The sequence below is a fragment of the Pinus tabuliformis genome, chromosome 8 (genome assembly GCF_031772625.1).
Source record: "Pinus tabuliformis cultivar Carrire ecotype Pingquan chromosome 8, CPIR1, whole genome shotgun sequence".
Lineage (NCBI taxonomy): Eukaryota > Viridiplantae > Streptophyta > Pinopsida > Pinales > Pinaceae > Pinus > Pinus tabuliformis.
The window spans coordinates 1,874,017,602-1,874,089,690 of record NC_142294.1 but is presented as its reverse complement, the minus strand read 5'-3'; positions in this window follow the sequence as shown (position 1 = coordinate 1,874,089,690).

Sequence of the window (72,089 nt, the reverse complement as noted above, 5' to 3'; positions counted from 1 at the left end):
CATCCTGATGAAGAGTGGGCCAGTAGTAGCCTGCTTGCAATATCTTGAAGGCGGTTCTTTTTGCTACAAAATGACCTCCACAAGGCCCGTCATGACAGGTTAGGAGGATGTCAAAGACTCCCTCCTCCCTGAAAAATCTTCTCAAGATTTGACCTGGGCCAAGTTTGAAGAGATTGCCTCTAATCTAGGTGAAAGGGGTGCTTTCCCTTACTATCTTGCTCTTCCCTTTTGAGGATAGGTGTGGTGGGAACTGTGTTGAAACCAAGTAGTTTGCTATATCTGCAAACCATGGAGAGAGTACTGATATAACAAATAGGCGTTCTTATGGAATTTGGTCATCCAACATTCCTTCTTCACTTGCAGGAAAATTTACTCTAGACAAAAAGTTAGCAACAACATTCTCTTTACTAGGCTTATCAATAATGGTCAGATCAAACTGCTACAGTAAAAGCAACCATCCAATAATGCGGGCATTTACATCTGGTTTGTTCATTAAATATCCAATTGCAGCATGATCAGTGTGCAAAAAGGTTTGATAGCCTGTGATATAATGTCTGAATTTGTTTAAGGAATGCACGACAACTAGGAGTTCCTTCTCGATCATTGTATAGTTTAACTCTGCCTTTGACAAATTTTTGCTTATAAAGTATATGACATAAGGTAAATTTTCATCAATTTGTCCTAAGGCTGCTCCTATTGCTTTGTTCGAGGCATTTGTGTGAATGTGAAAGGGTAGGGCCCTGTTGTCGCACAGATTGACACGACAACGCTCAGATCGGGGGCTGTCACTCTGATCCCCGATCTCTCCGTTTAAGCCTGTCTCCCGCGGCTAAGGGGGGTAGACCCTATGGGAAAATGATTGACCAACTGTGAAACAGTTGGGTTGGGAGACACGAGGAAACAAGCACTCAATTGATTTGATTAAGTTAATGGACCAGTGCGTTATGGGTTTGATGTTTAAATGATTGAGTATCAGATGCTGCAAAAATATAAACCATGTAGAGTAACCATTTATCGTGAAAAGCTTAACTTTTTGCCAGATACAAGATAACCATAAAGGCTCAATAGCTCAGCAACTTAAAAGAGTAAAATGTTTTAAACAACCACCAGAGATCACATATATGCAGTCAATCTTTAAATGAACATTTAAACATGATAAAAATTAACTCCCACGCCATTTTTTTTTTTTTTTTTAGCCTCAACAAAGATAATAAAGCATGATAAACCCCTGAGCTAATCTGCCAAAAATTTCCACAATATATATATATATATATATATATATATATATATATATATATATATATTATGTTTTTTCAGACAAAAATAAAATTTTAAAACTAAAAAAAATCTAAACAAAATTTAAAACTTAAAATCTAAATCTAAAGCTAAGACCCTAAAAAGCCCCTTTTTTATGAATTTTTATTTTTAAACTTAAAACAAAGCCTAAAAATTGAAAAATCTAAATTAAATTTAATCTAAAACTTAACTATAAAAAATTAAAACTAAGTCTAAAGCCTAAAGAAATTTTATAAATGAATCTTTTTTATTTTTATTTTTTATAAAAAAACTTTATATTAAAATCTAAACTATAGTCTAAACTAAAATCAAAATCTACTTTAAAAATCTCAAACCTAACTTAAAGAACATAAGAAATTTTAATACATATCAAAATCTAAAAAAAAATAATCTAAAAGCCGATCGAATTAAACAAAACAAATCAACAAAAGAACCTACGCTAATCCTATCCATCTGAAACCTAAACTAAACTAAAACCTAACATAAAACATATGACAATAAATTTAAAACAGACAACTAATATCTGAGCGAACGATGGAATATAACGTGACCAGGCTCAGGCACAAAAAATGAACGCGTACCCAAACAATCTGCAACGATAGCACAGTCGACGGCGGCTTGAGGCTTACCTGAGAACTTTCGACTGATCCTGGCGAGGAAAGGCTCACGTTAAATACTGCTTCTCGATTGAGACCCTTTGCATAAACGGATTTTATTACCTGAGAAATTCTGTGTTGAATGATTTCGATTTGGATCGTATTTGCCTGATCGAAATGATGGATCACGTTGAAAGGTTGCCCAACACTGCGTCTCTTACCTGACGTTTTCATACATTACACCTGCGTATATATTCACGCCACTGTTTGACGCGTGAAGCCTTCAGCGACCGGATGGCAGAGACGGTGCATGAGGACACAACAGTGAGGGTTGAAGTTTCAGGCGGGACCTTTGCTGTCTGCAGGTTTTGTATTGGCAAGGCCTGAGAATTGAGGATGCTGAGTTGAAAGTCTTTGATTAAAATCGATTTTCTTACCAGGGTTTTGTTGGAGCAGCCATGTTTTACGTGAAATTTCTTTTTGAATAAAAGCCCACATGCATCACATCCCAACGCAAGAAAAGGACTTTGAAGTGGACCTATGCCAGGAACGAATACATTCAGAAATTCCTTTATGCCACTTGCAGATGGAGGTGTTAACAGTGTGAGGGGGTGCAGGCGTTATATAGATCACGCAGGTCTGGAGAAAACTTTGCGGCTGATTTTGATATATAAAAGACAATCAATTTAATCTTATGCAGTTACGTTCCTCCTTTGAACAATGTTACATTTCACTGCATTTCCCTTTATTTCTGAGCGTAGATGGAGCAGAACTTTGATGCTTGCTCACTGAATGACTGTTGCATGGAAATGAATTTGCGGACTGGGCAGCTGCAATTAAAAAGAAAAATAAAACCCTAATTTTAAATCTGTGTATAGAGCAAAAATTGAAACCCTAAAACAACTGATTAATTTACAGATTTTGGCCCCTTAACATCTAGATTTAGCAATAACAGCAAAAATATTATCGAAATTTGATTTTAACGTAAAACGCTTCAGAAAACCCTGCATGCATTCATAAAAATATATTTCGAATGATAAGCCGGGGATCAAGAACTGGCTGGGCTCTTTTAGAAAACACAACCCGGGAGTTGGCTGGTTCAGCCGAGAACTTCCCCTGACGCCCGGTAATTTGAAAAAAGGATTTCCTGCACAGCTTAAAATCAACCATCAACGTAGAAGGAGAAAACAATAGTGAAACCCCGATCAAATGGAGATACCTGCCAATATATTTCAGAATCTAAACTATCATTCAAACCCCAAAGATCAGACAAGATACTTGTGCCTAGATCAATCGTCATTAAGCTATCATTAATGGTTGAAAATAAAATTATGCAGAACAAATAGAACAATCTTACAACATTTTCAGAAGAGTAACACCAGCAAGATTTTTAACCTCAAAGTCTTCTTTATTGCACAAGAAAAATGAACTACAAGAGAGCTTCTTTAGCACAAGACTCATAGATCCCATCTAATCTCAAATGACCCCTAGCACCCTACTTAAAGGAAATGATCCCAACGGCTAGTTCAAGTGATCCATGTTGAAATGATCTCGACCGTCGATGAGGATCAAGACATCTCTTAATTTCATCTGTCGAATTTGTTAATTTATTAAAAAAAATGATATTTTGCATGCATTCACTCAAAATATTATTATTTTATTATTTTAAGGTTTTTGCTTTATTTTATAATTTTTTTTATTTTTCAATTATTTTTTTATTTATTTTTATTTTTTATTTTTTTATTTTTTAATTCATTTTAGAATGGATCCTCGAACTTAGCCTTTGGAAAAATAACCTAGGACCTAGGACTTAGGACTCATGAGGGGATTTAAAACATTTTCCAACCCTCAAGACACTTTACATCATGACTTTTACAATTTACATCTTAAGGGGGAAAACCCCTTTAGCATAGACCCTCATAAACCACCCAGTTCTGCGACACAACTATAATGTAGCAGATTAACGCACTAGGATTCTCCTAAAATTCTAATGACAAAAACCTTCCCGACTTTGGGGTCAGGCTGAAGGAAAACTTTGCCGATCATGGATCGGTGAGACGAAAAACGTCCCGGGACGTAGATTACCATTAGAAAGTTAAGTCCACCTGGGCAATATACACGACTCATATCTGCTAAGATTATTTACAATTCATACATGCAGACTGGGTTTACAATTAAATTGATCAAACTGCTGATGACTGCTGAATGGCATGGACATGTCGATCAAGCGCTGCCCCTTTTTGCAAAGAGAAGGGGGTGTACTGCATGGGTAGTTGACCGGTAGTGGTCAACATTTGGCTCTACTTGGGGACACGTTGCTGCTCTGTAGGAATGTGAGAATCTAGAATCTGCATCCATACAACACAAAAATAAGTAGCATCCATCCAAAAATCATCATATACATGAAGCGCAGGAAAGATAAAAGCTCTTCATATATTAACTATCTAGAAAAGTAAATCTAATCCTAAAACATAAATAAAAATGCGGGAAAAACAAGGAGTAGGATTAGAAATACAATACAAAGGATGCCCCATGGCATCATATGTGTTCAATATAGTGTATACTGAGCATTTGCATGCTTTTAGGAAAATCTGTCGGCTGCTTGTCGGATGTGCCATGTCCAATTCTGCATATGGTAGGACTTTTTCCTATCCGAAAATCAAGCTGCTCGCGGCCGTCTGATGCATCAAATCTTCTTCTCATTTTCTTCCCCTTACGCTTTTTCTTTGTGGCAGGCTGTATTACTGATGACGTGGAACTTTCTGTTTCAAAGCTATCAGATGAAGTATGTAAGATATGCACGACATGTCTTTCTTTATCCTGCATCTGATATTTATCATTTTTAAGTCTATCTGGATCACCTTCAATTAACCATCTTTCAATCGAACCAATGACCTCCTCGTAATAATATGGAACTTGTTGCAACAAATGAGAAGGCTCCTAATCTGTTGATGTCCCCTGGTTTCTCTCATCCTTTGACCATTGTTGAAACTTTTGAACCTGTATTTTAATGGCATCCAGCTGACTAGAGTGTTCAACCTTTATAGCACTGATTTTCCTGGCATGGTCGTCTTCCATATATTTTATTACTTTCACGGTCTTTTCCTTTAAGTTCATCAAGCAATACTGCATAGAGTTTATTTCTTCTTTATGATTTTCTTGCATGGTAGCTAACTGATTATTATGGTCGAACGTCATGATAGTCATTTCTTCATCCATAGTTAATAACTTGTTTTGCATAGAATTAATTTCCCTATCATGATCAGCTTTCATGGTCGTCATATTTTCCTCTAAGCTTGACATCTTGCTTTGCATGAAACTAATTTCTGTGTCATGATTAGTCTTTATGGCCTCAATTTCTTTCGCATGCTTATTTTGCATAATCTCCATCTCCCTATTACGTTTTTCCAGGTGGGTGCATAAAGTTCTCACATCATTGACGTAATTAGTTTGATTAATCTCCATATTTTTTACCAGCATCATTAGTTCTTGTATAATTTGCTTTTGATCTTCCTTTTCGTTGTCACTTATCCCTGCTTTTCCATTATCATGAATTTGATCTGCAATAGTACAGGTGGATGACACATTCTGATATGAAGAATCGTCTTGGAATCTTTCACCGTCAGCTGGACCTTTTATCAAATTACTTTTATTCTGTTGCACAATTTTAGGGGCAGAAGGCAAGCTGTTTGGATTACCATATCTATCTTTAAAAGCATTGACAATGTCTTGTAAAGAAGTGAAAGAATCCTTAGGAAAATTGTTAAACCAATTCAAAGTATCACACTCTAAAGAAAAGACAAAAAGACGCATTTTGATATCTTCATGATTAAACTGAGGGGGTCTACAATATATGATCATTATACGAGTAGACAAGCCTAGATGCCTTCTAACAGCGATTGAATCACCACCCGAGAACACAGGTAATTTGGAAATGGCCTCCTCCGGAAAATCATGGAGATGGTCAGTAAAATGACATGGTTTAAATGAATAATCCATGATGAATAATAAGGGATCAAATGGATGATAAAACTAGATCTCTGCTCAAGAAAATTAATAGATGAAAGAAGTGGAGTCGCCACTTGAACAATGCATCTAAATCTAGGATCCAAAAAGCAACAAACACGCTGATATGAGAGAGGTTTCTTGTCTGGGAAAATAAGAAAATAGAGTCGCCACCCAAACAAGAAACAAACCGAAGAGATGCTGCTGATATGACTAAAAATAAGGCAATAAAAGATCCAAACGATAACCCCAAAGGTTGAATCTGCCAGCTCAAATGAGAGATGAGAAAGATGAGAAGATGAATGTCAATGAAACTCCAGGAACAGAAAAACTCTGTCCCCGGCAACGGCGCCAAAAAATGTTGGTGTTGCCGGGCCAGATGAAAAGATAAGAAATGAGAAGGATGATTGTCATTGAAACGCCGAGAATAAAATGTCCCCGGCAACGACGCCAAAAAATGTTGTCGCACAGATTGACACGACAACGCTCAGATCGGGGGCTGTCACTCTGATCCCCGATCTCTCCGTTTAAGCCTGTCTCCCGCGGCTAAGGGGGGTAGACCCTATGGGAAAATGATTGACCAACTGTGAAACAGTTGGGTTGGGAGACACGAGGAAACAAGCACTCAATTGATTTGATTAAGTTAATGGACCAGTGCGTTATGGGTTTGATGTTTAAATGATTGAGTATCAGATGCTGCAAAAATATAAACCATGTAGAGTAACCATTTATCGTGAAAAGCTTAACTTTTTGCCAGATACAAGATAACCATAAAGGCTCAATAGCTCAGCAACTTAAAAGAGTAAAATGCTTTAAACAACCACCAGAGATCACATATATGCAGTCAATCTTTAAACTGTAACAGTCCAAAAAATAAATATCTAATTTAACTTTAATTTAAATGAGAGTGCCACTTACCTAGCCCAATAACCATGATTTTAATTAACTAAATGAAAATTGAATGAATAGTGCTTACCTGTTTACCTGTGGTCGAAGTAGGCTTACCGCAACAAGGTTTTGGGGACAACTCTCCACCCAACCGTAGGCTCAATTGTGCAACGTCTTGCTACAATTGGCCACCCTCGAGCCCTCAATCAACGTTCTACTGCCAGTGACTCCTAGGTATTAGTATACCATTCTCCCAAGAGAATGAAAGACAGAATCTCGGAAAGATGGAATGTCGGAATGCCTCTCATCTTCCTCACCATCTATTAAATAGAACAACATTGGAAGGGGAACCACATGCACACACTCCATGTGTCTACATGCAACTTCTTTTGATTTTTAGCTTTCTTGTTTTATTTCTTTACTTTTCTTTTGATTTTTAGCTTTTCTTGTTTTATTTCCTTCTTTTTGATAGTTTTCTTGTTTTATTTATATTTATTCTTATTTAGAGTTTTAGTATGGTTATTACTATTTTTATTTATTTTCTTCGTATATATTTTTAATATCATTTATTATTTAACATTTATGATTTATTATTTTTATTATTTATTATTAAGTGATTTATTTATTATTATTTATTATTTCTATTATTAATTATTATTTTTATTATTTATTGTTTATTATTTATTATTAAGGGGAGGGATATTACACACTCTCCCACTTTAAGGAACTTCGTCCCGAAGTTAAATTGAATTATTTATTACTTATTATTTATTATTTATTATTTATTAACTTCATGTTGCCAACACCCTCTACTGAACTAGTATAACCAGCAGGCATCGAAAGTCCCCAACACCCCGGGAAATCTCAAGGAACCTCTTTCCTTTTTCCCACTTTCGGCACCAGGCTAAGGCTGACCCGGTCTGTATCCTAGTCCAAGGCTGGCCCCAAGGCTCGCCCCTGACTCAGACCTCATCTGCCCTAAGTCAGGCATCCGGTCCGGTACTCAATGACCCTGGGCATCTGGCAAGGCTGGCCCACACCCTCCACAACTACTAAGGCGCACAGCCCCAGGCATCGAAGTCCTTTACATCCCTTCCGGACTTCGGCATCCCAATCCAATAACAGGCACCAAGCCTAGAACATCAGGCACTTCGCCTCCTCAAGATGGTCCCATAGCTCTTCTAGAGCTATCCATCAAGAGCTATACACAAGACAAAGGAACCACTGGCATATGTAATGTTGATAGAGTTTTGTCCCCAGCCCATATGGTGTTACTTATTCTCCCTCGTGCGTATGGGCTCGCACGAGATCATCAAATAAACCAGCCCTCTCGGCCCATTTGTGTTTTCCTGTCAATCACCACATCTCAACATGCAACCAATGCATTAGCTATACCATCATAGTATCATAGAAAATAATCCACATGCCAAGTCTTGCATGTCATCATGAGAACATTCATCATTGTTAATCACAACATTATGGATAATAACTAACTGCGTGCTCATGCATGTCATAAATTTGTATGCAACTATCACATGTTTCCTCATGAAATACCATCATAAGTTATAACATCAACATATTTGCATCAAATACATATCATGAATTCACATATTAAATGAACCACATGTCAATAAACCTCATATTATAGCATCATAATTCCTATGCCACGTTATGCATATCATATCCATCATGAGTATTCAACATTAAATACCTATCATCACGTAGTAAATGAATATGTCAATATACCTTGACATAACATCATAGTGCCTATGCATATCATAATCATCATAATTATACATCATCACTATTGTAACAACTATATAAATATAAGCCACAACTTCATAAAATTCATCTTCTTTGTTAATGATATACAATTGTTATCCTTTAATATTTTCCTATAGACATTTTCTTAGTCCATCACTTGTCAACTTACACCAATATGAGTGTTCTAGTTCATACTTTCTATCTTGGCCATTTGAAATTGTATAGGTCATCACTATGACCCTCACTGATCATCATCAATCATCATTCACTTGTGATATCGAGAGTGCCAAGCTATTCAATTATGATAATTCCTAAATCCAAAATGACTTCTTGTTGATTTATTATACCTGTTTATGAGACTTTTCCTTACCCGCCACAAGTATTATTCTATTATTCTTTTCCATTCATCTCAACATTCCATGTTGGTTATACTATCATCAATAGAAAATTGTAAGTTTATCATTTTCCCTTCCCTTCATAGCATAACTTTCTTAGTTATGTACCACTAACTTTAGAGATCAAACTTATAAACTTTTCCTCCTTTCTCACTATCCCTTCAATATTAAATGGATAGTATTTTAAGGGCTATAATTATTTCTTCCAATTTGACTTGATTTGACATGTACTCCTTAGGGGGGTGTACTTCTATTCTCATAGTTGTGTAAGTAATCAAGTATGGTTCTCATCCTTGCACGTTTTCTGAATTCAAGTATTACGAATGTGAAAAATACCTTCATAGTTTAAGATGTATTTCCATGAATTCATCACTTGATCTTAATTTCATGGAAACATCATCAATTTATTTCCTTTGTTCTATGTTTATATCTTTGTTTTAAATCCTCATAAAAATATTAAAATCCAAACTCTTACCAATTTCAAAAGTTCACAAGAATTTTAATAAGTAAGATAATTTAATTTACAGATGTATAGTTTCACTGGCCATCAAAAGTAAAGTAAAACCATATTTCTATTATGCTACTCTTGTCATAAATTGGATTAAAATAAATATAATTCTAATAATTTACCAATTATAAAAGTAAAATAAAAACTACATAAATATATGTGATTTGTAACTTATCCTCCCAATATTGTTATAAACTTACTTGTTGAGATATTAAACAATGTGTAACACATCATAAATTTTATAGACATTGAAAAGTCATAATATATAAATACTCATTAAAATAATAATTATCTAATTATGAATTTAATAAAGTTTTACCTTCATTAAATTATCTCATCAATCAAAAATAATTAAATATATTAAATATATTTATTTTTCCAAAATCACTGATTAAATATATTAGATGTGTCTTAAATGACCAAAGTCCGCTTACATTCTTGAATATATATTATTTTTATACACTTATATTATTAAATTATATCTCTTAATACTGTAATGGAGAATTTTTATGTTATATTATGATGAGTCACATACGGATACACATGATATACTTGCATCTATCTAGAATTCAGTGCTCAAAGGGTTTCCCCTTCGAAGGAGAATAGTGACTGAGGTAGCAATATTCACAACATAGAGTCCAAGAAAATAAGTGGATATTATTGTTGTTGCAGCCATTACAATGGTAAAATCAACAATAGATATGAGCTCAACATATTATTTGTATAAATTGAACTTAAGTGTAGAGGATAACAATCATTTTTTTTTACTAACAAAGATAAATCTAATTGACAATATCCTTCATAATTATCATTAAAAAGATGTGAATTAAAGAAAAAATAAAACTTGAATCATGAACTACTCCATAGGAAACATGATCCAAGCAAACAACACATAGATTAGTAGATGCGCACATGGGTATCTCTTCAACAGATATAGTGCCACTATCATAGAAAAAGACATTACTTCTCATGCAAGAAATCTCTACCACTACCAACTTATTTACAAACCAATAGTGTACATTGTATACCTAAGTTCTAACTTTCAATACAAAAAAATGCAATTTTCATTTGAAGGCCCATCCTGACAACCATATTTATTATTGATATTTTAAAACTTAAGACTTCTCGCCCTCACTTCACTCACTAGTTTACCAAACATGAAAGATCTCTATCTTGCAAATTGTTTATCAAAAATGGAATGACAAAAAACACTCAGAACGTTTCTTTAAGACAAGCCTACGTATGCTCATTTATCCTTTTTTCTTCCTTCACAAACCAATAAGGTCAAATTATCCTCTCATTTACTAGGATTTTCTTCTAAAAGGATTGTCAGAAACATTGCAGTAAACAGATTTCATAACATATTTATTGTAATTAATATGTATTCAAATATTGAATTAGGATCTGGGTATCAAAATAAACCACTGCCGTTTGTGGGGTTTGCCTGTTCTAAGTTCAAAGAACTCAATCTTTAACAATAGAGAATCTAGCATCAATATGTCTATTCAACATATGTAGGAGAAATTCCCTTTCCTAAAGAAAAATCACCATTTCGATCCAGAGAATGAATATAAATACTAAGTAAACAACGGAATTGGAATTCATAATTAACGGAATTGGAAGGGGAGGGGATCGTGTTTATGAAACAAAACCAGGAAACTCTTAAACAAAGCTATTAGCTATGATACATAGGCATCGACATAATTTTAGAGAAAAAAAAATTATGAAGAATTTCCTTAAAATTCCCATGTTCAAACCCGCAATTTTTTTTTTTCCACCTCTGTAATACGTCCAAAAGGGAATTTTCAGTCCAATAAATATGACGGCCTTTTAATGCTTGCGACTTCTCAGAGTTCTGTTTGAATTTTCATCTAATCATTATCACTTGAAAATTCAACTAACGGAAGGGCTCGAGAAGCTTGAAGTCATTCCTGATGCACTGGAACCCACCTTTTCAAGTTATTTGTATAATGAATTTCTCGCAACAGATAATTACACAAAGGAAAGGCAACAATTCTTCCTTTCAAGAAACATTCCCAAGTATGCTAGTGGCAAGGAAGTCAGTGTGATGTCTACGGTGATGAAGGGTGTCGAAATAGTGAACGGTATTGAGCATAAATATCATGTGACACATCTAAGGCTTCATATGTTTTGGACACAGAAGATTTCCTGTATCGCAAGAAACAAGCAGAGACATCCAGATGTTCCAATATACGAAAAGGTTGCATCGCTTCCACAAATGGATTGAATCAATAATCTGATATTGGAATAATAAATTATTCTAATGCAAATCAAACTATTCCAAATCTGAACAATTTTGCCATATCTCCTTCAGGCATTTAAAAAAAAAAAACACTTGGCGTGGCATGATTGGTGTGACTGTGCATAGTGGGCAGTGTGATGAGGCATTGAAATTGTTTCGGATATGGTATGGTCATGTGTGAAGCCCGATTCTACTAAGTTTTCCCTTGTAACAGATGGTATAGGGTCTTACGATAGATCTCAAATGGAAGATGTTGCGGTAAGAAAAAGACACAACCAAACATACAACGATAGGTTATCAGCTAGGCACTCTATTTTCACTACAAAAAGTTATCGTATAGGTTATCTTTGTAAAATTAATGCAGCTTATATTCAAATTTCTATGATTTTGATTTGGATTCACCAGCTGCACTCTATTTTCCGATTAAGTTTGAATTCATCTACATATTAAGCATTGGAAATAAACCATGACGATTCTCGAAAGATCATTAAAGCACTTTGTAAACAGGGGTTTCTTATAAGTGCATTTTGCATGGCTGCATGCACACATGAATATGAATGGCTTCATGTTAGACAAATTTTTACTCAAAACTCTAGTGGACATGTATGAAAGATGCGCGTAAAGTATTTAACGAAATGCCTGAACGAACTATCTTCTCATGGACCATGATGATTGGAGCTTATAGTAGACATGGGTTTGCGGAGGAGGCATTGTATCATCAGATGCTCTCTACAGGTATGGAGAAGGCACGTGACGCGTTTTCCAGAATGTGGCAGCCAAATGCTGTCTCTTGGACTGCGATGATTGGAGGCTACGCAGAGAATGGGCTCGTTGATCAGGCCGTCGAGTTCTTTTGGAAGATGCAGCTGCAGGTGTGAAGCCAGACTCAAAGACATTTGCCAGCGTCCTCCCTGCTTGCTCTAGCTTGGCATATGTTAGACATGGAAAGGAAATGGTCGAGAGGCATTCAATCCATAACAGGAGAGTATCACAGAAACCTTTCAAATTTTATCAAAAATGTAATAACTAGAATTTGCCTAATAACACAGAAACAACCAAAAACCTCTGATAATTAAACTCGGTCCACCATCCATTCATCCCCAGATCTAGCTACGGTCCAATGAACAGTTCAACAAAAACAGATCGAAATTAAGACCGCTTACCATGCACGCCATTCGAACATCTTCTTGGGGCCATATGGTTGATTCATCCCCAGATCTACCTACCCTCTGATGGGCAGGACTATAAAAAAATTGTAAGTAAACATTTAACTTAGATCTCTGATTTTTAAATTAGTGAAGTATTTGAACCTCATTATTTTGACCCTACCGATATCTGCTAAAATCAAGCTTTCCTTTCAAAGGTCGTTCTGAATCCAAGAAGGAAATAATTCAGGAGCATAAATTTCTCTATTTCACCAAACGAGGATGAGCACAGTAGTGTTGGACGGCAGTACAGTTCGAAAATTTGTTGAAGACAATGAGGCTTTCAACAAAACAATGGATGAGAAGTTCGTGGAGTTGGACGCGAACCAGGATGGGGTCCTGTCATGCTCTGAGCTCCGGAAGGCCTTGGAGAGCTTCCGCCTGCTGGAGTCCGAAATGGGCATGGAAGTCAGCACCACCCCGCAAGAGCTCAACGCCCTTTATGACTTTGTCTTCGATGGATTCGATACAGACCAATTAGCCATGGCTTCCTAAGCCAAGGTGATGGTGAAGTTTCTGGTGAGCTCTGAAGTCCTGATTGATTACATGAAGGGTAGACGCAGGTGTGTTCAGGGAAAAATGAAAGTCAAGGCCAATCATTAAACCCCATGGAAAAAATGGATTATTGAGTCAACCTAACAGAGTCTCTACTACAATACTGCTTCCACAAGGACATTCTAGATACTTTATTGTGAAGAGCAGCAATTTCATGAAGATAAGATATGGAAAAAAAAACACTAATATAGGACACAAAATCGATGGCAGGTTATACTCGTATCAGCGCGTGAACCCAAATTTTTTTTAATGAAAATAGCCAACAAGTCGTTACTTCAAATCCTAGTGATACAGGTAAACAGGATATAAGCCACCCTTCCTAAGAAAATACGGTTACCTGCCGCAAACTCACGAGGAAGTGGACAGTTCTCTGCCTGTGTTTTTCGGAAGTAGCCTTGTTCATGTGAGAAAGAAGTGTTACTAACTAAAATTTTAAAGCCATAAGGTCCCGAAGGGTTTGAACTTGCTCTGATACCATATGTAACAGTCCAAAAAATAAATATCTAATTTAACATTAATTTAAATGAGAGTGCCACTTACCTAGCCCAATAACCATGATTTTAATTAACTAAATGCAAATTGAATGAATAGTGCTTACCTATTTACCTGTGGTCGAAGTAGGCTTACCACAACAAGGTTTTGGGGACGACTCTCCACCCAACCGTAGGCTCAATTGTGCAACGTCTTGCTACAACTGGCCACCCCCGAGCCCTCAATCAACGTTCTATTGTCAGTGACTCCTAGGTCTTAGTATACCATTCTCCCAAGAGAATGAAAGACATAATCTCAAAAAGATGGAATGTCGAAATGCCTCTCATCTTCTTCACCATCTATTAAATAGAACAACATTGGAAGGGGAACCACATGCACACACTCCATGTGTCTACATGCAACTTCTTTTGATTTTTAGCTTTCTTGTTTTATTTCTTTACTTTTCTTTTGATTTTTAGCTTTTCTTGTTTTATTTCCTTCTTTTTGATAGTTTTCTTGTTTTATTTATATTTATTCTTATTTAGAGTTTTAGTATGGTTATTACTATTTTTATTTTTATTATTTTCTTCGTATATATTTTTAATATCATTTATTATTTAACATTTATGATTTATTATTTTTGTTAAGTGATTTATTTATTATTTCTATTATTAATTATTATTTTTATCATTTATTATTATTTATTATTAAGGGGAGGGATATTACATAAATGAAAATTTAAACATGATAAAAATTAACTCCCACGCCAATTTTTTTTTTTTTTTTAGCCTCAGCAAAGATAATAAAGCATGATAAACCCCTGAGCTAATCTGCCAAAAATTTCCACAATATATATATATATATATATATATATATATATATATTTTTTTTTTTTTATGTTTTTTCAGACAAAAATAAAATTTTAAAACTAAAAAAAATCTAAACAAAATTTAAAACTTAAAATCTAAAACTAAAGCTAAGACCCTAAAAACCCCTTTTTTATGAATTTTTATTTTTAAACTTAAAGCAAAGCCTAAAAATTGAAAAATCTAAATTAAATTTAATCTAAAACTTAACTATAAAAAATTAAAACTAAGTCTAAAGCCTAAATTTTTTTTATAAATGAATCTTTTTTTTTTTTATTTTTTATAAAAAAGCTTTATATTAAAATCTAAACTATAGTCTAAACTAAAATCAAAATCTAATTTAAAAATCTCAAACCTAACTTAAAGAACATAAAAAATTTTAATACATATCAAAATCTAAAAAAAATCTAAAAGCCGATCGAATTAAACAAAACAAATCAACAAAAGAACCTACGCTAATCCTATCCATCCGAAACCTAAACTAAGCTAAAACCTAACATAAAACATATGACAATAAATTTAAAACAGACAACTAATATCTGAGCGAACGATGGAATATAACGTGACCAGGCTTAGGCACAAAAAATGAACGCGTACCCAAACAATCTGCAACGATAGCACAGTCGACGGCGGCTTGAGGCTTACCTGAGAACTTTCGACTGATCCTGGCGAGGAAAGGCTCACGTTAAATGCTGCGTCTCGATTGAGACCCTTTGCATAAACGGATTTTATTACCTGAGCAATTCTGTGTTGAATGATTTCGATTTGGATCAGATTTGCTGCCTGATCGAAATGATGGATCACGTTGAAGGCTGCCCAACACTGCGTCTCTTACCTGACGTTTTCATACCTGCGTATATATTCATGCCACTGTTTGACGCGTGAAGCCTTCAGCGACCGGATGGCAGAGACGGTGCATGAGGACGCAGCAGCAAGGGTTGAAGTTTCAGGCGGGACCTTTGCTGTCTGCAGGTTTTGTATTGGCAAGGCCTGAGAACTGAGGATGCTGAGTTGAAAGTCTTTGATTAAAATCGATTTTCTTACCAGGGTTTTGCTGGAGCAGCCATGTTTTACGTGAAATTTCTTTTTGAATAAAAGCCCACATGCATCACGTCCCAACGCAAGAAAAGGACTTTGAAGTGGATCTATGCCAGGAACGCATACATTCAGAAATTCCTTTACGCCACTTGCAGATGGAGGTGTTAACAGCGTGAGGGGGTGCAGGCGTTATACAGATCACGCAGGTCTGGAGAAAACTTTGCGGCTGATTTTGATATATAAAAAACAATCAATTTAATCTTATGCAGTTACGTTCCTCCTTTGAACAATGTTACATTTCACTGCATTTCCCTTTATTCTGAGCGTAGATGGAGCAGAACTTTGATGCTTGCTTACTGAATGACTGTTGCATGGAAATGGATTTGCGGACTGGGCAGCTGCAATTAAAAAGAAAATAAAACCCTAATTTTAAATCTGTGTATAGAGCAAAAATTGAAACCCTAAAACAGCTGATTAATTTACAGATTTTGGCCCCTTAACATCCAGATTTAGCAATAACAACAAAATATTATCAAAATTTGATTTTAGCGTAAAACGCTTCAGAAAACCCTGCATGCATTCATAAAAATATATTTCGAATGATAAGCCGGGGATCAAGAACTGGCTGGGCTCTTTCAGAAAACACAACCCGGGAGTTGGCTGGTTCAGCCGAGAACTTCCCCTGACGCCCGGTAATCTGAAAAAAGGATTTCCTGCACAGGTTAAAATCAACCATCAACGTAGAAGGAGAAAACAATAGTGAAACCCCGATCAAATGGAGATACCTGCCAATACATTTCAGAATCTAAACTATCATTCAAACCCCAAAGATCAGACAAGATACTTGTGCCTAGATCAATCTTCATTAAGCTATCATTAATGTCTGAAAATAAAATTATGCAGAACAAATAGAACAATCTTACAGCATTTTCAGAAGAGTAACACCAGCAAGATTTTTAACCCAAAAGTCTTCTTTATTGCACAAGAAAAATGAACTACAAGAGAGCTTCTTTAGCACAAGACTCACAGATCCTATCTGATCTCAAATGACCCCTAGCACCCTACTTAAAGGAAATGATCCCAACGGCTAGTTCGAGTGATCCATGTCGAAATGATCTCGACCGTCGATGAGGATCAAGACATCTCTTAATCTCATCCGTCGAATTTGTTAATTTATTAAAAAAAAATGATATTTTGCATGCATTCACTCAAAATATTATTATTTTATTATTTTAGGGTTTTTGCTTTATTTTATAATTTTATAATTTTTTTATTTTTTTATTTTTCAATTATTTATTTATTTATTTTTATTTTTTAATTTTTTAATTCATTTTAAAATGGATCCTCGAACTTAGCCTTTGGAAAAATCACCTAGGACCTAGGACTTAGGACTCATGAGGGGATTTAAAACATTTTCCAACCCTCAAGACACTTTACATCATGACTTTTACAATTTACATCTTAAGGGGGAAAACCCCTTTAGCATAGACCTTCATAAACCACCCAGTTCTGCGACACAACCATAATCTAGCAGATTAACGCACTAGGATTCTCCTAAAACTCTAATGACAAAAACCATCCCGGCTTTGGGGTCAGGCTGAAGGAAAACTCTGCCGATCATGGATTGGTGAGACGAAAAACCTTCTGGGACGTAGATTACCATTAGAAAGTTAGGTCCACCTGGGCAATATACACGACTCATATCTGCTAAGATTATTTACAATTCATACATGCAGACTGGGTTTACAATTAAATTGATCAAATTGCTGATGACCGCTGAATGGCACGGACATGTCGATCAAGCGCTGCCCCTTTTTGCAAAGAGAAGGGGGTGTACTACATGGGTAGTTGACCGGTAGTGGTCAACAGGCCCAATTTGGGCCTCTGAGAATTGGGGCAGTCACTAGCTTTCTCTTCAAGGTATCTAGGGCTTCTTGACAGTTTTCCGACCATATGAGCTCAACATCTTTGCCTAGGAGGCCAAACAAAGGAGAGGCTAACTTGATGAATTCTTTAATGAATCTCTTTTAATATCCAACTAAGCCTAGGAAGCTTCTGACATCTCTCACCTTTTGAGGAGGTGGGACCCTTTGGATGATGGCAATTTTGTTGGGGTCCACCTGCAGTCCTTGTTGAGATATTGCATGACCTAGCACGGTCCCTTCAGTCATAAAAAATTCACATTTTTTCGGACTAAGGGACATGTTCATCTCAATACACTTATCTAGAACTTTTCCTAGGTTAGATAAAGCTTCTCGAAAGTCATAACCATAAGGAGTAAAATCATCCATGTATATTTCTACTGCATCATGAACCAGTTCAGAAAATATACTCAATACCGCTCTTTGGAAAGTGGCTGGAGCATTGCACAAACCAAAAGGAAGGACCCGGTATGCAAAGGTACCCTAAGGACACGTGAAAGTGGTCTTATCTTGGTCTTCCGGGCTGATTCGAATATGATTGTACCCGCTAAACCCATCTAGGAAGGAGAATTTTTTTTCCCTACCAAACCGTCTAACACCTGATCTATGAAAGGTAAAGGAAAATGGTCCCTTTTAGTGGCTTTGTTCAATTCCCGATAGTCGACATAGATTCTCCACTTACCATTTTCTTTGGCACTAGCACCAAAGGAGAGACCCATTCACTGTCAGAGATAGGATAGATGAATCCTGCATCAAGCAATTTCTACAGTTCTTCCTTAACAATATCTTTAAGTGTTGGGTTCATCCTCCTTTGAGGCTGCCTGACTAGCTTGCAATCTTCCTTGCTGTATATATGATGAGTACATATTGAAGGGTGCACTCCCTTCATCTCCTTATAATTTGAGGCGAAGGCATCTAGATGTTTTCTCAGTATGCTGCATAGCTCCTTCTCCTGGGAAGTAGATTGGGATGGATTGATTTTCAATGTTCTTTCTGGGTTGAACTCTATATTTTTAACATAGAGAGAAGTGGGGTCGGCCATACAGAGATCAGTTGAGGGGTTTTTTTGGGTTTCTCTAACTATGTCTTCTAATGGTGATACACTAGGAGGTGGATTCTGAATCAAATTTTCAATCATATATCCTCATCTTGTGGTTCCCCCCCATGGAAATTTCTAATGTACAAAGTGGTGCAGAATAAACTTCATCCTCATCTTCCTCCTCCAACCAGAGAGATAGATCATGTTCTAGCAAGGTTTGGGTAGGAGGATATAGGATTTACTGCTTGGACATGTGCCCGTTCTTTATGGTCATGTTTCCAGCTCAGTAGCTGATGTAGGCATCAGCTGTAGCCAACCAGGGTCTTCCTAGAATGAGAGGATACCCCGTGAGCTTTGCCTTTGGCTGGAGAACTAAGAAATCAGTAGGGTACTCCCAAGAATCATTGGAGACCATCACATCTTCCATAATCCCCTCAGGGGTCACTGTGGAGCAGTCTACTAGTTGCAGCACTGTCGTGGTCTTCCTCAAGGAGCCTTGGAGATTAAGTGTGAGCATTGTGTCCTTTGTCATCACATTAATGGCAGCTCCCAGATCAATCAAGGTATGTGGGACCATTGTGCCATTCATGTGGACATCAACTACTAGGCTTCGAGGGTCCAGATATTTTGGACAGATTATCTGCCCCAACATCAGGTCGAACAGTTGTCCTATGAAATTGATGGTTGGTGCATCTCTCTTGCGCCTTCCTGGATGCCTAAAGCACTTCTCTTTGATCAACCTATTGTAGATAAGCACATCTTTTATGGCTTGGAGAAGTGGTATCTTCACACATAAATGTTTCAATTCTCCCAGGTGTTCAATCTCTTCTCGGGTAGGTTGGATTATCATGGATAGTCTCTCAGGAAAGGGTGGATTTGATTTAGGTTCACTTTCCTCTTTATCTTCCTCAACCTCCCTGGGTTGAGGTTGGCTATCTGGGAGAACTTTCCTGGATCGCAAGTTAATTTCTTGAATCTCCACAGCATAAGTTGGGTATGATGGTTCCCCAATATAGACTTGATGAGCCTGTCTATTGTTCGGGTTTGGATTTTGCTGGGCAGGAATTTGGGGTTGCCTTGGTGGAGCAAAAGGTAACGGTTGTGGTTGGGTAGGTGGTGGAGGCAGAAGAGTGGGAGGAGAGTTGTATTGGGGCCTCCACCCCTGATGAGATGCATTCCACTGAGGTTGCGACTGAGCATAGGATTGAAATGAATGGGTGGCTGGTTGGGCATGATATTGAGATGTGAAGGACTAAGGAGGAGGCGTGGACTAGGAAGGATGAGCAGGGGCCCCCAAGAAGGTATGGAGGTGACTTGGTTGGGGTTGTAGTATGCTTGAGATGTCCCTTGCATCCCCTGCTGGTATGGTCTAGGTCCATGCGACCTCCTTTGGTTTATGTAATAGATCTATTCAGTGACTCCTTCGGCCCCTTGGTATATAGTTTTAAGTTCGAGTAAGGAAGGGCACTTATCTATAGAATGATTTTCTTCAGAGACTGAACAAACCTCTATAGAGTTCAATGGGCATTCATTCTTAGGATGCCTCCTGGTGCATCTAGGGCAAAAAATGGCCAAAGCCCTCTCTGCTTCCTCTTGTTTTATTTTGATATGTAAGGTATCCATTTGCATGGCAAGAGTCTGCAACATCTCACTCTTGAAGTCTTCCAACATGTTTCCAATTTTCCCTTTAATGGATGAATTGGAAGAAGAGGTACTGACTATGGGTTGACTCCCCCTACCTTTCTTTCTGGTTGCTCTAGAATGGTTCTAAAAACAGTCTTTATGTCCTCATAAGATAGTTGGTAGATATCTCCCCGGCCAATAGATGGAGGGTGTCTAAAAGGTCTTCCCGAATTCCCCTGAGTAGGACCAACTTCAGAGACTCAGGGTCAAGTGTACACCTGACCCTTTTGTAAGTGAGCTAGAACCTCTGTTTATAGTCTTCTAGGGACTCATCACTTCCTATGGTCGTTCAGAAGATTTCTTATTTAGTATATTTTGACCTACAATAGTCTCGATACTTGTTGTTAAAGGCCCGCTGCATCTGAGCCCAAGTTGTGATACTATTTCCAGGTAATCCCATGAACCAGCGCAGTGCTGCGTCCTTGAGAGTAGAAGGGAATAGTTTCAACTTTTGCTTGTCTTCGGCATAGTCATAAGTTCGACAGATCACAACAAACTCAAATAAGAAGGTGTCAGGATCTTCTGTAGTTAGACCATGGAAGGGAGGTAGGGTTGAAGGACTTATATTCTTCACTTTGGTGTCCCCATTGGTCTCCAAAATGGGGAAGGTACCCTCTATTCTCTCTCCATTTCCCCTATCATTTCTGTTTTCAGCCATTGTCTCCAGAGGAATGTTTTCTCTTCTTCTTCTTACCCTATAGGTTCTTCATATATGTCTGGATGTTCACCTATGGGTTCTTCTTGATTGCATCCACCGAAGAAGAGAGAAGGTTGGCTGTGTGACGCAGTGGGGGTGTTGGGCAAAAATATTCCTAAGTTATCTCTACTCCTACGAGGCATGAGAGGAAATAATTTTGGTTGGTTTTTTTTTTGTCTCTTTTTCCCCACACTAAAAGTACCTACAGAAACTGAAATTGTGATTGAAAAAAACAAATTGAAACTAGTTGAAATGAACTTGCTGAATGGAAATTTGCAGAATTGAAAAGGAAATCAAGGAAATGAAGAACTGAAAGAAAAGAGATGACTAGTTTACGTTTGCCGAAATAAACTATTAGTAGAATGTTGCAATAGGAAATAGAAGAAAGAAGTAATCACAGAATACTCTGACGCTTCCCCGACAACAACACCAAAAAGTTGATGAGCACCATTATTGCAGCAAGAATGCTGCAGCTCCTGGGCTACCAACTTTACTTTTATCACCCCGGTAGTTCGTAACAAACTTGGAAGCGTCGATGCTATATGCGCAAGTACTAGTTCTCACTGCAGGTTGTCACTTGGTTAGCCGACGCGAGATCACTAGGAGCTCAAGCCAACTTCTATAGATTTCAGAAGAAGCTCTATGTGTGATGAAAGGAAAGAAATATTACTCTACAAATTCTATTCTAACTGCATAAAGGAGAAAGACTGGAATGCGAAGCAAAACCTAGTAAACCCTAATTAACAAGCTAATCCTACTTTTGCCAAAAACATTATGAAAAACATGAGAGAAATTCCATTACCTACTTAAGGAAGTAAACAATATCTAACCATACTATTTCTGGAAGTAAATAAGCAAAAAACTTATTTTTGGATTTTTATGTGTTTTTATGTGAATTTAACATGCATCTAATTTATTGTGTGTGAGTGTGGCAGCGAACAGGTGGTGTTAGAGGGTGGTTTTGGAGCTTGGGAAGATGTAGTATGGTGTGGATGGGTCATAGGAGGTCTTAGGCGGCCTTCTGGAGGCTTTTCCCACGCTCGGCCTTCAAAAGAAAGCCTACAGGAAAAACTACAGGAGGACACAGGAAAACTACAGGAGGAAAACAGAGAAACTACAGGAGGCCTACAGGAGGAGGCCGAGGGAAAATTATGCTATTTTGAGGGTGTGAGAGTGGGTGGAAAAGGTGGATGAAGGTTGGAATGAGGTGTTAGGGCGCATAAGGTCTACCATGAGTCACCGGGAGAGAGAAAGATGATTGGGTTTGCTCAAGGAGAGAGGAAGAAGTTCTATGAAAAATGAAGGAAACTAGGGAGAATTGAGGTGAGGTTTGGGAGACCTATAGGGAATGGATCAAATGGAGGGTGTGATTGCTGGTAAGCTAGCCTACTGCTGGAAGAGATCCGCTGCATAGAAACTGACAGTCAACCAAGAAAATCAAGCAACCAATGAAATGAGTGCATCCTAGGAAAACAGAGTTTTGCATTAGAATGGCCTAAAATATGATGTAGAGAAGGAAATGCTGGTAAATGTTGTAAGAAAGGAAAGCATGAAAAAGGACTATTGCAAATCAGGGAGTGAACATGATAAAGAAGATCTAAAGCAAAGCAGAATTGGACTATCAATGTACTAGGGAGCTGCAAACACTAGAAGTCCTAGGAATGAGGAAAATCTATGTTTTTGGGGCAGCAAGAGAGTCTTTGCCTCAAATTATGGTCCCAGAGGGAGGAAGAGAGGCCAAGGCATTGTTGCTAGCCTTTTGAATCTTCTCTGATCACTGCTTAACCTGCTATAGAAAGCATAAATGGATGCAAGCTACTAAATCATCAAAAGAAACTTATTCTTAACCATAAGAGAAAGACATCTAACAACAAACTAATCTACAAATTGAAGTAAAGCATACAAATACAAGTAAAGAGAAGCTTGGCTGCTTGGATTGGGCCCTAACCCAAGAGCTTCAGCCCTCTGAGGTAACTCAGTGCTAGCTCAAAAAGGATCCCATCTTCATTATCAAAAAATAGCAAGATTACATCAAACTGTCATAAAATAGTAAGCTCAAAATTTGAGCAGAGTTTACACAAGAAAAAAGTCGACCCTAGTGAGGCCCTAAGCCTCTCTACTTATACATCTAAAGCTACCAATAGCTTCCTTAAAATCAGGGAGGCTTGGCTCGCAAAACTCAAGATAACTATCAATCATCTTCCACTTGCTCGGCTGCCTTCTAGTGCATGATTCGGCTGCTTGTACTCCGAGCTGAATGAAGGGGAATTCGAAGTGAGGAGCAATAAATGAGGGAGATTCCATCCTATAAGTCCTCTCCTCTGTCTAATTCGAGTTATTGCTGCAGTTTGACCACTAGATCCTTGACTTTGACCTCGAAATCCATCAATAATCTGCATTAAATACATGTTAGACCACATGGCACAATAACTAACTCAGATCACCCTATAAGCATAAATATAATTAGAAAATCATACAATAAGCTAAGAGAATGGTTGATTTTACTAGGTTAGGAGGTAAAATGAGCCCATATAATTACCCAATTTTGAGGCTCAGCAATGAGGGCTCCACAAAACATCATTATAGGGCTTGACAAGCTATCATAAGGCTTATTAACATCAATCTGACTTTGACTCTTCTTGTGCAAACCCACTTCTTAACTTCAAAAATATATAACTCCATTCTACAACTCAGAATCAAATGATTTTCGATGCGTTAGATTCCTTTCAATGAGTGTTATCATCATCATCCGTCACATGTCAAAATGTGCCTATGGTTTTGGCCTAAATCACGATGGGTACAAAACCCCAACCTTGGGTTCCAAGCCCACAAGTGACTCTTGTGGTGTTCTACCGTCCAAACTGCGAACCCTAGGGCTTGGAGTGCCTCCCAAGCTACTAAAAAATCAACAGTGGGAGAAGTGATGAATGGGGTTGTAATGAACAAAAAGGGGGTGATATATGTGGATGAGAGAGCAGGACCACACAACCAAAAATAAGGTTTCCCATGTAGTATCATCCCTAAAGCCAAAATGTCAATAAAAGAGATCCCACGAGACTAAGATCCAAGGGTAGCATCCAAAAGAGGTCTATGGGACAAGAGCATAGACCTAGCCCACTCTTTCCTTTAAATCACCCCATTAATCCCTGCTCATAAGTTTCCATGATATGTAAACTACAATACTCAATTACCAAATGAAAAGGAATACCTTTAGGTTTGGGAGGCCCACCTTCGAACATACGATCATGATAGATGGGTGAGGGACCACATGGTTGGCTCAGGTGGCGGAGAAATGGCACAATGAGATAGTTTCTCACTTTAAGGGGCTAATGGCCACAAGTTGAGGACCATATTGGAGAAACGTTTCTCTTAGGAATATCACCCACAAAGTGGTGGGTAACATCTAGCTCCAACTGGGACGTTATCTCTTAAAAGGTGGGCGAAGCTACTTAAGTGGTAGGTCACGAGAACACCAACAATCTCTTGGTTACCATAGTCCTATTACCAGCACATATCAAAGACCAAACCCATGGGGAATCATGTTTGTACGGTGTCTTATGATCACCCATGCTTGATGTTAGGCCTTAAAATCAACATAAAATAAAATATGCAAGTTTTAATTTAAATACAACTAATATACCATGAGAAATATCATATTACGTTAGTTCTAATGCAAAAATCAGCATGCAATGCATCCTACCTAACATGCATATGGTACAAAACTAAGACTAAGTGTAATCATAAAGCTAGTGCAATCAACATATCATCAAATAAATATAAATATGTTGGCCATTATCTTCTATTGTGCATTATTTTTTAATGTTTTATCTATAATTTCTTAACTGTTACTGGTGCGAATGGAATTGTTTTAAGTAATTATTGCTACATAGAACATGTGAAAAATTAACATGGTACTAGAGCCGAGGTGAAGATTAGCCATTGTACACCATATAATTCACCCCTTGAAACACATCTCTTGTTTATTGGTGAATATTTCTCTTGGACAAAATGACTTCCTCCTACCTCAAGATTGAAGAGAAGATGATTGATCCCTCCAACTTTGCAGTATGGAAGGCTAGATTGGATTACCCTTGAAGAAAATGATGTGATGAAATATGCGGAGGGAAAGGTCGTTGAACCTCCTAAGAATGCCAATTCCAATTTCAAATCGAAGTACAAGAAGCATGAGATAATGACCAAGAAGATCATCATTGATTCTTTGAGAGATCATATCATCACTTATGTGTCCAAGTTGAAGAAGTCAAAGGAGATGTATGACAAATTGATTGGGTGTGTGAGGTCAACAATATCAACCACATACTTTCTTTGAAGAGTCAACTCCACGACATCAATATGTCCAAGTGTTGACGATGCTAGACCCGCCAAAATTCATGGGATCTCCCCGATATGAAGTTCCAACTAGACCTCACACCATTTGGTGTAGGAGTCCCATCCGGTATGATGGCCTGATTGCCATTATTTTAAAGATATGCCTTAGCTCTCGCTTGTCAGCACATGAGAGTGGTTCACTTAATATTCAATATGCGAGGTTCATGTGCCTGGTGAGTGCTTAGTGTAACTTGTGTCTAAGTTATTTCACTGCAGAGGGAGAGGGTGAGAGTGAGTGTCAAGTTGAGAGGGAATAGTCCCAACTGAGGTAGAAACACACAACACAGTAGGATCTGTGCAACTTCTGGTAGAGTAGTCCACACTAATGCAACAGTCATAGACAAAAAGTGAACAGATAGAACATACAACACCCAACGGAGTAGTCTACACGAGTGCGAAAAACATTATAACAAGTTTACAAGAATGAGTTTGTCTAGTGTCTGGCGAAGTAGTCCACACAGGAGAGACATTAATAACAAATGATACAACACATTTCCAACAGTGTATGCACTAAAACAACTAAAATGGTTCAACTGTCTTAGTACAAGTTAAAGCAACATGCATTACAAGCGTCGAAAGAATAGCCTTACAAAGGAATACAATACATGTGTGAAAATATGTTGGCCTATTAATAGGATTCTGAATTAAGTGAAAGTTCCAAGACACATTAGTACAACATACATCACTAACCCCAGTAGTGGGGCATTGGAGCCACCGGTCACTCCTCAAAGAATAAACTACATACTCTCAAGGCCATGTGAGAGGAGCCAAGGTGAATAGTCCTTTGCATGTACAAATGAGGGGTATATATAGCTAAGGGTGAACTTGACCCTTGTGACTCTTCGACTTCCCTCATGACTGTCTGACTTACATGACTCTTCAACTTCATATATGGGTCTCTTAGACTTCCACGTTACATTACATTGATTACAACACGTATGGCCAATAGTAGTGATGTGGCTGAGACGATTCATATCATGACTCGAAATTACACTGTTGGTATGTTTATGCTGATGGTGGTGTCCATGTTGAGCTGTTGTGTTATTGAGTAATGAGTGTGCTCTTGGTGTATCATAGCTTCAACTCCATATGAATAGGTGTGCAGAGTCTTCGATGGTCTTGGTGTTCGCTTGATGTTGCACGTGCATGTGTCCCCTTTGCCGGTACTTGGCATGCTTCATGTGTTCATCCATTCACGAACAATTCTCTTAGCATGCGATCCTTCTTCATCCAGTTCGTCGTCGCACCATATCCCATTCATGTACCTGTTTCTGCAATCACTCATGATGAGAAGACATCAAATCCAAAAATCCCCTAGTCTACCATGATGCATCATCTTTCGTTTCCGGGTGCAAGTGACTGGGAGAGAGGACAAGGGTCTGAAACTGCACAGAGCACATTTCAGGCCGTGATGCAAGGCTCTGGGGTACTTTCGGGAAAAATTGCGTAGAGGTCACTGAGAGGTTAGGTTGAGTAGTTTGGGACAACAATGACATCTACGGGATATGGCTCAGCTAGGAGGCAAAATTGCATAGTTTTTCCGGGGAAGGCAGCAGAGGCAGCAGGAGGTACTGGCAGTGAAAACTGTGCAGTTTTCCAAGGGAGGCCGAGATCGGGCTGCGGGAGCCTGCTGGTTAGAACTGCACAGTTATGGGAGGCAGTCAAGAAGGACATGACTGTGCAGTTTTCGGGCTAAGCAGGGTGTCGGGCACCATGTGGAATTTCCATGAAAACTGTGCAGTTTTCAGGGGGAGTGGAGAGCAGGCCAACAACAAAACTGCCTAGAAAAACTGCTCAATTTCACCGAACAGTGCAGTGACAGGAAGCTGGTGCCTGTCCCTCATGTTTGCACAGTTTCTTTAGGCAGTGCAGGCAGGCAAGATAGATAGTTTCTATGTAGTTTGGAGATGAGTGCAGCCCTGGGTCAATTCTCAAGTCAAATTCTTCGGTTGACCAGCGGGAAGCTTGATGGATAGAGTTGCGGGGAGCGTAGAATGATATGGATTCTTGGGCAATTTTTGCGCTGTTCTGGGTGACAGTCAACTGGGTTGATTCCCGAATTGTGCAGTGTAGACTGTTTGGAGGGAAGCCTCAAGCTCTGTGCAGTTCTCGGCAACAGTGCTTGGTCACCGAGGGCTGAGACTACGTAGTGCAACTCTGTGGAGGTCCAGCTGATGGAGGATGTCCTAGTCGACAGATCTTCGGAAAAATGTTCAAGTGTTTGACCAATTGAACTCATGTATACATGACCTTGCGAACACACACTCAATATGACCTGACAACAAGACACCTCAAATGACAAGACAACATATGCTCAGTGTGACTGACTAAAGGGTGAGAGCAACAAGTGCGACACTTGAGATAGATCATTGAACGAATGTGATGACACTTGAGTGACATCGTTTACAACTTCGTGTGTGAGTGTGACAAATGTTCACCTAGCAAACACAACTCGTGCACACAAAGACAAACCTTCAACATAGAAAAAACACGATCGCAAGCATGAAATTCCAACCAATATGCTAAAAGACGACCGATTATCGGTCAAGAAAAGAGGGTGCAAAGCCTCGACAAGAGCTCATGGGATGAGACTGAGTGTTTGCAATCATCAAGGAAAAATCAAGGAAGGCTCCGAAATTGGATTGAGGCAAGAATTTTGGAGGGTGTTGCAGCTGCTACAACACTTAGCGACACACTGGTTGAATACCAACTTCTCTATTTCGGTTCATTGAAAACACAGGGCCTTGGTCTATTAGGGAGTAATTAATTGTTTACGGGTTACTTCTGTTTCCCCACTTACCCCATGGACATACATGGTTCACCTTTTTCCAACTCAATCAAACACAACAACAAGTTTCAGCTTGATCACAATGTTTCAAAATCGGGAAGGGTAGTTTAGCTTGCGAGTTTAAAATTTTCAGAGTATAAGTTTTCACATCCGGTGTTGCTCTGCTGCCATCAAGCCTAGACAGTACCCCGACGGGGTCATGTAGGAACACACACATTTCTTCACTGCCAGAGAGCTTGGTCAGTACCCCGATGGAGTTGCATGCTTCACATCTCTGCGTAGGAAGCCTTTCTCTTCTTCCGCCTTTGTATTTTTTGAAAAGAGTACTGTGCATAGGAACTTATTTATTTTTGGGGTGGAATAGGAATCCTGACTTATTGAGAGCAGAAGACGATGTTCCTTCAAAGAATCATGTAAGACCTCTAATTTAGATTTTATCGTTTATATTTCTCCTTCTCCATTTCTACTAGCTGGATGAATTTGAACAAAGAGAGCAGAAGTCTAAGTAGAGGCGTGGGGTTTTCCAGTGTGGATACGGGTTCATGGTTGGATGAGAGTTTCCCCTATAGACGACTCCTATCTTGTGTCAATACTTCATTAGCCGAAGGTTATAATCAAGCACAAAAAAGACAGACACAGGACTGACCAAGTGCTATAGTGTCACAAGACTCTTTGGATCTCAGCCACATACTCATTCAAAATCCAGAACTCAGTAGAGGGAAACACTTATTGGCAAAACCAAAAATAACATGATATTAAGCAAACAAAACGAAGTGAAGCGAAAAATAGGAAAGCAAAGAGAAAAGACAAGCAGTAAGTCTTGGCAGTTGACAGGAAAGTTGTCAATATTCTTGTCAAGTGATTATAGATGATATGTGTGCGGCCCAAGATTTTCCTGGACAGTGTATGGACCAATCCACAGGGACTGGAACTTCGTATTTTTTCCTTTGTCTTCATGGGGTTTGTCCCATTTCAAGACTAAGTCACCCGCATCGAAGTTAGCATTCCATGCAGATTTCTTGTCGAACCATCTCTTGGTACAGTTTTGGTGGAGTGTGACTTTTTCTTTTTCTTTCATCTGTTCTTCCTGCAGCTTTTGAAGTGTATCCATCCTATGCTGAACTAACACACATGGCTTGCCTTGAGATTCTTGGGAAGATTGGAGGGCAGGCAAGTAGATATTTGGTAGGAGTATGGCTTCTTTCCCATAAACTAGGAAGTATGGCGAAGTGTTTAGAGAGGGTTTGGGTGTTACAGAGTCAGCCGATAAAGCATTCGTCAAAGGAGAGTGCTAGTTTCCCTGTTCAAAGTAAATTGTCTTCTTGATAATGCGGATAAGGATTTTATTTGTGGATTCGACGAGACAATTTCCCTGCAGGTAGTAGTTAGCTGAGTGTTTAAGCACGATACCATATTGCAATGCAAAATCATAAAGATTTAAAGACAAAAGGTAAGTTGCATTGTCAAAAACAAGTGATACTGGAACAAAAAATCATGAGATTATGTTCTGTTGAAGGAAGCCTATGAATTCCTGGTCATTCACTTGCTTAAGCAGAACTGATTCTGTCCACCTAGTGAAATAGTCAGTAGCTATGAAGATGTAGCGGTGTTGATTGGACAAGTGCGGGAATATTTCCCCAATGATTTTTAAGCGCCACTGTTGAAATGGTTCACTTAGTGCAATAGGGTGTAGCGGGGCTGCTGACCTTCGTGTTCTACCATTGCATCGCTGACAGACCGGGCACTTGCGGGCATAAGCATGTGCATCCTTGAATAATGTGGGCCAATATAAACTGGCAAGCATGACTTTATGCATAGTGGTGTTTCCCGCGAAGTGACCCTCGATTGGTTCGTCATGAAAATCATGCAAGACATTCTCTGAATCATGTGCCTTTAGGCACTTGAGCAAAATTCCTTTGTTGTGCTTTCTATAAAGCGCTTTGCTCACCAACTGGTAAGGTAAAGCTTTGAGGCGAAGTGACCTCTTCTGTTCCATGGAAAAGTGAGAGGGCATGGTGCCATGCTCAAGGTATTGGCAGACATCTTTGTACCAAGAGTCTTTGTATGAAGTGGGTGGCGCTCAATCTACATCGTACATCTTGATTTCTTGCTCCCATCCAACGGGCTCTTGTTCCTCCTCCTTTGCATGGAATGCTTCAGATGCGAGTCTGCAGAGACCATGAACCTTGATAGTGTGAATTGGATTGATGTCAAGATGATACTCTTGCAAGCCTGTCATCTAGTTTGCAAATCTTTCACCTAACTCTTGCTGAACAAGCAATGATTTGATTACTGGGTGTGGCAAAAAGACTGTGCAATGGTTCTTCAGTAGTTAGGGTCTGAAGTGTTTCACTGCTTTTTATACTGCGTATCCTTATTTATCGACGGCGGGGTAGTTTAGTTCGGGTCCCTGCATGCTTGCACTCATGAATGAGATGGGACATTCGTTGTTCAGCTTGTCCTTCTGAGTGAGTTCTGTAGCAAGCGAAGTGTCAGAGGTGAAGGTGTATATCAAGAAATCCTTGTTAAAGTCTGGGTTGTAAAGTGATGATGCATCTACTATAGCTTGCTTGATACATGTGAATTCATTCTTTTCCTTCTTAGCCCATCTGTAGACTGCATCCTTCTTGAGCATGTCTCGCATAGGTTTCACTGTCTGTGCATAATCCGAGAGGAACTTTCGTAGGAAGTTGATATTTCCCAAGAGGGATTGCATGGCTTTCTTGTTGGTTGGGTGAGGAATTTGTGTGATCATCCCAACTTGGTCTGAATCAACCTTGATCCCACCCTTGGCGATGATGTGCCCGAGGAGGTTCCCCCTAGTCACTGCAAATACACTCTTCTTAGGATTGAGGGATATCCCATATTTTCGGCTTGCTCGAATATCTTCTTCATATGGCGCATGTGATCTGGCCATTTTCTAGAAAAGACTGTCACATTGTTGAGGTAGACCACTACACTTTGTTTTATAAGTCCACAAATGGCGATGTCCATGGCGCGCTGAAAGGGTTCGCCTACGTTCACAAGCCCAAATGGCATTCTTTTGTAAGCAGACGTACCCCACTTGGTACGAAAGGTAGTTTTAAGTCTATCAGGTTTTGCTACTAGAACCTTGTTGTATCCCGAAAAACCATCGAGCAGAGAAAACATTATTTCTCTAGATAATTTACGTAGAATATGTTCCATCGATGGCACGGGGCAATTGTCTTTGTCAGAGGTGCGGTTTAGATTTCGGAAATCAACGCATAAGCGGATCTCCCAAGACTTCTTACGTATAGGAACTAAGTTAGAAACCCACGTAGAATGGCTAACTTTGTAAATGATCCGAGCATCCAACAACTTAGTCAGGTCTTTCTGTATGAGGGGTTCAAGTGATGGATGTACTTTTCTCAACTTCTGCTGAAATGGCTTGACCCCTTATTTGATTTGCATCACATGTTGGATTATTCGTGTGTCATATGTTTTCATATCATTGTATGTCCATGTGAACACATCCTGGTACTGTTTGAACAAGAGGACAAAGGTTTGTCCCTCTTGCGGTGTGCAACACGTACCAAGAATGACAAACTTCATATCTTGTTCTGTTCCCAAGTTGATCTATTTATGCATCATGGTGGAACTGTGGGTTTTGATGTTCCTTGGCCCTTGGAAACGAAGTTGCAAGTCATAGAGTTTTTCGAGAGATACCACACCCTTGGGGATGAGGTTTCCTTTATTATCATCAGTTGCGGCTTGCAGAGACTACTTGTGCTCATCTTATTCAATTGTTGCGTCCTTGAAGACATTAATGTTGGCCATGAAGTGAAGTATCTGTTGATCATCATAAAAAATGCTTAAGTTAGTTATGTTGTCAGGAATAGAAGGCTTATACAAAATTTCAACAGTAAACATATCCCTAAGCGATGTCATCCTAGCAGTTGCGTTAGCTAAGGCATTGAAAACTACATTACACATTCTTGGCACAACACTGATATTGAAAGCTTGGAAGTTAGAGATCAGTCGCCATACCTCTTATTGATAACTTTTGAGATGAGGTGACAAACAATGTATGGTGTTACGTACCTGCCATACCACAATTTCTGAATCACCTACCACTTTGAGTACAACAACATTGAGGCTAATGGCTTTGTTTAAGCCCAATACAACTGCTTCATATTCAACAGTGTTGTTTGTGCACTCGAACTCCAAGCAGATTGAGATCAAGTGTTTCTTGTGCATTGGGTCTATCAAGACACACCTGGATCCAAATTTTGAAAATGCAACAAGATTATGGAGCTTAGTGGAAAGGAGTCGCCTTCACTAAGTGGGCCTGCAGGCTATTTTTGGCGCAAAGTCTATTTTTAGACATATGGATCATGGTCTATGAGTTGCAGTATGCTATTTGTGGATGATTTTTCATGTTGGTAAGAATAGATGGACTTCTATTTTTGGTTCACAGCGGTGTGATCAGAGTCTATTTGTAGACTGTCAGGCTAAAGATAGAAATAGTCAAATATTATTAGCCCTTAGTAATATTTGGACTCTAAACATTATCTTATTCTCTTGGAGCACTTTAGTTCGAGCTACGGATGTGGCACATGCAGTTGACATAAGGAAATATGCTTTTCTTATGTGTTAGTTGAGCTATTGCATGGAGGACTTCAGTTAGAACTCATGCATGTGAGTTCTGTGGAGTTGGATGTGGAGTTGATGAAGTTGTGTTTAGTTGAACTAGTTGTATTCAGTCTAACTGAAGAATACACTAGTGATGAGTTGTGTGAATTAATTATTAATTAATTCACTAATTATTAACTCATAAAGAAACTAAAGAATACATCAGTTAACTCAGTGCATGGACAGTTCAGTGGAGACAGGTGTTAGAGGTAACTGAAAGGGTGAGTTGCTACTATCTGTTGTGCATGAGATTTGCCCAATCAATGGGATTGAGTTATGCCAATGAGAATTGCGCAGTGTGGGCCAATACCAAGGGAAATATAGCATGTGCTCACGTGATTTCCAATGTGGGTGGTTCTCTTAAGGTAAAAGACGAGTTTGGTTCAACCATTCTCATTCATTCTCTTGCAGGATTGCGCAATGGAGGCAGGCAAATAGTGGAGGAGATTTGAGGCATCAAATCTAAGCTAGTTTGTGTGTAACAGGTGGAGATAGTACTGAGTACTTGTGAGGAGTATTGTACTATGTATTGTTTCATGTTCTCAATCAATATAATATAAAGATAGTTGGGGGTTTTCAGCTGTATGCTTTCCCCGGGTTACATACTGTGTTAATGTGCGCATGCGATTGATGTTTCATTGTTTTTAATGCTGCTAAATTGATGATCAACATAGAGGAGATTATGTATTGTGCATGGTTCCACAAATAATGTATGATCAGGATAATCTCTGTGAATAAGTGTCATATTATTCAAAATTTGTACATGGTATTGGAGCTGGTTGATTTGTATAAAAAGTTCTACTGGATATCAAAGCGGGATTGATCATTAGATCTTTTTTTCATAAAGTCTTTACATTTTATTTCTTCAGGCAGAGTCTGTAATCGGGCCAGGTAGCTTCTGGATTCATCCTTCTTTTGGAAGGTGAGATATTCGGTGAATGCCCATACAGTCGATCTCTATACAAGAAATACTTTGTTCTCACGAATTTTAGATCAGAAGTGGTTGAGTTTTGAGCTGGCGGAATGGCGCTCAAGGATAAACTCAGAAACATCAAAGCTGAGAATGGAGATGCCACAAATTGTCTGGAGAAGAAGAAAAATAAGCAAGCTGCTGGATCTGCAGCGGGAGAGGCCTTAGCCTCCAAGTTTGAGCTGGATTTTTCGCTGATCGCATGCTTGGTATCAAGTGTGATGGGATCGGTATGGTTCTTGGACAGTGGTGCGTCTTTTCACATGACAGGAGATCAAGATTTGTTTTCTGATCTGCATGAGAAAGACCTTGGAGTGCACATCGAGATGAGCGATGATGGTAGATACAGTGCGACCGGTGTTGGTATCATTTCCTTTGAGAGGGAGTCTGGTAAACCCTTCAGATTGAAGGAAGTGATGCATGTTCCAGGATTGAAGAAGAATCTTATGTCTGTGGCGATGTTAGAAGACAAGGGATATGACGTTGTCTTCAGTGAGGGAAAGGCTTTCTTGCGCAGCAAGACAACTGGAGAAACCCGGAAGATAGGGGTTCGGGTCAGGAACCTTTATCAGTTGCATGTAGATGCATGCAAAGCCTTGAGCAGTGTGACAACTAATGGAGACTTGGTGGTTGAGAGGGAGGGTATATTACCTCTCAACATGCAAAGCCAGAAGAAGTCTCAAACAATTGTGGAGGAGTCACGATTGGTGCAGCAGCTTTAGGAGGTTGTGGAGCAGCCACAACAAGGGAATCTGAGAGGAGATTGAGTAGAGACATCTACTGATGCAGATACCTCCAGTAGGGGGAAACTTCGAGCCAGGTGGGCTGAGGGATCACATGTAGCCATACCTCCAGGTAGGAGGTCGGTTGATGTGGATTGATCGTCCCAAGGAGGAGGGGCAAGATCCTTAAGGTACCCAACCTCTTGGATGAGACCTTGCTACGGGAGCCCCGATGTGGAGTAGCAGGAACTGACTGATTGGGTAGAGACAGATGCGGATGGAGCAGCAGAGAGAGCGACAGTGTAGGGAATCCGAGGACAGCGCATAACTATCAGGCTGCAGCAATGCAAGAGGCACAAGTGTTTTGCACAGTGCTAGGTGGCACAGAGAGGTGTGCAATGGTGCGAGATGCATGGAGATGTTGTAGTAGCGCAGATGTCAGAGAGGGAGCACTTGTCAGCAGTAGGTAGAGCTTCAGCATCAGAGTATGTTCCTAGCCCAACAGAGTGGTCAGTTGGGAGTGTTTTTGTTCCAAGTGGACCGGGCAAATGTGTTGCATGCAGAACATTCCAGAGTTGTAGGATAGGGGTTGAAGATAATCCATATCTTGTTGAGAGGGAGTGTTGAAAATGCAAAAATATGATGGAGCTTAGTATAAAGGAGTCGCCTTCACTAAGTGGGCTTGCTGGCTATTTTTGGCGCAAAGTCTATTTTTAGACTATGTCTATTTTTAGACATATGGATCATGGTCTATGAGTTGCAGTATGCTATTTGTGGATGATTGGTCATGTTGGTAAAAATATATGGACTTCTATTTTTGGTTCACAGCGGTGTGATCAGAGTCTATTTTTAGACTGCCAGGCTAAAAATAGAAACAGTCAAATATTATTAGCCCTTAGTAATATTTGGACTCTAAACATTATCTTATTCTCTTGGAGCACTTCAGTTCGAGCTACGGATGTGGCACATGCAGCTGACAGAAGGAAATACACTTTTCTTATGTGTTAGTTGAGCTATTGCATGGAGGACTTCAGTTAGAACTCATGCATGTGAGTTCTGTGGAGTTGATGAAGTTGTGTTTAGTTGAACTAGTTGTATTCAGTCTAACTGAAGAATACACTAGTGATGAGTTGTGTGAATTAATTATTAATTAATTCACTAATTATTAACTCATAAAGAAACTAAAGAATACCTCAGTTAACTCGGTACATGGACAGTTCAGTGGAGACAGGTGTTAGAGGTAAGTGAAAGGGTGAGTTGCTACTATTAGTTGTGCATGAGATTTGCATAATCAATGGGATTGAGTTATGCCAATGAGAATTGCGCAGTGTGGGCCAATACCAAGGGAAATATAGCATTTGCTCGCGTGATTTCCAGTGTGGGTGACTCTCTTAAGGTAAAAGACGAGTTTGGTTCAGCCATTCTCATTCATTCTCTTGCAGGATTGCGCAGTGGAGGCAAGCAAACAGTGGAGGAGATTTGAGGCATCAGATCTGAGCTAGTTTGTGTGTGACATGTGGAGATAGTACTGAGTACTTGTGAGGAGTATTGTACTATGTATTGTTACATGTTCTCAATCAATATAATATACAGATAGTTGGGGGTTTTCGGCTGTATGCTTTCCCTGGGTTACATATTGTGTTAATGTGCGCATGCGATTGATGTTTCATTGTTTTTAATGCTGCTAAATTGATGATCAACGTAGAGGAGATTATGTATTGTGCATGGTTCCGCAAATAATGTATGATCAGGATAATCTCTATGAATAAGTGTCATATTATTCAAAATTTCTACACCAAATCCATCCTGTGTCTTTGATCTGTCAAAATACATGGTCCACAACTCGTCTGTACACTAAGCTTTTGATACGCTAGTACTACTACAACTACTGCTACTAGTGTTACAATGTGTTGTACATGTTTCATTTCCATCAGTTGGGCAAGGAAGGAGACCCAACTGCGTGTCTGGTGGGGTTGGGGCTGGCTGCGCGAGATAGCATCCCAATTGTGTTTCCAAGAGGCAATTTTCGAACATGAGTTCTGCGAAAGCCGACGATTCGTTCTCACCATTGATGGGAGTGACATTATGTTTCATGTATCTCGTGGATAACACCCAGATATGATTACTTTTTCCCTGGTACAGAAGCCACAAGTGTGACCAGTCTGTGGCAAAGTATCCATTCAATTGGTTGGACCAATCTATGCTAAGCAAGCCATATGCTTCTGGTATGTCCACAATGACAATGTTGATGCATTGGTGAATTCTACTGTCATGAGATAACCGTATGATCACATCCTGTAGTTCACCAATGGCTCGTACACATGTTTGATCTAGTTGGATGATCTACGTAGATGTCTTGCTCCATTGTGCATTCATCCTCTTGGCAATGGAGAGTGGCATGACGTTAGTTGATGCGAGAGAGTCAACCAAACAATTGTGAACATTGAAGTTAAATATTTCACTTGAGAGCAAGAATGGAGGGCAAATAGAGTTTGCTTCTTCCATCCAGAGTGTGTTGAGCACAATTTTATGTAGACCAGGAGATGTGCTTGCTCCCTTTCTGGTATAGGTTGTGCTGTATGTGGATGTTTTCCCCAATGCACACAACAAAATATCTCATTGACCCTTGATCTTAGCTAACTCGAACAAAGAGATGTTTGCACGATTTTTCTTCATATCTTCAACAATATTGTAGTCAAGAGCGGTTAAACTCACCGAGGTGTCCGGGGTTAGACTCATGTTTGTATTGTCCGACGAAGTGTTCTGAAGTTTACTTCTCATGGACATACTCTTGTGTGTAGTTATCTTCCCAGGCTTTCTTTCTGTTTTTTGCTCTGGGACAACTGGTGGATCAAGCTTCCTCATTAGTTTAAACTTTTCTTGCACCTCCCCAACAGTAAGGGGAGCCCCTTGGCTTCTGATATTGTATCGATTATCTTTCTTTGGTGGTTGCTTCTCAATGTTTGTTTTTTGTGTCGGGAACATGCATTGATACAAGTTGATCACCTGCCCAACACTTGGTGCTTCATCAGATGCAACATCTTCATCATTGTCTTCATCTTTCGGCTAACACTGTGCATCATTTCCCATGTTTGTCATACCTTTGTACACCAAGTTTGCAACTTGGTTCCAATATGGGCAAGTCCTTTCCATGTGATGGTATTTATGGAATGAGAAAAAATCGGGGTTCATGCACATTTCCATCTGGAACATTGAGTTGGAGCTCTGCGTAGTTTTATCCGAATAGTTGTTGTTTCCTAATGACATGCTCCTCTTTGGTTGTCTGGGAGGCTGACTGCTCACAGATGTATTGATTGTTCGTTGCTTCAGTTCAGACACTATAGTTGTCAAGGTCTTGACAAGATGAGTAAGGGTTTCAATGTCACTTGCTTCCTTGTCTTTCCCCTTACACGCAGTAGCCTAGGGCCTCCTGCTCGCATCTTTGGAGTCCTTTACTGGTTCATCATCCTTGATGACTCCAATCACACACAGGTCCTTCTCCACAATGATCGCCTCTTCGAAATTTCCAAGTAATGTTGGTTTCATAGCTCGCTTGATGAACTGCGAAATGTTGGTCGGCATGCAGACGTGTAGTAATTGACAATGATGGAGTCATGACGTTTTGTGTCTGCTACAAACTTGTTCAAGATGCGTGAAAACCTCTAATTAAAGTATTTCACTTTATCCTTCGACTCCATCTTGAGACTTCCTAATTCTTTGTGCAACATGGCAGGGGTCTTGCCATCAACAAATTTTTCCAGAAACATTCTCCCGAACATAACCCAGTTCTAGATGGAGTTGACAAGAAGGTTGTGATACCATACTACCGCTCAACCATCCAAGGTACACCACAACAATCTACATGCAATGTTGTCATAACGTACCTCAAGTGTTTGCAGATGTAGGTAGAACGTGTCCAAGTGGTCTTCTGCCTTCACTCTCTATTCGGGGTCAAACTTTGTCAACATCCTCTCTGAACGCTTTGGCATCTTGTGTAAAGCACCCGGGAGGGCCAATGGTCCCTGAGTCATCCATTCCAAGTTTTGATCAACCATATCTTCTTCTTCTTCGTACTCCTCCTCTTATTTAGAATATGATGATTCTATCTCTGAGTCGGTTGGTTCGTCTACGCCTCCACCTCCTCCGTTGCCTTCCCCTCTGCCTCCTGTATTAGAGCCTAATCCCAAGATCATGAGGATATCCTCTTCTCCTTGTCAGAAGACTGGAGGTTCCTCTCTGTTGTCAACATCTTCTTCCAGACCTTCGAGAGTGGCAAGAACTGCTTCTTCCAATGATGAGACAACAACTCTTGTGGGAGTGGTCTCTGGCTTCTTTGATGTGTACAAAACATCTTATATACTTGGGATCAGTCTAACTGCTTTGGAAAATTGATGGAATGGACAAAGTGGAGGTGCTGATACGAAATTTCATGTTCACGTATGGGAGGTGAGGATTGGCCAACCTCAGAGTTGTGCATAGGTGAGAAGGAGTGTGAGTTACTACATTGACCAAATTATTGATGAGTGGGGTTGAGAGGACATTCATCCATAAACTACTGGTGACCCTCCTTCTAGCATCATAAATTTTGATGGTGCTAGACCCATCAACATTCAGGGGATCTCCCCAGTATGAAGTCCCAACTAGACCTCACACCATTTGGTGTAGGAGTCCCATCTAGTATGATGGCCCGTTTGTCATTATCTTAAATATATGCCTTAGCTCTTACTTGTCATCACATGAGAGTGGTTCATTTAGTCTTCAAAAAGCAAGGTTTGTGTGCCTGGTGAGTGCTTATTGTAACTTGTGTCTAAGTTCTTTCATTGTAGAGGGAGAGGGTGAGAGTGAGTCTTAAGTCGAGAGGGAATAGTCCCAACTCAGGTAGAGATACACAACACAACATGATCTGCGTAGCTTCTGGTGGAGTAGTCCACACGAATGCGGTAGTCACAAACACAAAGTCAACAAATAGCACGTGCAACACCCAACAGAGTAGTCAACATGAGTACGGCAACCGTTATAACAAGTTTACAAGGTTGAGTCTGTCTAGTGTCCGACAGAGTATTCCACACAAGCGAGACAATGATAACAACTAATACAACACATTTCCAACAGTGTATGCACTAAAACAACCGAAATAGTTCAACTATATGAGTACAAGTTAAAGCAACTTCCATTACAAGCATCCAAATAATAGTCTTACTAACGAATACAATACATGTGTGAAAACGTGCTGGCTTGTTAACAGGATTTTGAATTAAGCGAAAGTTCCAAGACACATTCATACACCATGCACCACTAACCCTAGTAGTGGGGCGTTGGAGCCACTGCTCGCTCCTCAAAGAAAAGACTATAGATTCTGAAGGCTATGTGGGAGGCGCCAAGGAGAAAAGTCCTTTGCATGTAGAAATGAGGGGTATATATAGCAAAGGGTGAACTTGACCCTTGTAACTCTTCAACTTCCCTCATGACTATTTGACTTACATGACTCTTCAACTTGATATGTGGGTCTCTTGGACTTATACGTTACATTACATTGATTACAACATGTATGGCCCATAGTAGTGATGTGGTCGAGACAATTCACGACATGACTCGACATGACATTGCTGGTATGTTTATGCTGATGGGGGTGTCCATGTCGTGTTGTTGTGCTGCTGAGTATTGAGTGTGCTCATGTTGTATCAAAGCTTCACCTCCACATGACTAGGTGTGCGGAGTCTTCGATGGTCTTGGTGTTCGCTTGATGTTGCATGTGCATGTGTCCCCTTCACTGGTACTGGGCATGCTTCATGTGTTCATCCATTCGAGAACAAGTATCCTAGCATGGGCTTTTTGTTCATCCCATTCGTCATCGTGCCATGTCCCATTCATGTACCTATTTCTGCAATCACTCATGACGAGCTGACATCGAATCCATAAATCCCCTAGTCTACCATGATGCATCACCTTTCGTTTCCGAGTGTGGGTGAGCAGGAGAGAGGACAAGGCTCTGAAACTGCGCCGAGGTTACTCAAAGGCTAGATTGAGTAGTCCGAGATAGCAGTGACATCTGCGGGATATGGCTCAGTTGTGAGGAAAAATTGCGTAGTTTTTTCAGGGAAGGTAGCGTGAGCAGCAGGAGGTACTGGCAATGAAAATTGCACAATTTTCTAGGGGAGGTCGAGATCGGGTTGCAGGAGCCTAATGTTCAGAACTACACAGTTTTGGGAGGCAATCAAGCATGACATGACTGCGAAGCTTCAAGGCTGAGCAGGGTTTCGAGAAGCAGGTGGATTTTCCATGAAAACTGCACATTTTTTAGGAGTGGAGAGCAGGCCAGCAGGGGGACTGCCTGGAAAAATTGTGCAATTTCTTAGGACAATGCAATGATAGGAAGTGGGTGCCTGTACCTCATGTCTATGCAGTTTCTTCAGGTAGTGCAGGCAGGAAAGCTGGATAACTTCTACGTGTTTTTGGAGATGAGTGCAACCCTAAGTCACTGCTCAAGTCAAATTCTTCGGTTGACCAGCGGGAGGCTTGATGGATAGGCTTGCGGGGAGCACAGACTGAGATGGATTCTTGGGAAACTTCTATGTTGTTTTGGGTGATAGTCAGTTAGGTTGATTCCATAATTGTGCAGTGCAGACTTCCTAGAGGGCAGCCTCAAGCTCTGCACATTTTTGGGCAACAGTGCTTGGTCACTGAGGGCTGAGACTATGTAATGCAGCTCAGTGGAGGTCCGATTGATGGAGGGTGGTATAGTCGACAGATCTTAGGAAAAATGGTTAAGTGTGTGAGCGAGTGAAATCGTGTATACATGACCTTATGAACACACACTCAACATGACCCAGTGACAAGAAACCTGAAATCACAAGACAACATATGCTCAGTGTGACTGACTAAAGGGTGAGAGTGACAAGTGCGACACTTGAGATATATCATTGAAAGATCGTGACGACACTTGCACAACATCGTTTACAAATTTGTGTGTGAGTTCGATAGATGTTTACATAGAGAACACAACTCACACACACAAAGAAAAACTTTCAACATATCCAGAACAAGACCGCAAGCGTGACATTGCAACCAAAATGCTAAAAGACGACTAGTGATCGGTCAAGCAAAGAGGGTGCAAAGCCTCGACAAGAGCTCATGGGATGAGCCCGAGTGTTTACAATCATCAAGGGAAAAACAAGGAAGGCTCCAAAATTGGATGCAAGCCAAAAATTTGGAGGGTGTTGCAACTGCTACAACACCAAGTCATAATATATAACAAGCTACTTCATGAGAAACTCTCAAATAAGAGATCAACTTCTTTCCATTGGAGAAATAATTCCTAATAGAGAGCTTGTGTAGATGACTCTTGGTGGACTCCCCATGTCTTGGGAGACATTCATTACAAACATTAATAGCAGAAATAAACTCCCTTCATTTGATGAACTTTTGGGCTCTTGCACTCAAGAAGAATCCAATCTCATTTCCAGAGGAAGAATTCAGAGACAAGAGGAAGGAGAACCTACAACATTTGCAACCAATGTAAATAAAGGAAAATGGAAAGGAAGACCTTCCAAATGGAAAATGAATCTAGCTCCAACATTCAACAATAATAGAAGGGACTTGTCCAAAGTACAATTCTATAGATGCAACAACTTTGGCCACATAGCCCAAGATTGTCCTGAAAGAAGAAGTGCTTAGAGGCTCGTTTCCAACAACATTGGCAACAACAACAACTTTAATAATAGAAGGAGAGGAAGAGATATTTCTGCCCACACAAGTGTTGAAGAGAGTTAACGCCCTGAAAAGAGGTCCAAGAACACAAGGTATGATAATAATATTGCTAATATTCAATATGAATATTATTGTGTTGCTTCTCTTCTTGGCTCATCTTTAGATAACATTGATAACAAGCTGGTGGATAGTGGGGCATCTGCACACTTTACTGGGTATGGTAAAATCCTCTCAAATTTGGTTTAGAGGGAGTCTAATTTGAAAATTATAGGTAGGGATAATTCTACTCATCTTGTTAAAGGGTCTGGCTTTGTTTAATTTGGATTTTGGTCAAACCAGTCATCTACATGATGTCCTGTATGTGCCACGCTTGAAGAAGAATATTGTCACCATTTCTACCATGGAAGACAAAGGGTATAGAGTTGCATTCTTTGATGGAAAAGTCTTTTCCTGGTCAAGGAGATCTATCTTAAAGGAAGCCTTCACACTTGGCGTAAGAAATGAAGGCCTATACAGAGTTTGTGGAAGATCGGTTCAAGCATTGGTCCATGATACCACTAATAAGTGTGAGATTTGGTAACCGATATTTTCTCACCTTCATTACAAGACTCTATCTAACTTGAGCAGTATGGTTTCATGGATTCCCCAGATTCAAGTGGATCATGAAGGTGTATGTCATAGATGTGCTAGTGGCAAGAATTTCAAGGGACCATTCCCTTCTAGTAGTAGAAAATCTAAAGAGATTATTCAACTCATTCATTCTTCCCTTTGTGGGCCCATGCTGGTAACATCTCTTGGAGGATATTTATACTATGTTATTTTTGTTAATGAATTCCCCCATAAAACTTGGATCTTCTTCTTGAAGACTAAGGATCAAACTTTCAGCATGTTTAGGGACTTCGAAGCTCTAGTGGAATATCAAACTAAAAAGAAGATGAAGACCTTGAGGATAGATAATGGAGGAGAATTCATTTCAAATGAATTTAAGGATTTTTGTAAGGAAGCCGAAATTAAGAGGTAGATGACTATTCCATACACCCCTAAAAAAAATGGAGTTGATGAGAGGAATAACAGGACCATCTTGGAAGATGCCAAAAACATGATTCATGATAAAAAAATTCTTATGTTTTTGTGGGGAGAAGCAACAAATATTTTTAATATGTACAAAATAGAAGCCATCATCAAGTCTTGACGGACAAGACTCCTAAATAAATTTTTATAGGTGTGAAACCGAAAGTTGGAGACTTGAGAATATTTTGTTTCCCTCTCTACTTTCATGTATCGAAAGAGAAATGGTCAAAGCTAGAGGCTTTAGGAAAGAAATGTACATTTGTTGGTTGTTGTGAAAATTATAAAGCTTATAGGATATATAATCCAGGACAAAGGAACATTGAGTTCAACAGATATGTGACCTTTGATGAAGATGTTTCCTTTGGAAAAACTAGGGATTCTCCTGCCCTTACTATAATTGAGAGAAGAGACGATACTATGGATGTAGATGCAGAGCCATCCATGCGAAAGCTTGACCTTCCAGATGAGCTTATGGCAACAGTGGATGCTCCTCCTGGTGATCCTCCTTATAGGAAGAGACCTTTGTGGCTTCATGATACTTTACAAGATGAAGAGAGACATTCAACCCCTAGATGCACCTTTAGAGAAAGTAAGAAACCTCCTAGATATCAGGGATATGCTGCATTGATGAGTGACATCATACAATTTGAACCTTGCAATTATGAAGAAGTAGTGAAGGAGCATGTTTGGAGAGATGCCATTGCCGAAGAATATCAATCTATCATGAAAAACAATGTATGGGAGGTGGTTTCGAGACCTAAAGGGAAGTTCGCTGTGAATTCCAAGTGGATATACAAAATTAAACAAGCATTTGATGGTAGAATTGAGAAATTCAAAGCAAGGTTTATGGCTAGAGGATTCTCCCAGAAAGGGAGAATATTATGATGAGATATTTGCACCTGTTGCCCAATAAACTAAAATCCGATCTATTATTACTCTTGCTACTAATTAGGGTTGGAGTATTCATCATATGGATGTGAAGACAACCTTTCTTCATGGAATACTCAACGAATCATTGTACCTAGAGCAACCACAAGGATTTGAGGAACACGATAGAGAAATTCGTGTTTGCAGATTGAAGAAATCCTTATATGGATTGAAGCAAGCCCCTAGGTCTTGGTATGCTTGGATCGTTGGATACCTGATGAAGCTTGGATTCAACAAAAGCAATACTGATTTGAACATCTACTTCAAGGTTATCCAAGGGATGCCTTTGAATTTTATTTTTATTTGTTGATGAATTATTCTTGATAGGAATAGAGCCTCTGATCATCCAATGTAAGAGGGATTTTTCCTTCGAATTTGAGATGAAAAAACTTGGGTTGATGCACTATTTCATGGGTTTAGAGGTGTGGCAGAAACCTAGAGAGGTTTTCCTAAACCAAGGAAAATATGTTGTCAAACTCTTTGAGAGATTTGAGATGGTGGATTGTAAATGCATGGCCACATCGATGGAGGAAAACTTCAAGAAGTTATGTGGTGAAGTTGTGGGAACAAATCTAGCAAATCCTTCTACATGTCGACAACTGATTGAGGCTCTGATGTTTCTGGTCAACATTAGACCAAATATATGCTCACTGGGTGGCTGCAAAACATGTGTTGAGATATCTACATGGGAATATAAATTATGGATTGAGATATGCCTCTGGTTATGATTTGAGACTACATTGACATACAAATGTGTTGTAGATGCTACAACCACCGTCCAAAATTTTTCCATGCTTTGATTTTGGAGCCTCCCTTGTATCTACATGAGGTAATATTTGACTGTTTTCAAGTATTCATGCTGTGACCAAGACTTATATTTTTATGTTGTGCTTGTGTTTGCTTGTTTTCTTTCTGATCTAAACCTTTTAAGTCACAAGCAACCTTCTGCCTTCACCTTGCAGCATTGTTGGGCTTGCCTCTAGAAATGCGCAACCATAGAGGGCAAGCCAATCTTGATGATGGAAATTTCACAATCCAGAATGAAAACCCAATCTTGAGCTTGGAAACTACACAATTCTGGATAGCAGCCTAGCACTAAGCTCAGAAACTGCACAATCCCTTCACTGAGCTTAGAAACTGTGCAATGCACTGAGTTGAGAAGTTTCCTAGTCCTTGAGAACTGTGCAATCCTCTTTGAAAGTGTGCACGCACAGTTTCCCTGAGAAACAAGAAAAATTAAAAAGAAAAAAATGTCCCAAATAATAGGGAATCGTTATTAGTTTTCTGGAGGTAGCACACATACTATTTTTGGAAATTTCTTCCAAGTGTCGCCTTTTCCTTGATTTTAGGCATGTGTATCAAAAACCCTAACTAGCCTAAATCTGTATAAGAGATGCCTCTAGAGCTCATTTTCACATTTGATCTTGGAGCTTTGGCATTCCCAAGGAAATCAAGGAGCCTTCGATGTAGTTTGCAACACTTTTCTGGGTAATTTTTTTTTTGTAATCTTTTGCCGCTTTTTATTGCTTTTTTTTGTTTCGCTTTTGTGAGTGTTATTTTAATTGTTTCTCTTCATGGTTGTTCAATTTTTACTTTATATTAGCTTGTACAAGTTTGTGTTCAGTCTGTCGTTCACCTTTTACAAGTGTCACATTAATTTTCTTGTTTTTCCCCATTAGAAGTCGTCGTTTTGGTGACCCTCCATGAATGTTTGTTTTTCCTTTTGCATGCTAGTTTTCTGCATTTGATTTACACTGATCTATCCATACTTAGTCAGATTTGCACCCAAACTTGCACTATCACTTAGATATGCTACTTTCCCAAACCCTCACTGGGTAGATATGCACTTCACTTGGCCATGATTTGCCTTGCCAAGCTAGCCATTGCGCAAGTCCAAGGCTCAAGCTTAAAGCTTGGCCTCTGAGACTACGAAATATGCTTTACAGGCTAGCCCAATTGCGCATTGCATAGTTACAGGGCTCAGTCCTGCCACCTTGGACATAGAGATTGCACAATGCACAATCTCTCCTTGACATTGTGATCTGAATTGGATCATTATATTGTTTGTCATCCATCTCGATGCATTTGGAGTGGAAGAGGTGGAGGAATTAGCTCACAAGAGCATTTTTATCGGTGGGACCCAGTTTGGCGAAACGGGGTCTGAAACCTTTAAGAAGTTTTTTGAGGCATCAAATGGAATTTTTTGGGGGTAAAAATTTGCCGCTTTAGCGCAACACCTTTTCATGCTATTCTACACATAGACACCTTTCCAATGGTGCAAGAAGCGCGTCAATCAAAGTCTATATGCAAAATTTATGCCACTCAAAAGTTGACCTCCCTGTTTTTGCACCTATAGTTTAGGAGGATGTCGCGTCAACCCCCATTATTCATGGAAAAGGGGCTAGCCACATGTTTGTGATTTAAGAGACTCTAGAAAATTCTATTTTGTAACTCTAGTTAAGTGTTGATGTAGTCAAACTTAACCACTCGTAGGCTATCGGGCTGTGTTATAACAGGTCCACTAGAAGAAAGACGCATTCCATTCTTTCGAGAGCAATTTGTTCTATAGCTGAGCAAAGATAGCTAGGAGAGATAGGAGGTAGAGAACACAGAGAGGATATATGCACTATAGTAGCCCACGAGCCACATGCATTACTTCTTTGTCCCTGTAGCCATATTTCAAGACAGAGAAAGAGAGAGAAGTGCACTCACCTTCTAGCTGGGTTTTCTCCCGAAAGGGTTTCCCATAGAGCATATATTATGTCTTGCGTGTGTGTTCTTATTTTGTCGTTATCTACTTTTTTACATAATTTCCATTCGCATGCATGCACTAATTACAGTTAAATCCACAAATCTTAAAGTTTAATAAAATGTAATAATGTAGAATTTTCAGAGTTGTAATATAATATTATTAGATTTGTTGCGGTGAACTGTCCAATGGGATATCCACGATAATTTATGGGTCATTTGGTATCAGAGCATGTTTCTTTGGGTATTTTTGGATATTTGCAGGGGATCTAGGTTGGCGGGGTCAAAAATCATAAAACCTTATTAATGGTTGATGAATTTGTAAATAAACCTCGTGATCCTGTAAAGGTGAGATTTTCGCGGCTCGAACAACAAGTCGTGAATATAAACCACAATGTAAACCTCCTCATGATAGCACTAAGAAATAAGTTAGGGTATTTGGAGAAGATGGTGGTTCTAATGCAAAGGAAAAATCAGAAGGGGGATCGCGAGATCGGGAAGACACGAAGAACCAGTCGAAGAAAGAACCCAGAAAAGACCAACCTAGTTCGAGTGTCATGGATCAATCCCTATTTAAAATGGAAGAAAATGTCAATATCAATCCATACCATGGTGAGATCGATGCTCTGAAACTGAACCACTGGTTGCAACAACTGGAAGTTTATTTTAGTGTCCATCAGATCGAGGAAGGGAAAAAGATCTCATTCATGTCGCTGAAATTAGAGCCATGCACTGACTTGGTGGGAGAGCGACACGAAAACCGTGAGTTTGGAGGGAGAACTGTTGGAAATAATACTGAGAGGGGGGGTGAATCAGTATTATCTAATTCTTTTAATAAATCTTCCTTATTTGTTCTTTGAATTATTTTTGCATGTCAGTACCATAAAATAATGAGCATGAACAAAGAAAACAGATAGTCACACCAAAGAACACAAGATGTAAGGTGGAAACCCAATGTGGGTGAAAACCACCTGCTACAATATGTCTCTATCTTCTTTCAAATTAGAAACTCCTTTTACAATGGTTTTGTACTGGTGCAGTCCTTTACCAGTACGCAGGCTGCAACCTGCAGAGAGCTACAACTCTCTCTCTCGTTTTCCAGTCTCTCCTGGAAGGGAGCTACAACCCCCTACTTCTTTTCTTACAAGGACCACTTTTCATAAATTTTCAAACTGGATCCATAAGCATCAAATGATCATCAAGTATAAGAAAATCACCCAGTCAACTGTAGTAACCAGATCAACAATAATAGAACCAAACCCAGAACACAGCAATGATAAACAGATATTTCAAGAGAAGTAAGTAGCTTCACCCATGTACTGCCTGCTTACAGTAAGCACCCTGCTCAACTGCTCGCCTGCTTACGTATGCACCCTGCTCAACTATTCGCCTGCTTACGTACGCACCCTGCTCAACTGCTCGCCTGCTTACATACGCACTGTATCCATTGAACTGCCTGCGGACCTCCGCACCTGCAACCCTTCTGTGCCTGCGTACCGGCGCACCTGAAACGCTTCGTTCCTGCGTATGTACGCACTTTCCTTTCATTGTACCTGCGTACCTTCGGGCAAAGATGATTTCAAGACTTCAGAAATAACCCAGACAGTCAGATCTATAGATCTGAACATGCGCTGAAGAGATCTCAATCCATCAGTAGATTCGCCTTATTTAGATCTAGACATTACTCCCAAGAGATCATAATATTTCAGATCTAGCCCTCATAAGATATTCAACGCAAAACATGCTCAAGCCAAATGATCTCCTTTGCTTTATATAGGAAAGTTTTTCCTTAAATCATGGATCAATACCACGGGCCGACATCATAATAACACAAAACCGTCGGCTAAATACCAAAGGTTAAACATAAGAAACCCCACGTGTGCTTTTCTCTGCCTTGAAATGTGTGCACTGGGGGTACGCACCTCCTGAACGGGATGACTGCGGGTATGTACGCACTTTATGTAACACCGACCTGCGTGTACGCACCTTATGTAAGGTGTACCTGCGTACCCCTTATTTTCTTCAATATTTGATAGCTAATCATCAATCTCTGCTGCTGACTTGAAGTACTGTGATCTATCACCTGAATGGGTTGCCATCAAGGACAACACTTTAGCCATAATGCCAACAATCTCCCCCTTTGGACTTGATGGCAACCTCAAAACTTCAGCTTCATTCTCCCCCTTTGACATCAAGGGAAAATGGTTATGCTCCCCCTGAATATGAACCAGATCTGCAACGAAGAACCATAATCCACCATGAAAGAGATAGAGACATATTGCAGCTACTTCCAAGATCTCCTTTTGCACATCCTCCATAATGCCAACAATGCATTATATGCTCCCCCTGAACCTGTACCATCAATCAGAAGAGGTTTAGCAATAAGATTATGCATCAACAACCCCCAGCTTTTGCCTGAGGTATTCAAAAGTGTCCATGGGCAATGGTTTGGTGAGAATATCAGCAACTTGTTCCTTAGAAGGAACATACTCCAACTTGACCTTCTGTTCAAGCACTTGTTCCCAGAGAAAATGGTACTTGATTGGTATGTGCTTGGTTTTTGAATGCATAACAGGATTCTTTAAGATGCTGATTGCACTTGTGTTATCACATAAGATGGGGATTGGTGGTGTACAAGTGATTTGAAAATCCTGCAAAGTCTGCATCATCCAAAGGAGTTGGGTGCAACAAGATGCAACAGCAACATATTCCGCTTCAGCTGTAGACAAGGCAATTGAACTCTGTTTCTTGCTGAACCAAGATACCGGTCTGGAACCCATAAATAACGCACCACCACTTGTGCTTTTCCTGTCATCCACGCTTCCGGCCCAATCTTCATCTGTATAAGCATGAAGTGTAAGATCTGTATCTCTAGGATACCATAAGCCATAATTTTGAGTCCCTTGAAGATATTTGAAAATTCTCTTCACTGCCTGAAGATGAGTCTCCTTCGGATTTGCCTGAAATCTTCCAACTATTCCAACTGCATGCATGATGTCTGGTCGGGTACCTGTCAAATAAAGTAAACTTCCAATCATAGATCTGTAGGTTTTTTGATGTACTGCTGCAGATTCATCATTTGCACTGAGGCTACATCCTGTGACCATGGGTGTACATACTGGTTTTGCATCTTCCATACCATATTTCTTCAAAATCTATTTGAGATACTTGGTTTGAGATAAAAAGATTCCTCCTTCTTTTTGTTGGATTTGCAAACCAAGGAAATATGTCAGTTCTCCTAGCAAGGACATTTCAAATTCTTTCTGCATGACCAAGGCAAAGCTTTGACTCATAGCTCCTTCATTGCTCCCAAAAATAATGTCATCTACATACACAACAAGTATTAGCAATTTGTCATTTTCAACTTTTATATAAAGATTGCTATCTGTTGATCCTTTTGAAAAACCTTGTTGATGAAGATATTTGTCCAAACGGTAGTACCAAGCCCTTGGAGCTTGTTTGAGACCATAGAGAGCCTTTTTCAATCTGCATACAAGATTTGGATCATTTCCAAGAATGAACCCATCTGGCTGTTCAATGTATACTTCTTCTTCCAAGTCTCCATTCAGAAAGGCTAATTTCAAGTCCATTTGAAATACTTTGAAGTTTTGAAAACTTGAGAGAGCAAGGAACATTCGGATGGCCTCAAGTCTTGCAACAGGAGAAAAGGTTTCTTCAAAGTCTATTCCTTCTTGTTGCGCATACCCTTTACAAACAAGTCTGGCTTTGTTTCTAATTACTTCTCCATTTTCATTCAATTTATTTTTGAAGACCCATTTTGTTCCGATAACATTCTTATCCTTTGGTCTAGGAACCAGCTCCCAAGTGTTTTTCTTTTCGATCTGCTCAAGTTCTTCATCCATTGCTTTCACCCAACATTCATCTTTGCATGCCTCTTTCACATTTTGTGGTTCAGTAGAGGAGAGTAATGCCAAATAGCTTGAATCTTCTGCAACTGTTCTTCTTGTTTGTACACCTGCTTCTTTCTGCCCCATAATATGAGATTCTGGATGATTCTTCTGAACATATATGGATGGAGTCTTTTCTTCTATTCTTTTTTGCTCCTCTGGTTCTTCTTCTTCATCATTCTGTCGTTGGGGGTAGCCTTCATCTTCTTCGATGTATTCATGATGTACTTGCCTAGGAATGTATCCCTTCTCATCAACCACTACATCAATGCTGTCAACTATTCTGCCAAGTCTTTTATTGTAGCATTTGTATGCTTTGCTATGTGGAGAGTAACCAAGAAGAATGCCTTCATCTGCTCTAGGTTCAAGTTTGCCAAGCTGCTCATCAGTATTCTTGATATAGCATTTGCTCCCAAAGATTTTGAAGTTCTTTACCGAAGGAGTCCTACCACTCCAGAGCTCATGAGGAGTTTGAGTGTTGTTCACCCGGACATTTGTTTTGTTGAGAATAACAACTGCAGCATGTGCAGCTTCACCCCAGAAAGTTGCGGGAGTTCCTGACTCATCAAGCATAGCACGAGCCATTTGTTGGACTGTTTTGTTCATTCTTTCCACAACTCCATTTTGCTGAGGAGTTCTTGCTGTAGAGAATTCTCTTCTTATCCCATGTTCTTCACAGAAATCGAAAAATTCATTTGAAGTAAATTCCCCACCTCTGTCGGATTTGAGGCACTTAATTTTGTGACCTGATTCATTTTCAACCAAGGCTTTGAAGGATTTGAATTTTTCGAATGCTTCATCTTTGTGCTTCATAAGTCCTAACCAGACAAACCTGGAGAAATCGTCAATGAATAATATCAAGTATTCTTCTCCTCGAGGTGTTCTTTTCCTGAAAGGACTGCATGTATCTGTATGTACTAGCTCAAGAGGCATGCTAGCTGAACCTTCTTTCTCTGGAAAGTTAGTTCTAGTTTTTTTTCCAAACTGACATGATTTGCATATGGTGTTGTCAAGAATTTTGATATCTGGAAGATCGCGAACTGCCTGATATTTGCATGCTTTCCTTATTTGTGAAAAGCTTATATGTCCCAATCTCCGATGCCATAACCAGTGCTCATCATCCTTGCTCAGATAGCATTGTTGTTGTCCTTCTTCAAATATGTACAGATTATTTGGAGTTCTTTTGCCTTTGATCACTATTTTACCTGTATCAAGATCACGAACAAGACATCCATTTGATCTGAATATGACCTCGGTTCTTTAATCACACATCTGGCTGACACTTAGAAGATTATGCTTCAATCCATCAACATACAAAACATTTCCAGCCTTGACCTTTTCTTTTAACTGAGCAATGCCTTTTCCTTTTATAGTTGCAGGAGTATCATTTCCAAAAGAGACTTTCTTTCCCTTTTCTAGAGTAGAATAAGACTCAAGTTTTTCTTTATCACCTGTCATATGCTTTGAACATCCACTGTCAATGTACCATAGATTTTCCTGTCCCTCTGCATAAAATGCTATCCCACATCTTTTTGTTTGAGGTTCCTTTATTCTCCATGTTTTGGTGCTTGAGGTTTGTTCCTTTTTCTGCTGAAACCTGCTCCTGCATTCAGAGTCTTCATGACCAAATTTATTGCAAATAGAACATTCAACTTCATTTTCAAGAACCAAAAATTTGTTATAGGTCCTTTTTGTAATCCCCGTCATACTTCTTTGTTTTTGAGCTTCCCTAGTCATGATCGTTTTATATGCAACACATTGAGCTGCTTTGTGACCAAAGTTATGGCAAGAAAAGCATTGTCCTTTGAAGAAACTTCTGCGGTTATCGAATCTACCAGCCAATTGATTGTAATTTCTATTGTCATCTATTCTTGAACCAAATTGAGAAGATTTTACCTGTGGCTGGTTGTAGCTTTTGTTCACCCTTAAGATGGATTGCCCCTGATAGTTTCTGTTTGTAATTCGTCCCTGCTTTACCTGATGATCTTCATTGTGCTTTTGCTCATTTCTTATTGCTGCATCAAGATAACTTTTTGAGGTGGATGCTTGAGAAGTTTCTCCATTATAGCCCAGACCTGTCTTGTTTAGTGGAGACCGTTGCACATTGATAATCTCATCCAAAGTTTCAGATCCTTTGACAAACTTAAGATTAATAGCTTTTGTTTTCTCAATCTCTTTTCTAAGACCAACAATTTCACCTTCTAATTTTTCAAGATGTTTTTCTTTTTTATCAATTTGAAATTGTAGAGTATCAATGATCATATTCTTTTCTTCTATACATCTCTTGAGTCTAGTAATTTCATCATAAAGGTTATCCACATCTATAGCATCCATATAATCATCATCTTCAAATGCCACTAACAACTTATATTCATTACCTCTTTCATCTTCATCACTGTTTGATAGACCATCACTATCTTCATGAGTGTAGTAGCTTTTCTTATTTGCATTCTGTTTCTTGTTCCATCTAGCAGGTTCCTTTCCTTTATCCTTATAAGGACATTTTGCAGCATAATGACCTACTCTTCCACAAGCAAAGAATTTAAAAGGTAACTTACCTCTGAACCTTCCAGAACCCCTTTGAAGATTTCTGACAAAATTTGATTCTTATTCCTCTTCTTCTGGGACGTGGCTTGCTTCATAATAATCTCCTTTGCCTGATGCCTTGAAAGCAGCTTCTCTTCTGTCTGATGGACCTCCCTTTCTCATTTCATAAGCAGTTAGAATTCCATGTAGCTGAGACATAGTAAGGATTCGTAGATTTTCCTTTTCTTCTATTGCAGATACTTTAGATTCAAACTTGGGGGACAATGATCTTAGAACCTTTTCAACCACAATAGCCTCTTTTATTTCTTCACCCAAATTTTTCATACAATTAACAACCTCATATACCCGAAGAAAATAGTTAGCCACACTTTCATCATTATACATCTTGAGAGTCTCATACTAAATTCTGAGAGTTTGAAGTTTAGCACGCTTTACCTGTTCATCTCCTTCATAGCTCGTGACAATTTTGTCCCATATCTCTTTTGCGGATTTATAGTGCATTACCTTCATGAATTCCGATTGGGATATACATCCTAATAGAGTACTGATTGCTTTCGCATTTGTTTCATACTTCTTTTTCTCGGCTGCATCTGTAGGAGTGGCTGAAGGAAAAGCGTAGCCTGTCTCTACGATGTCCCAAACTTCTGTACCAAGAGATTGAAGATAGGCAGTAACTCTTACCTTCCAATAATTGAAGTTTCTCCCATCAAAAACCGGTGGCCTGATTGATGCTTCTCTCTCGTAGTTGCTCATGATGAACGATCTACCTTCAAGCAATCAAGCTTTTCTGAAGGACCTGCTTTGATACCAATTGTTGGAAATCATACTGAGAGGGGGGGTGAATCAGTATTATCTAATTCTTTTAATAAATCTTCCTTATTTGTTCTTTGAATTATTTTTGCATGTCAGTACCATAAAATAATGAGCATGAACAAAGAAAACAGATAGTCACACCAAAGAACACAAGATGTAAGGTGGAAACCCAATGTGGGTGAAAACCCCCTGCTGCAATATGTCTCTATCTTCTTTCAAATTAGAAACTCCTTTTACAATGGTTTTGTACTGGTGCAGTCCTTTACCAGTACGCAGGCTGCAACCTGCAGAGAGCTACAACTCTCTCTCTCGTTTTCCAGTCTCTCCTGGAAGGGAGCTACAACCCCCTAATTCTTTTCTTACAAGGACCACTTTTCATAAATTTTCAAACTGGATCCATAAGCATCAAATGATCATCAAGTATAAGAAAATCACCCAGTCAACTGTAGTAACCAGATCAACAATAATAGAACCAAACCTAGAACACATCAATGATAAACAGAGATTTCAAGAGAAGTAAGCAGCTTCACCCATGTACTGCCTGCTTACAGTAAGCACCCTGCTCAACTGCTTGCCTGCTTACGTACACACCCTGCTCAACTATTCGCTTGCTTACGTACGCACCCTGCTCAACTACTCGCCTGCTTACATACGCACTGTATCCATTGAACTGCCTGTGGACCTCCACACCTGCAACCCTTCTGTGCCTGCGTACCGGCGCACCTAAAACGCTTCGTTCCTGCGTATGTACGCACTTTTCTTTCACTGTACCTTCGGGCAAAGATGATTTCAAGACTTCAAAAATAACCCAGATAGTCAGATCTACAGATCTGAACATGCGCCGAAGAGATCTCAATCCATCAGTAGATTCGCCTTATTTAGATCTAGAAATTACTCCCAAGAGATCATAATATTTCAGATCTAGCCCTCATAAGATATTCAACACAAAACATGCTCAAGCCAAATGATCTCCTTTGCTTTATATAGGAAAGTTCTTCCTTAAATCATGGATCAATACCACGGGCTGACACCATAATAACACAAAACCGTCGGCTAAATACCAAAGGTTAAACATAAGAAACCCCACGTGTGCTTTTCTCTGCCTTGAAATGTGTGCACTGGGGGTACGCACCTCCTGAACGGGATGACTGCGGGTATGTACGCACTTTATGTAACACCGACCTGCGTGTACGCACCTTATGTAAGGTGTACCTGCGTACCCCTTATTTTCTTCAATATTTGATAGCTGATCATCAATCTCTGCTGCTGACTTGAAGTACTGTGATCTATCACCTGAATGGGTTCCCATCAAGGACAACACTTTAGCCATAATGCCAACAAGAACCTCCAGTGACTAAGTGGGAGATTTCAAAGTCATCATTAAGTCATAGTTTTATCCCATAGGGTATGTGGAGAACCAGTGGATATGGTGGCATTACTTTAGGCAAAAGTTGGGCCAAAGTGTGCAGGAGTACACCACAAAATTCAGGAGGATGGCTATGTTGGGTATCTCTCCAAAGAACCCAGATGTATTCCTCAAATATTTGGGGGGTCTGCACCGCCATCTACGTGAGAAAGTGATGTTGTTCAAGCCCAAATCAGTGGATGAGGCTTGTGTACAGGCATAATACCTGGAAAACATAGGCCTGAAAAGAGCACAATCAAGTGGATCGAAGTAGAAGCAGCAACAAGAGGATTCTAAAGAGGGGAAGAAGAAGAAAATAGGGGGAAAAGATAAAAAGACAAGCAACCACAACATATCAGTGCAGAGATCCTAGAAACCATTGCAACCACTGAAACATTTATGGCCATATAGAGGAGAAGTGGTGGAATTTTCATCTGGAGCTAAACCCGAAGAAGAAGAATAAATATAAGAAGGAGAAGAATCTCATGGTCACTGATTCGAGCAACCAAGTTAAAAGCAACTCGGACGTGGATGACAAGATCGTATGTACATTAGCGCAAAAGGAGGTGAATCTGAGTAGCCTTCAACAACAGAAAGAGAAAGAAATGACCAATCTCTTCCATTTAGAGGTATAGGTCAAGAAGTTGGGACTAGAAATTCATGATCATCCAAACCCAATTGTAACAACTTCTGGAACATGGTGTCATTCAACAAAGTACATCACCATGTGGGTCACCCATCATCATTGTGCCAAAGAAGGATGGGACTCGGCGGAGGTGTATAGATTACAGGGCATTGAATAAAATCATGCTCAAGAACATATACACCCTACCAAGGATAGATGATTTGCTAGATCAGTTGCACAAGAAAAATATTTCACCAAGCTGGACTTGAAGTCTAGATGTCACCAGGTTTGAGTCAAAGAAGAAGATACATGGAAGACCGCCTTCAAAACCAAGCAAGATTTGTATGAGTGGTTAGTTATTCCATTTGGCGTATGCAATGCACAGCTACCTTTATGAGATTAAAGAATGATATACTGCACCCTTTTATAGATTCATTTGTTATTGTCTTTCTGGATGATATACTAGTATATAATGCTACCTGGGAGGAGCATATGTCACATTTGACGCAGGTGGTGGAAACATTGAAGAAGCATCAACTGCTAGAAAATATGAATAAGTGTGAGTTTGTGCAACAATATTTGGTGTATTGTTGATTTTTAATGTACCTTGGACAAGTGGTTTCCCATGGGTTAGTCTCTACCTTTATTCTCATCCCTTGATCTAAATGAATATGAGCCATTAGATCTTAGGGTTGCCCAAAATTCATTTAGGGAAACAAAATGGGGAAAAGAAAAGAGAGATTGCATTCATTCTTCATGAGTAGATTGGAGAAAAGAGGCTGAGAGCTGGAGAAAAGTTTTGAAGGAGAAATTTGTTGCAGCAAGCTGAAGGAGTGTTTTCCAGGTAAAGATTACGAACAACATTGAATGTTGTGGGTTGCACGTTGTTCAAGACAAGGTTTATTTTGTTTTTTTGGAAAAAATCCATATAGTCTGTACAACGATACAAAAATCTGTACAGTCCATACAGAGTCCGTACAATATAGTCTGTACATTCGTATCCATATAGTACATATTTTCAGCTTCAAGTGGGCACGAAAATCGAGGCAAAGTGGGCATGATTTTGAAGGAATTTTGGGCTAAAGAGATAAGTTGTATTTTATTATTTTGTTTTGTCTGCAAATGTATTTTTATTGAACTTGAAAGATAAATAAATTTGAAGAGCTCTCTAATAGGTTTTCCTCGAAGAAGATTGAAGAGGTTTTGCCTGGGTATAAGTTGATAAAAAATCTGTGTATTTTTATGTGTGTTGCTGGTCTAGTTATGACATCCATATTTATTTTCAGCATGTGTTGATAGTCCCATGTGTTTTAATTTGCAATTTTCATTTGCAGAATTCTATATGTTGAATGTATGTTTATGGGAAAAGGCATTTAACTGAATGGGAGTGATAAGGTGAAATTAAAATCGGGTTGGGATTGCAGGAAACTTATTTTTAGTCATAAAATTTCAACATGGTATCAGAGCTACATGTTGAAAATTGCAGTGTGAACAACAGACACTAGCTTGGGACAACAAACAATCGTTTGGACAACAAACTAAATTTTTGGACAACAAACTGATATTTTGGGACAACAAGGTGAAATTTCACACAGACTGAACTTTTGGGACATAAAGGTGTGCTGGAAAGTTCATTTCTCCATTTTCTTGGTTTTGTAAATTTTGGATAGTAGTCATGGCCATGTTCTTAAGTATAGAGGATAGACTGAATAGGATATCCAACAATTTCATTTGGAAGGACATAATTCAGACAGTGTTTGAGGAGGCAACAGTTTGGGAAATATTGCAGCAAGTGGTTGTACATCCTACTGCTGCAGATGAATTGCTGAATTCACAAAAAATAATGCAAAGGCAAAAAGGATTTTGATGGACATTCTGAAGGATCATGTGGTTCCTCAGGTGAGAGGAAACACATATGCATATTAGACGTGGACACTTCTAACTACTCTCTATCAGAGTATCAATGAGAGCATGAAGATGGTACTCAAAGAAAAATTGACGAACATCAAGATGACAAAGGCTGAAAGTGTAGTCTATTATCTTGGCCGGGTCAAACAGGTAAGTGATGATTTGACTGCTATAGGTGAGGCAGTTACACCCACAGATTTAGTCAAGATAGTTGTAGTATGACTTCCTAAGTCTTGGGAGTTCTTTAGAGATGATGTTACCTCTAGGGAGAATCTTCCCAATTGGGAAAAATTTTGGGGTGATTGTGTGCAACATGAGATATTGAAGACTGGCAGTGGTGGGGTGAAGATAGAAGATGAGGAGGATGTAGCCTTGACAGCCAGGGGGAGGAACAAAGGGAAGGCCAAGAAAGGGGCCTCATTAGATGGGGCTAAGGGAAAAGAGAAGAAGAAGAAGAAATATATGGATATGTCCAAAGTCAAATGTTGAGCATGTTAGAAGATGGGACACTATGCTGTTACGTGTCCTGAGAGGAAGAACAAGGGGAAGAAGGGTACTACAACTTCAGTAGAGGTTGAGCAGTTTGCTTCACAATTTAACTAGGACTTTGCATTTAGTACTTCTACATTTAGTAGGAGTACATCATCTGATGTGTGGTACATAGATAGCGAGGCTTCCAACCTATGACAAGTGCATGGAATTTCTTTTCAGAGCTTGCAAAGAGGGCAATTGGTATTAAGATTGTACTAGGAGATGATCGCACTGTGAGAGATGTTGGTGTGGGGACTGTGACCTTTGAGAGAGAATATTTACCTCCTTTGAAGTTCACGGATGTTTTGTATGTTCTAGGGATGAAGAAGAACTTGATTTCAGTGTCTGCTATAGAGGAGAAGGGGTTTGACATCACTTTCTTAGGAGGGCAGGTATTGATGCATCCCAGGGAAGCTTCCATCACTTCAGCCAAAGTGATTGGAGTCCGCTCTGGGAAGCTATACAGGTTCAATTTTCTTTCAGCAGGAGTATTGGCGAGTAGCACATTTGGTAGCACTCACACTAGTACCATCAGCAATAGAGACTTATGTGGGTTATGGCATTGGAGGATGGCGCATATGCATCATGGAGCTTTGAGAGTACTGAAGGAAATCACTACTGGAGTTCCTAATTTTAGTGTCGAGCATTATGAGGTTTGCAGAGGGTGTGCTTTGGGCAAGTACACCAAGTTATCATTCCCAATGAATGACAATAGATCTACCGGTATACTAGACTTGATTCATACTAATGTTAGTGGCCATATGTCTCATGTGTCTTTGGGTGGTTATGGGTATTATGTTATATTCATTGATGACTAATATAGGAGGACTTGGACATATTTCCTGAAGACCAAGGGTGATCTCTTCACTTGCTTTAAAGATTTCAAATCTCTTGTGGAAAAGCAGACAGGTAGGAAGATTCGAGTCTTGAGGTCAGAAAATGGTGGTAAGTACACCGATGGTGGGTTTTCTGACTTCTGTACATAGGAGGGCATTAGGAGAGAGTTCACGGTTCCTTACAACCCCCAACAGAATGGGGTGTCTGAAAGGAAGAACATATATAGTGTTGGGGCTCCTAGGATGATGATTCATGATCAAGGATTGCCTTTTTTTTTATGGGTTGAGGCTTGCAATACTGTTGTTTATCTTCAAAACAAGAGTCCTCACAAAGTATTGGGGAATATGACTCCGGAGGAGGCTTTCACTGGAGAGAAGTCTCATGTGTCACATCTTCATATCTTTGGATGTCTCACATATTCTTATATCCCCAAGGAGTAGAGTACGAATCTGGAACCCATGGTAGAGAAGGGTATCTTTATGGGTTACAACGAGACTTCGAAGGCCTATTAGATATTCATTCATTATAAACGGAGAGTGGTGATTAGGAGGGATGTGAAGTTCGAGGAGGAGAGGGCCTCTCGGAGATTGCGAGAATTTGATGAGAGAGAGGGACAAACTTCTCCTCAGTAGAGAGGTCAGGTACAAGGAGAAGGACCTTAGGGTTCTGGATCGACAAGTACAAGAGGTACTTTAGTGTCAATGACATCTAGGGCACCAGTGGCAAGTTCACCGAGCACTTCTTTCAGGAGTCCACTAGTATAGATTTCACATGGCACTTCAGCTGACACAAGCACAGGTGCCAGTGCAGGTTCTTCGAGGACAGGTGCTAGTATAGGCACACCAGGATCAGTTGGCAGACCTTCAGGTTCACCAGACTGGGGGGGCATAGGATGAGGTTCCCTATGGGGAAGATTCTTCAGGAAAGAGGAGGCCCAAGTGGCTTCAAGACACCTTGAAGGAAGCAGAGTTTGTTGGTCCTCCGAAGAGGGTGAATAGGGAGAGTGTGCCACCAAAACGGTTTTTCAGTTATGTAGCCAAGGCTACTAACATTGTTGACTCTAAGCCTACTAGCTATGAGGAGGATGCTAGCTAGGAGTTATGAAGAGAGGCTATGGTGGAGGAGTATGCCTATATCATTAAGAACAATGTCTAGGAAGTGGTGCCTAGGCCTGAGGGGAAGTCAGTTGTGACTTCCAGGTGGCTCTACAAGATCAAGCTTGTTGTAGATGGCAGCATTGAGAAGTTCAAGGCGAGGTTTGTGGCTAGAGGGTTCTCACAGATAGAGGGAGTTGACTATGATGAGACCTTCACTCCCATAGATTGGTACACTTCTATTTGGTCCCTTATTTCTATCGCTGTAGAAATGGGTTAGCAGATCCATCAGATGGATGTGAAGACCACATTTCTGAATGAAGTTATAGAGGAGGAGGTGTATGTTGTGCAACCACAAGGCTTTGAGGTACTTGGGCCAGAGACCCATGTATGTCGGTTGAGGTGAGCACTGTACGAACTTAAGAAATTTTTGAGAGCTTGGTATTCAAGGATTGATACTTACTTGCAACATATGGGTTTCACCAAGAGTGATGAAGATCCGAACCTATAATACATTGTTTTAGGGGATGATCTGCTCATTCTTGTGTTCTATGTTGATGACTTGTTCATTACTGGGGAAAAAATATTGATTAGTGGTTGCAAGGAGGATATTTCTATGGAGTCCGAGATGAAGGACATTGGGCTAAGGCATTACTTTTTGGGGCTTGAGGTGTGGCAGAAGGAGGGGCATATCTTTCTAGGGCAGGGGAAATATGTTGTGGATGTGTTGAGAAGATTTAACATGGTAGACTGCAGACCCATGTCTACACCTATGATCACCAACTGGAAGAAGCTTCATGCTTCAGATTCTAGTTTGGGGGGTCCCACATTGTATAGGTAGCTTATTGGGTCCCTGGTGTATCTGGTCAACGCTAGGCCAGATATATGCTTTGCAGTGAACACACTTAACTAGTTCATGGTTGAGCCCAGGAGGGTGCACTGGGTAGCTGCAAAGCACGTTTTTCGCTACGTGTAGGGGACTATTGATTATGGTCGGGACTATAGGTGGGGAAATGGAGTGAGGTTGGTAGGTTACACAGATTCAGATTGGGCAGGTTGTGCTTCTGACAGGAAAAGCTCTTCAGGGTGTTGCTTCAGATTGGGTTAGGCAGTTGTGTCCTGGTTCAGTTGAAAGAAAAAGTCAGTTGCTTTGAGCTCTTCTGAGGTTGAGTATATGGCTGCTAGTCAGGCTAGTTGTGACGCCATTTGGCTTCGCAAGTTTTTGTATGACCTATTTGATCAGGAGTTGAGACCGACAATTATTCATTGTGATAATTAGGGTTGCATTAAACTCACGGAGAATCCAATGTTTCATGACAGGTCAAAATAAATTGACATCGAATATCAGTTCATCATGGACTATGTTCAGAAGGGGCCAGTGAAGCTGGAGTATATATCAACATACGAGCAGGTGGCCGATGTTCTCACGAAGTCCTTGTGATGAGCCCCATAAATGGGTAATTATATGGGCTCATTTTTCCTTCCAACTTAGCTTAATCCACCATTCTCATTATTTTATTGCATGTTTTTGTTGAGATTGCAACAAGATGATGGAGCTTAGTGAAAAGAGTCGCCTTCACTAAGTGGGCCCGCAGGCTATTTTTGGCGCAAGTCTATTTTTAGACTATGTCTATTTTTAGACATATGGATCATGTCTATGTTTATGGATGATTGATCAAGTTGGGAAAAATAGATGGACTTCTATTTTTGATGAAAGTGTGAGTGATCACAGTGTGAGTGATCACAGTGTGAGTGATCAAAGTCTATTTTTAGACTGGCTGTCAAAAATAGAAAAGTCAAATATTATTATCTCACAATAATATTTGGACTATAAACTTGATCTTATTCTCTTGGAGCACTTCAGTTTGAGCTACAGAGGTGGCACATGCAGCTGTCAGAAGGAAATACGCTTTTCTTATGAGTCAGTTGAGTTGTTGCATGCATGACTTCAGTTAGAACTCAAGTGAGTTGAGTTTAGTGGACTGGAGGTACAGTTGATGGAGTTGTGTTCAGTTTGACTTAGTTAAACTAGTTGTAGTTAGTCTAACTGCAGATAGACTGATGATGAGTTGTTAAACTAATTATTAACTCATAATACAACTAAAGAATACATCAGTTAACTCAGTTGCATATCAGTGCATGTTCAGTTCAACAGGGACAAGTGGTAGAGAATCAGATTGCTATCAGTTGTGACTATAGTTGTGCAGCAGATCTTGCACAATCAAGGGATTGAGTATGCCAATGAGTTTGCTCACGTATTTGGCCCACATTTTAGCCTTTGCTCACGTCCACAAAGAGTGAGTGACTATTTTGCAGGTGAAAAATGAGTTTGGGAAGCAATTCTCATCAGTTCTTGAGCATGTATTGAGCAGTGGAGGCAGGCAAGCAGTGGAAGAGATTTGGAGATCAGATCTAAGCGGTATTGTGTGTAACAGAGGTGGAGATACTTGTGAGAAGTATTATGCTGTGTAATGTTACATGACTCAATCATTAATATACAGATAGTTGGGGTTTTTAGCGCGATGCTTTCCCCGGGATACATACTGTGTTAATGTGTGAATGCTCTTGATGTTTTATTGTTATTGATGCTGCTATATTGTTAATCAACGTAGAGGAGCTTATGTATTGTGTATGTTTTCCGCAATAGTACATGATCAGGATAATCTCCATTGAATATGTGTTAAATTATTCAAAATTTCTACATGGTATCGGAGCAGCTTGATTTGTAGAAGAGATTTTTACAGGATATCAAGCGGGGATTGATCATCAGATCTACTCTTCAGGAAGTGTTTACATTCTATTTCTCTAGGCAGAGCCTGTAATCGGGCCAGGTAGCCTCTGGATTCATCCTTCCTTTGGAAGGTGAGATATCTGGTGAATGCCCATACAGTCAATCTCTGTACGAGAAATATTGTGTTCTCACGAATTCTAGATCGGAAGCAGTTGAGTTTAGAGCTGGTGGAAAATCGAATTTGCAGCAGTGTTGTTGAAATGTATTTCAACGGATTGCAAATGTTATTCCAAAGCAAGAGCGACCTGGCGCTCAAGGATAAACTCAGTAACAATAAAGGTGAGAATGGATCTTCATCAAAGGTATCTGATGAAGAGAATTGCGCTTTGGCTGCCAAAGCAAAGAAGGGGAAGAACAAGAAAGCTTCTCAGTCTGGTGCGAAAGGCAAGAAGCAGGATATGTCCAAGGTGAAGTGTTTTCACTGTCACTAGCATGGACACTATGCCACAAATTGTCCGCAGAAGAAGAAGAACAAGCAAGCTGCTGGATCTGTAGGGGGAGAGGCCTTAGCTTCTCAGTTTGAGCTTGATTTTTCATTGATCGCATGCTTGGTTTCAAGTGTGATGGGATCAGTGTGGTTCTTGGACAGTGGTGCGTCTTTTCACATGACGGGAGATAGAGATTTGTTCTCTGATCTGGAGGACAAAGATCTTGGAGTGCACATCGAGATGGGCGATGATGGTAGATACAGTGCGACCGGTATCGGTACCATTTCCTTTGAGAAGGAGTCTGGTAAACCCTTTGTATTGAAGGAAGTCATGCATGTTCCAGGATTGAAGAAGAATCTCATCTCAGTGGCGATGTTAGAAGACAAGGGGTATGATGTTGTTTTCAGCGAGGGAAAGGCCTTCCTGCGCAGCAAGACAACTGGTGAGACCCGGAAGATAGGGGTTTGAGTGAGGAACCTTTATCAGTTGCATGTAGATGGATGCGCAGCAATGGCAAGCAAGGCAGAAGGATTGGTGAGACGGGATGATGGCGAGTTGTGGCATAGGAGATTGGGTCACCTTCACCATGGAGCCTTGAAGATACTGCAGCAGATCACTACAGGGCTTCCTAAAGGCACACTTGCGCAGTCAGATCAGTGCAAGGGGTGTACTTTGGGGAAGTTTGTGAAAGCCACCTTTCACGAGAAGGATAGTCGCGCCACGACGATCCTTGAGAGAATTCACACAGACGTGTGTGGACCTTTCTCAGTTGCTTCGACAGCAAAACACAGGTATTATGTGATTTTTGTTGATGATTTCTCTCGTAAGTGTTGGATCTTCTTCATGCAGAAGAAGAGCGAGACATATTCAAAGTTCTGTGAATTCAAAGCACTGGTCGAGAAGGAGTCGGGGAAGAAGGTGAAGGCTCTTAGGAGCGATAATGGTGGTGAATACATCTCGGACGAGTTCAAGGATTTCTGCAAGGCAGAAGGGATTCGTAGAGAGCTCATAACTCCCCATAACCCACAGTAGAACGGGGTAGCTGAGCGGAAGAACAGAACAATTGTGGGTGCTGCACGGGCAATGTTGCATGATCAGGGCCTACCCCTTCACTTGTGGGCGGAAGCATGCAATACAACAGTTTATGTGCAGAACCGTTGTCCTCATAGGATACTTGGCATGAGTACACCTGAGGAGACTTATTCTGGTAAGAAGCCTGATCTTTCTCGTTTGAGGATTTTTGGTGCTAACGTTTACATGCATGTGACGAAGGATGCCAGAAAGAAGTTGGAGCCGACTGCAGAGGTTGGGATATTTGTGGGGTACACTGATACGCCCCACAACTATCGTGTGTATGTGCCAGACAGTGGTAAAACTGTTGTGCGACGGGATATAAAATTTCAGGAGGAGAAAGCCATGAAGTGTTCGCTTGAGAGGGAGCTACACTTGCATGCAGATGATGAGCTATTAGTTCCTAAGGATGAGCTTCAGGACGTGGATCAGCCACAGGACGAGGTTCATGGAGTGGAAGAGACCACTCATGCAGCGCCAACCATCAGAGGGCGAAAGCGCTTGACAGAAGCTGAGCGACTGGCTCAAGATGCAGAGAAAGTTGTAGGACCACCTACAGCCCAACGCAGGCAGAGACAGTCACCTGATCGGTACACTGGATACATGGCTCTTATGAGCAAGTGTGTTGTGACTGAGCCATCCTCTTTCGAGGAAGCTGTGGAGGATCCCGCATGGGTAGACGCCATGGTGGAAGAGTATGATTCTATTGTCAGAAACAGTGCATGGGAGATTGTTCCTAGACTGGAAGGGAAATCAGTGGTAGGTTCGAGATGGATCTACAAAGTTAAGCAGGCAGCTGACGGGAGTGTGGAGAAGTACAAGGCAAGATTTGTTGCACAAGGCTTTTCACAGATTGAGGGGATCGATTATGAGGAGACCTTTGCACCTGTCGCAAGGTATTCTTCCATATGGACGATTCTTGCTCTCTCAGCGCAGATGGGATGGCACATTCATTAGATGGAATCATGGATGTGAAGACTGCGTTCCTCAAGGGAGTCATTGAGGAGGAGGTGTACAATGAGCAACCCGAAGGCTTTGAAGTCTCCAGCAGCGAGTCGCATGTGTGCAGGCTCAAGAGAGCGCTGTATGGGTTGAAGCAAGCACCACGTGCTTGGTACACACGGATAGACAGCTATTTCACAGGACTTGGATTCTCCAAGAGCGAGGCGGATCCGAACCTATACCAGATTGTGGTGGAGGGTAAGTTGCTTATCATTGTACTGTATGTTGATGATTTGATTCTAACGGGTGATGAGTTGTTGATACTGTCATGCAAGAAGGATCTTGCTACAGAGTTTGAGATGAAGGATTTGGGCCTCCTTCACTATTTCCTAGGATTGGAAATATGGCAGCGCAGTGGTGGACTGTTTGTTTCTCAAGGCAAGTATGCTCGGGAGATACTGGAGAAGTTCAACATGCATGGCTGCAAGCCTGTTGATACTCCTCTTCCTGGAGGTTGGACGAAGGAGGATGCCACTTCGGGAGAAGAAGTGGATGCCACTGTTTATCGACAGTTGGTGGGGTCGCTGCTGTATTTGGTCAATACACGACCTGATATATGCTATGCAGTTAACCAACTTTCACAAGCTATGGTCAAGCCTACCAAGCTCTTCTGGAAGGCGGGCAAGCATGTATTGCGATACTTGAGAGGCACATCAGGATATGGTTTGTGGTACAGACAGGAGGATGAGGTGAAGCTATGCGGCTTCATGGATGCAGATTGGGCAGGGAGCCCAACGGACAGAAAGAGCACATCAGGAGGGGTCTTCAGTATTGGATCGACAGCAGTTTCTTGGTACAGCAGGAAGCAGAGATCTATGTGGATGAGGATGATCCTGGTCGGGTTGTTCGGGTCCAAGCACATCAGGTACCATCATATCAGAGATTGTGTGCAGCGGAGGATCATGTTACTTTCGTACATTCCAACGGAGGATCAGGATGCTGATATTCTGACGAAGGCTCTCACTAGGAGCAAATTCGAGTACCACTGAGGCAGGATAGGGGTTGTTGATAATCCATATCTTGTCGAGAGGGAGTGTTGAGATTGCAACAAGATGATGGAGCTTAGTGAAAATAGTCGCCTTCACTAAGTGGGCCCGCAGGCTATTTTTGGCGCAAGTCTATTTTTAGACTATGTCTATTTTTAGACATATGGATCATGTCTATGTTTATGGATGATTGATCAAGTTGGGAAAAATAGATGGACTTCTATTTTTGATGAAAGTGTGAGTGATCACAGTGTGAGTGATCAAAGTCTATTTTTAGACTGGCTGTCAAAAATAGAAAAGTCAAATATTATTATCTCACAATAATATTTGGACTATAAACTTGATCTTATTCTCTTGGAGCACTTCAGTTTGAGCTACAGAGGTGGCACATGCAGCTGTCAGAAGGAAATACGCTTTTCTTATGAGTCAGTTGAGTTGTTGCATGCATGACTTCAGTTAGAACTCAAGTGAGTTGAGTTTAGTGGACTGGAGGTACAGTTGATGGAGTTGTGTTCAGTTTGACTTAGTTAAACTAGTTGTAGTTAGTCTAACTGCAGATAGACTAATGATGAGTTGTTAAACTAATTATTAACTCATAATACAACTAAAGAATACATCAGTTAACTTAGTTGCATGTCAGTGCATGTTCAGTTCAACAGGGACAAGTGGTAGAGAATCAGATTGCTATCAGTTGTGACTATAGTTGTGCATCAGATCTTGCACAATCAAGGGATTGAGTATGCCAATGAGTTTGCTCACGTATTTGGCCCACATTTTAGCCTTTTCTCACGTCCACAAAGAGTGAGTGACTATTTTGCAGGTGAAAAACGAGTTTGGGAAGCAATTCTCATCAGTTCTTGAGCAGGTATTGAGCAGTGGAGGCAGGCAAGCAGTGGAAGAGATTTGGAGATCAGATCTGAGCTGTATTGTGTGTAACAGAGGTGGAGATACTTGTGAGAAGTATTATGCTGTGTAATGTTACATGACTCAATCATTAATATACAGATAGTTGGGGTTTTTAGCGCGATGCTTTCCCCGGGATACATACTGTGTTAATGTGTGAATGCTCTTGATGTTTTATTGTTATTGATGCTGCTATATTGTTGATCAACGTAGAGGAGCTTATGTATTGTGTATGTTTTCCGCAATAGTACATGATCAGGATAATCTCCATTGAATATGTGTTAAATTATTCAAAATTTCTACAGTTTTTTATTATATTTATGCTAATAGAGTGAGTTGGGTTGGTAATTATGCCTTGAAGTCTAATGTGTGCTTAATGCAAATTTTTGGTCAATTTTGGAGACAAAGTCAAAGATTTAATGAAAATTTGGCAACAAATATTCGAAGAAGACAAGGGAGAGGATTTATAGGATGGTGTGCCCTCATTTATGACTCCCTACTTCGAATTCTCCTTCAAAAAGCTCGGAGCACAAGCAGCCACATCAATGCACCAAAGAGGCAGTCGAGCAAGTGGGGGATAATTGCTGTCTATCTCAAGTTTTGGGAGCCAAGCCTCCCTAATTTTAAGGGAGCTATTGGGAGCTCCAGTTGTATAAGTAGAGAGGCCTAGGGCCTCATTAGGGGGTTGAATGTTATTCAAATTTTCGCACTTTGATTGCAGCATTGCTCTGCTCATTTTGAGCTTCCTTTTGTGGATAGTTTCATGTAATGTTGTTATTATTTTGATAATGAAGATGAGATCTTTTCTGAGCCCGCACTGAGTTACCTAAAAGGGCTGAAGCTCTTGGGTTAGGGCCCAATCCAAGTAGCCAAGCACCTCTTGTCTTGTATTTATATGTTTTGTTTCAGTTCATGAATTAATTGCTTTTAGATAGATTTCTTTCTTAGTTAAGAGTAAGTTGCTTTTTGCGATTTAAAAGGTTGTTTCCATTTCAGTTTGCTATAGTAGGTCGAAAAATGATAGGAAAAAGATACAAAAAGGCCACCAACAGAGCCTTGACCTCCTTTCCTCCCTTTGGGACCATGAACTGAGGCCAAGACCCCTTTGCTGCCACAAAAAACACAAATTTCCCTTTTCCATAGGATTTCTGGTATTGCAGTGTGTTAGAAGGTTCATGTTTTGCTGTAGATCTATTTCACCATGCTCATTTCTTCCTTTACAATTAATTTCCTTCCATGCTTCCTTTCCATATAACATTGTTCAACATTTACTTTCCTAGATGAGAATTTAGCTTAACTAGATGAACAATTATGTTTTTAGTGTAACTAGTTTCTTTGCTTGCTTAGTCTCAATGTTTGATTTTCATTTCTCCTGCAGTACATCTCTTCTCACAATAATTCAACCAACCAGCCATCATCATCTCTCTTTGATCTATGTTCCACAAGTCATCCAAAGTCCCTCACAAATCTGCCTTAATTTTTTGCACTTTTCTCATAAACTTTCCTCTTTTTCTTTGAACAATTCCAACCATATTTCTCTTCCCTAATCCTTCTTGGTGAGCCCTAGACACCTTACATCCTCCTAGCCATTAGCTACCATTTCCAACCATTTTTCCACCTTCAAAACCCTCTAAAACAGCTCTCGGCATCCTCCTATAAATTCCCTGCAGCCTCCTGTAGATTTTCTTGTAGGTGACTATTTGAAGTCCAATTGCAGGGAAAGCTTCCAGAAGGCCACCAGAGGCCTCCTAGGACCCATCCAAACCTTTCTATACCTCTGAAAACTCCAAATTCACCCTCCATCACCACCTAATCGCTGCCACATTCACCAACAAATAAATTAAATGCATGACAATTTCATCTAAAAATACATAAAAATCCAAAAATATGTTTTTTCTCATTTCCTTTTAGAAATAGCTTGAGTAGATGTTGTTTGCTTCCTATATTAAGTAATAGCATTCATTTCATGGTTTTTCATCTCTCTTCTGCAAAACTAGGACTAGTTGGTTAATTAGGGTTTGCTAGGTTTTACTTTGCATTTCAGTCTTCCTTCTCTTTTTGCAAATAGAGTAGCTTCTGTAGAGTAAGCTTTCCTTTCTTTCATCACATATAAAGCTTCTTCTAGAATGCATAGAAGTTGGCTTGAGCTCCTAGTGATCTTGCGTCAGCTGACCAAGTGACAGCCTGCAGTAAGAACTAGTACTTGTGCATACAACACCGTCGCTTCCAAGTTTGTTACGAACTACCAGGTTGATAAAAGTAAAGTAAGAAGCCCAGGAGTTGCAACATTATTGCTGCAACATTGGTGCTCACCACTTTTTGGCGTCGTTGTTGGGGAAGCGTCGGAGTATTTTGTGATTACTGCTTTTCTTATATTTTTTACTGCAACATTCTGCTAAGTAGTTTATTTTAGCAAAAGTAGAGAAGTTGTCTCTTTCAATTTCCGCATTTCCTTGCTTTCATTTCAATTCTGCAATTTCCATTCTAGCAAAAGTAGATTAGCTATTTCCTTGCTTTCATTTCAATTCTGAAATTTCCATTCTAGCAAAAGTATATTAGCCATTTTCGTGCTTTCATTTCAATTCTGCAATTTCCATTTCAACAAAAGTAGATTAGTCATTTCCTTGCTTTCATTTCAATTCTGCAATTTCCATTTCAGCAAGTTCATTTCAGTTAGTTGCAATTTGTTTGTTCAATCAATTTCAGTTTTGCAGGTGCAAGTAGAAAAAAGCAAAACCCACCCAAAAAGAGATTTCCTTTCATGCCTCGTAGGAACATAGATAATTCAGGAAAATTCTTGCCCAACACCCCCACCACATCACATAGCCACCCTTCTCTCTTATTTGGTGGCAGTGATCAAGAAGAACCTTTAGGTGAACAACCAGAGATATTTGAAGAACCTATAGGGGAAGAAGAAGAAGAAAACATACCTCCTGAGACAATGGCTAAAAATAGAAATGCTAGGGGGAATGGAGAAAGAGTAGAAGGTAACTTTCCCATCCGAGAGACCAATGGGGATACTAAAATGAAAAACATAAGCCCTTCAGCCCTACCTCACTTCCGTGGATTGACTACAGAAGATCATGACACCTTCTTGTTTGAGTTTGTTGTTATTTGTTGAACCTATGACTATGTAGAAGATGAGAAAAAGTTGAAACTATTTCCTTCTACCCTCAAGGATGCAGCATTGCACTGGTTCATGGGGTTACCTGGCAATAGCATCACAACTTGGGCCGAGATGCGGCAGACCTTTAACAACAAATATCAAGACTACTGTAGGTCAAAAGACACCAAGGAAGAAATATTCCAAATGACCATGGGAAGTGATGAATCATTAGAAGATTATGAAGAGAGGTTCTAACTCAGTTATAAAAGGGTCAGGTGCACACTTGACCCCAAATCGTTGAAGTTGGTCCTGCTTAGGGGAATTCTGGAAGACCTTCTAGACACCCTCCATCTACTGGCTGGGGGAGACATCTACCAACTACCTTATGAAGACATAAATACTGTTTTTAGAAAACATTCTAGGGCAGCTAGAAAGAGAGGTAGGGGGAGTCTACAAATAGCCAGTACCTCCTCATCTAGTTCATCCCTCAAAGGTGAACTTGGAAACATGCTGGAAGACTTCAAGAGTGAGATGCTGCAGACTCTTACCATGCAAATGGATACCTTGCATATCAAAAGGAAACAAGAGGAAGAAGAGAGGGCTTTGGCCATTTTTTGTCCTAGGTGCACCAGAAGGCATCCTAGGAATGAATGTCCATTGAACTCTATAGAGGTTTGTTCAGTTTGTGAAGAAGATCATTCTATAGATAAGTGCCCTTCCTTGACCAGACTTAAAGCTGTATACCAAGGGGTCGAGGGAGCCACTGAACCACTCTATTTCATGAACTAGACCATACCAGCAAGGGATGCAAGGGACATCTCATGCATACTACAACCCCAACCAAGCCAATTCCATACCTTTTTGGGGCCCTCCCACTCATCCTTCCTGGTCCACACCTCCTCCTTGGTCCTATCCATCTCAATATCATGCCCAACCAGCTGCTCATGCATTTCAATCCTATGATCAGC